At 37.9% G+C, this 72,089-nt stretch overlaps 2 protein-coding genes across 4 annotated transcripts; one reads left to right on the top strand and one right to left on the bottom strand.

Moving 5' to 3' along the window:
* The first annotated feature begins 27,017 nt into the window (after window positions 1-27,017).
* LOC145774804 (uncharacterized) lies at window positions 27,018-60,000 on the top strand. 3 transcript variants are annotated; one of them, XM_082586117.1, is made up of 13 exons: window positions 27,018-27,129; window positions 32,197-32,273; window positions 34,187-34,338; window positions 43,735-43,832; window positions 49,728-49,858; window positions 52,013-52,171; window positions 54,390-54,575; window positions 55,376-55,561; window positions 56,671-56,856; window positions 57,638-57,823; window positions 58,621-58,806; window positions 59,195-59,320; window positions 59,652-60,000. In XM_082586117.1, the coding sequence occupies exons 2-13, from the start codon at window positions 32,228-32,230 to the stop codon at window positions 59,762-59,764; spliced, it is 1,755 nt and encodes a 584-aa protein (XP_082442243.1). In that variant the 5' UTR covers window positions 27,018-27,129; window positions 32,197-32,227; the 3' UTR covers window positions 59,765-60,000. The 3 variants fall into 3 exon arrangements, with proteins under 3 accessions (XP_082442243.1, XP_082442242.1, XP_082442244.1); XM_082586116.1 differs by lacking the exons at window positions 27,018-27,129; window positions 32,197-32,273 and adding an exon at window positions 31,314-31,402; XM_082586118.1 differs by lacking the exons at window positions 27,018-27,129; window positions 32,197-32,273; window positions 58,621-58,806 and adding an exon at window positions 31,314-31,402.
* Window positions 60,001-63,398: 3,398 nt separating this feature from the next.
* LOC145773815 (uncharacterized) lies at window positions 63,399-68,996 on the bottom strand. The gene is made up of 2 exons (XM_082584943.1): window positions 65,531-68,996; window positions 63,399-65,269 (listed from the first exon to the last, which is right to left on the bottom strand). The coding sequence occupies exons 1-2, from the start codon at window positions 68,994-68,996 to the stop codon at window positions 63,399-63,401; spliced, it is 5,337 nt and encodes a 1,778-aa protein (XP_082441069.1).
* Window positions 68,997-72,089: the final 3,093 nt, after the last annotated feature.

Here is a 72,089-nt window from a genome sequence, read left to right as displayed (position 1 = left end):
ACAATACACGGACTGAAGGAAAACACTTCAGTGCCTCTGGTGTATGCCCTGCTGGGGGACAAAAGGAGAGGGACATACATTCATCTGCTGCAAAAAATCAAGGAGTTGTTACCTGCTGTTGCTGTTCCAGAGACAATCATGACTGACTTTGAGATGGCCATGGTTAATGCAGTAAGCAGAGAGTACCCACTTTCAACTCACCGTGGCTGTTTCTTCCATTTGTGCCAGTGCATTTGGAGAAAGACGCAATCAAGTGGCCTGAAGGAGCAGTACGAGACAAGTGCAGAGCTTGCTCTGAGACTGCGCATGTTGTCGTCTCTGGCCTTTGTGCCTATTGATGAAGTCAGCCGGGCCATTGAAATTTTCATTGATGGGAATGAATTACCAGATGTTGCTCAGCCAGTAATTGACTACTTTGAAGACACTTGGGTTGGGCGCCCAGGTCGTCGTCAAGGGCGCCGTCCTCCAATGTTTGCAATTCAAATGTGGAACTGCTATGATGGCGTCCGCAGTGGCCTTCCCAAAACTAATAATAACATTGAAGGATGGCACAGAGGGTTCACGTTCCAGGTATCTGCAAATCATCCAGATATTTGGAAGTTCATATCTGCAATCAAGCGAGAGAAAAACCTAAATGAGGTTCGCATTGAACAGTATGTCAGTGGCCAGGCAGGACCCCCTCCAAAGAAGAAGTACAAAAACAGTGCAGAAAGACTAATTAGAGTCGTCCGAAATTGGCGTCAAGACTTTCAAGATGATGAAATTTGTGATTACTTGCGTGGAATTGCACACAATACTTCATACCAAACTTGGCTCGTGGACAATTTGTACGAAGTTACTCAAAGTAGTATTGGTAGTGTAAGCAAAGAATTGCTAAACACAGACAATTGTTGTATTTCAATAAATAACAAAAAATGCGCTTTTTCATTGTGCTTATTTCTTTGTGTCGTCGTAACTTGGTTATTCAGGAAAATTTGCATTACGCACCTTCATCGGAAATTGCAAGACAAACCTTGCTGTTACGAAAAATTGTTCACGAACAATAAAATTCATCTATCACCTGTTTACGAACAATTCACCTATACGAAGAATTGATGTATACGAAGAACTGCTTTACGAAGAATTGATTTTACGAATAATTGTTTACGAACAATTGCTTTACGAACAACTGTTTACGAACAATTCACCTATATTACTCCATGTTATAATTCAAAATTTTCAATTTTGAAATTGTTTTCAAGAAATTACAATAAAAACCGACTTTTGACATTGTTTCATCTCAAACACTTTATTTTAATAAATTTGATGGGTAAAATTTTAATTTCTATACGCATAATACACATGGCTATTATCTTGTAAAATATTTTGGCTCTGTGATTTTCATAGCTCTCATTATTAGCGATTAGGCTTAATTAGCACGGGGCTTAGATAGCTCGTACTTTCCGCGTATGAAAACAGCTCGTACTAAGATAGGGTTAAGGGTGTCACGGAAGTGGTAACCAGGATTGGTAACCAGGACCACGGAAGTGGTAACCAGGAAGTTGCTTATCAAATTGATATCAATTGATGACTTTTTAAAATGAAATCAATTTTTTCTGAAGACTGCGCTCTGTGAAAGTGTTTCTGGTTGTTTCTTGAATCTGAATCACGATTATGATATTATTTTATTAATTCGATGAACTATATACTTTTTGAAATACGTTTTCTGCAGCAAGGACATGTAGCAATTTTTTGTTCACAAATTCGGCAGCAACATAAATGCCCGCATGGTAGAACTTTGTAGGAGTGAAGTATCTTGCGTTGTAGTTATTAAACAATCTATTTTTCATTACAATGTAGGCTAAGTCATTTCAGTTTTCATTACAACAGTAATTGTCATTGATCTAAATACAGCCTACCTAAAGCATACTTGAAAGTCATAAAGGTAATAACGCTACTTTAATAATTTTGTCTTACTCAACCAACATAAAAATAGCAATCTCAGAGCATATTAACTAATGTAGTATTGCTGATTTTAAACTGTAGACCTAGATTTGTTACATTTCGTGAACTTCCGAGGATAACCCTTACTTTTTGTCCGTCTGATTGTAACATTTTTTTTTTTTACAAAGCTTTATTACATTTTTGTAAACACTTTAGCAGGGAAACAACCTATGTTAGTCCTAATTTAATGTTACAGGATACCTTTGTGTCATCGCTTCTGTTTCATGATGCTGCGCATTGAATGTTTTAATCACGTAATCGTTTTAATCTCGTAGGTGTTCATAATTGTCTTGCCTAAATTTCTTTCATTACAATTACATTACATATGATACATTATGTTATATATGAGAGCTTGTAAATGACGTGATTTTAACTATTCTTCATCTTCGCTTCGAAGTACTGCCATCATTATTATTACAATACAAGTTCTAAACACACTTAAAGCATATACTTGAAGATCATAAAGGTTTATTAACGTTATTTGTATAATATTTCTTGTTCAACCAACATAAAAATATCATTCTCACAAAATATTAACTAATGTAGTGTTGCTGATTTAAACTGCAGATCTTTTGGTTCTATCAATCAATCAAGTTTATTTTGGCATGGCTCCACATTCATTTTCAATGTAGGCTACACATCAGGAGATATAACAAATCGCTCTTTTGATATGAAAACTACACCATACACCAAACACTACATCAGTTAATATGCTCTGAGATTGCTATTTGTATGTTGGTTGAGTAAGACAAAATTATTAAAGTAGCGTTATTATCTTTATGACTTTCAAGTATGCTTTAGGTAAATTTGGGACTTACATTGTAATGAAAAATAGATTGTTTTATAACCACAAGATACTTCACACTTACAAAGTTTTACCACGCGGGCATTTATGTTGCTGCCGAATTCGTGAACAAAAAATTGCTACATGTCCTTGCTGCAGAAAACGTATTTCAAAAAGTATATAGTTTATCGCATTAATAAAATAATATCATAATCGTGATTCAGATTCAAGAAACAACCAGAAACACTTTCACAGAGCGCAGTCTTCAGAAAAATTTGATTTCATTTTAAATAGTTGATAAACTGATATCAATTTGATAAGCAACTTCCTGGTTACCACTTCCGTGATACCCTTAACCCTATCTTAGTACGAGCTGTTTTCGTACGAGGAAAGTACGTCACAAGCTATCTTAGCCCGTCACGAGATATCTTTTACTGAGTACTGACTATTCAACTGAGCTACCGAAAAGGACGTCAAGTCGTATTCCTATTGTTGGTGATTTGCCTACTGTGACATTAATACTTTCCATTTGCGAAATTCCAAACAAACAATGTCTGAGTATAACAAATAGTAATATAATTTACGTAAAAATGACGTTACAGCAACACAAATGACAGAGTGTGAGGCGCCATCGAAAACTGCCCTCAAACACACATTAAAGAATGTCTTAAGTCAATTGATTATGAAGTGCTAACTTTAAGGGTTGGATGCACCAACAGTAAATCATTCAACGAATAAGGAAGTCGACCGAGTAAGCAAATTACTTTGGGGACCTTTTTATGCATCAATCGTAATCCGCTAATTAGCATCGCCGATTAACACTGAGCCTTCAATAAATTTCGCGCGCAATAATCTTCCATTAACTAATCAGACGATTAGATTAATTAGCCGCTTAAAAATCCATTGTTTATGCATTCCATTCTAAGAGCAGCAATCTAGATAAGGTTATCACATTAATTTTTAAACCTCAAAAACGCTTTCTCAGCTGTTCGTTCAAACTGTAGTTGTAATTTTGCGTTTCTTATTATAATCATCGTTACAGCTAAGTCTACACGCAAGCTAATCGAAAGAAAAAAGTCTCACGCGATTTTAAGCTTTCTGAGAATATAATAAAATTCGTATGCAACCTACTTATACAGATTATATCATCGTTTTAACCTAATCTAGATGAAAGGCAACCATGATATAACGTAAGTCTTTGCTTCGAAACATTGAATCTGCATGAACAAGTGAAGATATCAGAACTGCAGTGGTGTTAAAATGGATAGTTTACATTACCTTTGCTGGGTTTTAAACCCAATTCTTTCAATTATGTTCGACGATTAGATTACCGAGTAATAGAAGGCTACAGTATACAGTACAGTATATAGTAGCCTAATTTACAACAAGTTCAATTACTACTGTCTGAAAACCTCTACAGACTGTTTCACCCTTACTTAGGATCATCAAAAAGTCCTTTTTCAGACAGGATCAACATAAAATGGCCAAATAATTTATGTTGACGTCAACTATAAGGATGCAAAAAAAATTTTTGAGCTAATTTATAACTCCGAAAACAAAATATTTTGTGCTGTAAACCTAATGCCATGCTTGTTTGCTTTGCAGAGATTGTATATGGTATACTGTACGTGGTACACGGAAATCCTACTACAAATTATGCAGAATATATTCTGGTCTGCTTTGTTGATTTTCCTGACGAAAGTGAACCAGGTTTATCTTGTTACTCCGCTAGATCCTTGCGATCCAATACAACCAAATGTTCTTTTGAGAAAGGTATTTGAGCATGATGAAATAAAATTATTGTCTATTTTTGATCTTCCCTCTTGGATGAATAAGTCTTATCAATACATCAACTGCAGTAGAAGAGGGTTAACAAAAATTCCGACAAAAATCTCTGAAGGAGTTCAGTTACTTGACTTGAGTTTTAACTCAATTCATTACATCACCCATGATGACGTCAAACAATTATCTCGCTTGGTTGTACTGTGGCTGCCATACAACTGTGCTCAAGATATTGAAAAAACAGCTTTCTGTGCAAAAAATCTTTCAATAGAACAAGGAACTTTTAAAAACTTACATCAACTAAAAATGTTAAATTTGGCTCACAACATTATTTTTCACTTTCCCAAAGATCTTTCTCCAACTTTGGAATTTATCGATGTTAGTTCTACAGCAATATCGTCAATAACAAGACTCGATGTTGTAAACATGAGCGTAGTTACAGTGTTTGTAGCAAAAAGTTTGTGCATCCAAAGTACTTCCTCGCATTGTAGTGCAAATCTGAAAATCGAGAAGCTGGCACTTGAGTCATCAAATGCAACTTTGAAAGTGCTGAACTTGTCGTTTAATCGACTTGCTAAAGAAAATATTACAGCTTACACCTATCCAAACTTATTGTCTTTAAATTTGGCTGAAACGCTTTTCAATGAATTGAAGCCAAAAAGCTTCATTAATTCTCCTTTACTTCGTCATTTAGATTTGAGTTCTTTGAACCCTGGTCAGCTACTAAGGGTTAAAATTCATAATGAAACTTTCAACGCTTTATCGTATCTGGAGTTTTTGGATCTTTCTAATAACAATATTGAAACAATTCCTGATAATTTGTTTCAACAAAATAAAAACTTAACATATCTGGATTTATCTGGAAACTGTTTAAGGTTTTATGTGTCGGACCCAATAGCTGTAGCAAACTTAACAGAATTGAAATACTTGTACCTGGGATTTAATTATTGTCATGTCCATAAACATGAACCCACATTGAGTTACAACAATCATGTTTTGCATCTTGGTCAATCATTCAAACAAATGAAAGGGTTGGAAGTATTAAGTTTTGGAACCAAGTCGTTTTCTCACAAAGCTACAGCTTTCGAAGGCCGCGGAAATGTTTTTAACACAGTTCAAAATGATAGCTTAAAAGCATTAAACGAACTTCTTAATCTTCGAAGTTTAACCTTGTCTTATGTTCATTTAAGTAATTTTGACATGAACTCTCTTGCAAACTTAACGTCCCTTTCAACCTTCGATATTACACACAATTTTTTAAGTAAATTTGATGGCAGCAAAAAATTGAGTCGCTCTTGCTCTATGTCATCTTCTATGGGATACAATAGTGGCAGGTGTGACAACCTTTCACAGATGAAGTTCCATAGCAATCCTTCTAACATGAAAAGTATAATTTTTGACATGAAAAAAGATACCTTTACTTCAGAAAAACGTGTTGAAGTTGACAACACTTGTGTTTGTAATTCTCATCAAAAGTTTGCAATAGCTTCGAATCAATTAACGCTGATGAAAGCTATCATGTTCAGCGAACAGTTCAAATTTGCTAATTTTACAACCTGGATAGATGCTTCCGATAATGTGATAGTATCAGTTCGGAGAAACGTTTTTAAGTATTGGTCCCGTGTTTGCTACATCAACCTATACAACAATCCTTTGAATTATATCCACAAATATGCTTTTCACCATTTGCCCAATTTGAAGATTCTGGACTTGAAAGGAACAAGATTGGCTACGTCGACAAGTTCTACACATTTTTTATCCACCCTTGAAGCTTCTTTAACCCTATATTGGGGCTCTTCGAATTTTTTTTCATACTTTCATGATCACGGTGGGGGAAAATTATATGCACCACACGTAAAGCGCTTAGACATATCGTACAACATGATTTTGTCAGCCGATCATTTGCAAAAATCTTTACTCAGCTTTCCAAATGCAGAATCAATCATTCTCAAATTTGGCCATATATTCTATTCACATTTTGCTTTGAACAATCATCGAGTGACTTACTTTGATCTCTCTCATAATAAAATGCAAGAGGTACCCATGAAAACTTTGATAAACATGCCTCTTTTAAAAACACTTCTTTTATCTAATAATCAAATTGGATTTTTGACCGGTAACTGGTCTACCATAATCCCCAACTTACAGCACTGTGATCTTTCTTACAATTACATCAACAACATCAGTCCAGGGGTATTTACAGAACATTTAAAACATTTAACTAGTCTTTCTTTGCATAACAACTACATCGCTCAGATAGGAAGTGATGTGTTTTCCAGAAAATTTCTAGAAAACCTTCACTACTTTGACTTGAGATGGAATTCGATTTCTTGTGTATGTAAGTTGACTGACAACTTGGGACTCTGGTTGTCTAAACATCCATACAATTTGAAACAAAGGCCAGGTTTATTGCCCAGGTGCACTGGAGTGGCTGATGAGCTTGGTGGCTGCGTGAGATGTCTTCGTCTTGATACGCTGAGTCAGCAATCTTTGCTACATTTTTGCACCAATAAATCTTGTCAAGCTTTCAAATACTTTTTATTCTGTTTCGCTTTTACATGCATCATTTTAGCTTTGACAATAACACCTCTGTTATTTTCAAATCAACGATGGAAGACATGGCTTGCGAACTATGCATTGAAAGATGTATTGAGTTTAGAGAAAAGGGTTTTTGAATCGTCTGTAGAAAACAAAGTGTTTATTTTTCACGGATTTATTTGCTTTGATTTAAAAGATTATAGAATTGGTGACTGGGTTGACACAAAACTTATTCCTAGTCTCGTTAGTGAACAGTCAGCTTACTTTTCTGTCATTGGACGAGACGATCAGTGTGGTTTTCCACCAGTGAAGCAAACCTTATTTAAAATTGAAGCCAGTCGTAAAGTAATCATCATACTAACAAGCAAATACGAATCGTCACATCAGTTTAAATTTCTTCTTTCTGCGGTGGAAACATTAGAATATACAAGCGGAAGGGACCGGTCTATCTTCATAATATTCGATGCAAATGCTAAAGTAAGATCACTCGGAATGCAAAGAAGAGAGAAGCCATGGAAATTTCTCAAATTTCCAGAAGAAGATACACAATTACCTATGTTCTACAACACACTTCATCAGACAATCTTCTTTGATGCGTGACCTCGAATAACGTTAGCCTACATGTAAAAATATTGCATAGCTAAGTTGAAAAATCTCATTTGTAAAATAACCAAATCGTTATGTGTTGGCCTACATTAAATTGTGCTTGTTTTAAATCGTGTATAAACATTTTTCTGTTGATTTGACCTTTGCATGTTTTTGTTAAAACAGTTGTATAAAAGGCAGTGATAGACAGTGATCTAGGAAAAAGTTTGGGAGGGACACCAAACTTCCAATGAACCAAAAATGTTAAAGGGGTACTAAAGGAAAAACCTGACTTGGCGATTTTCCACGTTCTTTGTGTTTAACATGCTACCATAAAACGATTTTCAATAAAATTTTGCCCCATTGCGGTCTGACCACCATTGTGCGCGTGCTTTTATCAGAGCTTTCAAAATGAGATTGAGCCTGAGCAACGAAGCGTGCGACTGTACAGTCTACGTCATAAAGGCTAGCAATCAACCGATCACGCAATAATTGTTACTGCGGGCGATTTGACTGTAGGCTATGTATGTATGTACATCAAAACAGCACATTTTAACATCAAAACATCAGACAGTTTGCTCAAAACATCAGATGTGGTAACGTGGCTTTTGTTATTGCTGGCTTTTATGACGTATTCTCGAGCAGTGATTGCACGTTTTGGTCATTTTGAAAAAAATGAAAATAAATGAAACACTGGACTTTGGGCCTTGCCAGCGCCATTGAAAACAACTTTTTTTCGGTAATTGTTTTTGAAATGTATTCTTGAATGTTCAGTTTACTCATTTTAATGCTTAATTCCGGTTTGAAATTTTCCTTTAGTATGCCTTTAACCCTATTTCCTGTGGGGGGGGGGGTTCGGTAGGGACTTGGTACTTTTCAAAGCAATATCATTAAAGAACTGCGCGATCCACAGCTTTGAAATTTCTTGACTTTTCCTAAAAATTATTCAAGTATTTATTCCACTTTAAATGACGTTGCTATTGTCTATAGTTTTAAAGATATTACATGATTTTCATAACATACTCTGATATTTTAGCTAGCTACTAGCTAGCCCTTTTGTTTTCAAATTATACGGATTAATAGGATTACTGAGCGCCGCAGTGCGTGGTCTGCGACGCAGATATCTCATAAGTTGGCTTTGTTGTAAAGCATTCAACCGTAATGATTCCGCCTTTTGTTTGCAAACTCGAGTTTTGAGTTGCTTTGATTAATCTTTTAATTACATCTGAGTTTTTTTGAAATTATAAGAGAGCACCCGATAAGCTATGCTGAAAAAAATGTAATTTTACGTTGTTTTCTATGGCCAATACATTTTGTTTCTAACTTATAACAAGAAGCAGTAGGACAATTCTTGACAAAACTCTGTTCATCTCATGACATAAAACAAACAGACTAATGTGGTATATTTCTTGATTTCTTGTCCGAAAGCAAGGAGTGCGTTCTTGACCCGCCAATAAACTTTTGCATGTACCTGTACAGTGTACACTTATATTCACATAAATATTTATGGATGTTGTGAAAATGTTTTATGAAAACGAGAGATTGATGGATACTGAAAAGAACTTGACACAGACTATCTAAACTGCTTGGCTTTTGTGGAAAAACACGCGCAGCTAAATTATTGTGCTTTGACAAACATTGTGCTGTGCATATTGTATCAGCACTGAATCTTTACCTAAATGGTAATTTTGCAGTTGCTTGAGAGATTACAAAATTATTTTTTCTCTACGAGGATGTAAAAGTTTTGATATATCTCAGCAGAAACACTATTAGGACGAACTCAATAAATTCAAACTTTTCATTCAAATGTTGGTCTTCAAAAGCTTATTTTCACAAAACGGTGTAGGCCTATATCTTTTTCTGCATAAATTTGGACGTTTGTGTCATTTGGAGCAAAGTTGTTTGTTGGGTTGAAAAAATCTGAAATCAATGCCTCGTTTTTGTAACGTATTGTAACGCAATCTATCAGTCAGCCGCTTTTGTGACTTTTTGTTTTCGAATACATTTCCGTGACAAAAGATTGGCTTTTGTAATAACGCCTTCAACCATAAAGTTGCATTCTCTGACTGCATCTCAAACGTTATACCATACTCAGCAATTTTGCTAAAGCATTGTTACACAAAATGCATAACTGACAAAAGGAAACTATGTTGAATTGAATTATTTTTTATACGGATCGTTTTCCTTGTCCTTGAAAAAAAGAAAAAACGATTTTTATCGTTTGGCATAAAAATATGTATATTGAGGTTCACCTTGGCTTGCATAATGAATATCGCCCCAAAGAATTGCTTGAAGTGATTTTCGCAGCTATTTGATCCTTCGCGATGATATCAATTATAGTTTCTATCAAATGAAACCTGTTCCAACTATTTTTTTTTTAAACTATGGTTCATTCAAGAATATAATACTTTGTAAATATAGCTTACTTCATTTTTGTGTTTTTACTTCAAATTTTTCACAAGCAAGACTTCACACAAAACAAGTTATTTGCAACGTGAGTTGATTGACCATAGTAGCCTAAATGGACCAGAAAGCTGTGGTCAAAACTTGATTACTTTTTATCAAAATGTTTGCACATTGGAAACAGCAATCACTTTGTTTCAAATCAGCAAATCACTTTTTGTCATTGGTTCAACGTCTGCAGACGTCTGAACTAATATACGACAAAATTGGTTTTCTGGGTCTTTGGTTCGGAAAAACATCATTATGATGTATTGTGACGTGGTCTATCAGCCAGCAGTAGTTTATGCGTCTTTTGTTTTTGGATGTGTGTCAATTACAAAAGATGGCTTTTGCAGTAACGCCATCAACCGCAAACTGCATCTAAAATGCTATTTCAAAATTTGAACAGAAAGAAATCTTCTAATGCGTAATAAATAACTTGACACAAAATGCATGTCCAACAAATTAGAAAAAAAATGTAGAAAACGTTATTTTGCAAATCTAGTTAACAACATGAAAAAAAACACTTCAATCATTTTGACACAAACGTGCATTTTTAAAATATCAATAACCTTCAATTTTGCCCAAGGAAAAAGTCAACACTTTAGTGGTTTTTTGTTTTTTTACGACAAAAGCACTCGGCCTGAAAAAGATTTTTTTCTTCTATTTTTCGTATCGTTATGCCACGACTTTGAGTTTGTCACGCAGAACGGGAGTTCCATTTGGCAAACGACCTCTTCTATGGCCTACCAACACAATTTGACTAAACGATTATTATCACTAACTTACATTTTGTCACAACTGTTTGCAAAATTGTTTCATTCAAAGTGATCATTGTTGGTAAGTATGGAAACATATCACTTTGGAATGCATCGTGACATAGTTTATCAGTCAGGAGTTTTAGACGCTCTTTGTTTTTGGAGTGCATGATGGCCTAAAATGGAACAAGCTCCTATTGAAGCAAGTCACTACCTTTGGATAAGTTGTTGTTCAAATACCACGTGACACCATTAGGCTACCTTACTTTTCTGTATTCAACCGCTACCCAGACAGCAAATCAGACACTTTTTACATCGATTCAACCTCTGTAGACGTTGAAATAATGTTAAAAACGAATAAATAGCTTCCTGAGATGTGCTGTGAAATACAAAGTGTTTCTTGATCATGCATAACCAAATTCGACAGTGTGAATGTGAAAAAAAATTTGCTTGATTTAGTTCCAATATCAAGTAATGACAGTACGTTTGAAAAAGTGTAGACTATAAACATGTGGCTCAAAAAGAACTTGAAATAGTTTTTTTGCGGTGGTTTTGTCTCATTCTCTGTAAATGTTGAAACAAAGCAAATTTTTTTTTACAATGCCTCCGGCAAAACAACAAGCAAACGCGAGTCGGACGCCAATTACGATTTCATTGAAGCGTGGACGACGTCTCCGCGTAAGAGATTAAAATTTACACAATGGAATTAACCCGTCACACTCAATTATAAGTTAATTAAGAAGCAATTTCTCAAGTCAAATAAAAAAATATGACCAACCATCAAATTATTTGATTTTTCAAGTTGCGCTGTTGAAAAAATTGCAAAAGAGTTTCGATGTTATGTTGTCAGATAAATTATCTACACCATGTGAAAATTTGATTGATCTATCTTGCGTAGTTTTTGAGTTACACGAGCTCAAAGTGATAGTGTCGAACCGACCCCCCCGTCCGCAAGTCAACTGGCCAAAATACGTCACAGGAAAAAGGGTTAAGAAAATGGATAATGTAAAAGTTGATACTCAAAAAAGCACCGACTGTAGCTTGGGACCTAAAGGCTTGTCCCCAGAAAAAAATTAAAAAACGTCACCAAATTTTTGTTAGGCCTACTTTTTGCTTCTTTTGTTACCCAATTATGATGTTTTGCTAGTGACGCACCCTTTAGATTTGACCACAGCTTAGTCATCAAAGTTAGATTTCTATAGAAGTTGGAGATAAAGGGTTTGATTTAACATTGCAATGAACTGACAAATCAACTTTCACGCTGAAATATTTTTTAAGCTTTGAATAGCCTTTATGTTAATCTGTTTTTGTTTTTCATATCTTTATCCTGCATTGCGGGAAAGCGGACTTGAGCGCTATGCATCGGTGTACGCCTTCCGACGTACACCTGACCCACGCTGCAGCCGACGGCAATGTTTGTTTCCGGTTGTTTACTCTACTTATGACTTAAATTTGGTACTACCCATAATCAAAAATACTAAAGGTACTAATCAAAAAGGCAGCCTATGTAGGCTAGGTTAGGCTGTAGCCTGCTGTAGTTCGGAGTAGATCAAACAGAGTATGGTATAGGCTAACGTGTGACATGGCATGTGCCTACCCAGTGGCGTACGCAGGATTTTCTCAAGGGGGGGGGGCATTGAGAGTAGCGTAGCCAGGAATTTTGAAAGGGGGGGCTTTGACGACCGGCGGGCGAAGCCCGACGGCGTTTTCGCTTAAGACGACACCCAGCGGCGGGGGTCTGGGGGGCCACCCCCAGAAAATTTTGAAAAATTACTTTGAATTTGGTGCTTTCTGAGAACATTTTCAACAAAAATGTGGGTATGAATATTCCTGTAAAATGGTGGTGTCAGGTGGCATAGCAAAAGAATAAAATCATGTTTTCTTCGACATTTTTCGGAAATAAAGCTAAGTCTCTATGTTTTCTTGTTGTTAATTCCTGGCTGAGATGTTTAAATGTTTGGTATTGGCAAAACTCGCTCTTTTAATGCAGTTTTGTTTAAAATTAGGCAAGTTTTTTTTAGACTGAAAGCATCATTCTCAAGCATAAAGAGACTGAAAGCATCATTCTCAATATCGTGACGTCACACGCGTTCCAAAGGGGGGTTGTAACCCCCAACCCCCTCCCCCTCTTAGCTACGCCACTGGCCATTGATATCCCAGACGTCTTCATGATATCCCAGTATGGTTTTAGTTTAGACTTTATCCATTTCTCTCACTAATCACTATAATAGGCTTACAGAACACTATTCTACATTGGCATACCTGGGGTGGGGTAGGTGGATTGGGCCATGTATTTCGTATTGGCTTAGTCTATAAAACAACATTGTTACAGTGATTGCTTTGACAAAGCAATGCAAAACATATTAAATGCCTTAATCTACGTCGTTAACTACTAAACCATTTTTAAGGGAGGGGGGGGCCATGGCCCAATGGCCCCCCCTGCGTACGCCACTGTAGCCTACCTATTTGTTTTTGATCTAAAAAGTTGTTATGAAAGCTGCAGTCATTTTACTTGCCTTTGTTTACAACAACAAGCTGCAAACTTTTGGGTGTGTTTATAATGATTTTTACCAGCAGAGAAGTTTCGAAAACCCAGCGAGCTTCTCTACCCTGGATTCTGCTCTCAAAGATGGTAACTTTGACTCTGAGTTATAGAGACAAATAGAAACCCACCTTAATGAATTGAAAGCGGAGTTCATCAAATACTTTCCAGATCTGGATAGCGTGGAACCTGGAAGTTCATCAGAAACCCGTTTCAATGCGAAGTAGTTGATATTTTCGAAGAAGGACAAGAGGAGTTTCTTGAGATGAAGTTCAACTCCAAAGCTAAAGAAGACTTCAAAGAACTGGAACTTAAGACATTCTGGGCCAATTACCTTCCTGTTTACCCTTTTATCGGAACTCGGGCTCTTTGAGTTCTAACAATGTTTGGATCCACGTATCTTTGTGAAGTTGTATTTTCTGCTCTCGTTGCTATCAAGACCAAGTACAGAAACAGGCTGAGAGTTGAAGGAGACTAACGTTGTTCACTCTCTGGAGTTAAACCTCGCATTAAAAATCTAGTCGCTAAGAAGCAGTGTCAAGTATCTCACTGATGTGTACAATAAACAGACAAAAATGCAATTTTTTTGATATGATATTTATTTAAAATCTAGGGGGGCGCGAGGCACAAGGCCATTATTGAAGGGGGGCTTGATAGAAAAAATGTTAAAAACCACTGATTTACACTCAAAATCATAGTTCGGAAGCCGTGATAAATTTTTAACATCATATGGTACAAAAGGTCTGAGTGTTTTATTGAACTTGCCTCACTGTGAGATGTCCAAAACTCACATCCGGGGCTGCACTGCTGGGGCGTTTGGGGGCTACGACCCAGTAAAAAACTATTTTGAGGGTCAAAAAACATTATAAGGTACAAGAACAACCCTTTGGCATATTTTATGCCTTTACTTGTAAACTTTAGAACAAGTTGATCTGGGTGCCCCAGGTGGGGCATTCTCGAATAAGGGGCACTCAAAATTGGTCCAAAATAAGTAAAAAGAACATCATAAGATACAAAGATGAAACATTTACAATCACTTGGAGCATGTCCCACTGTGTTTGAAACGGTTATAGGCAAATTGTTCGTAAGCTATTATTCGTAAAGCAATTGTTCGTAAGCAATTGTTCGTAAAACAATTGTTCGTAAACTGTTTTTCGTAAAATGAAATCCGTAAAACAATTGTTCGTAAAGCATTTCTTCGTATACATCAAATTTTAACTGCATGCACGAAAAAATGCTTTAGAAAGAATTGTTTTACGAAGAATTAATTTTACGAACAATTGTTTTACGAACAATTGCTTACGAACAATTGCTTTACGAACAATTGCTTACGAACAATTTGTCGGACACCGTTTGAAACAACTTATTTAATATTTATAGTCCCAAGGTGTAGCTTAACCTCATTTTGGGGGTATGATCCACCAGATTCACAAAATTAACATGATCAGGTACAAGAACAAAACCTTCGTCAGATTTTATGCTTTCACTTGCAGGCTTCGGAATAAGTCGATCTGGGTCCCCCACGTAAGACATTCCCGAATAACGAGCACATAAAGTTATCCCAAACTACGTTAAAGTGCCCCTGACAGGTTGGATCCAAATATAGTAACTTTTTTAAGCATTTCCTAACGCAGAATTATGCTTAGCAAACTTTTTAATCTTAACCTCGAAGCTTGATTAGTTAGGGCAAAATTTATATCAAACGACTGCTCTGCAGCGCCACCACGAGCGAAACTCCATATTTCACTGCTCTGGGACGACTTTGGTGGTATTACGTCATCCTGGGTTGGCGTCGTTAGCGACGGATGAAACATATGTTTCCTAGATGTATTTGGTGGATCACAATTTGATCGGAGTTGGCACAAGTGGTTTCTTTTTTCAAAGATTTATTATTTTTCGCAGTTTTATAAAACTGCACTGGATACGTTCCTAAAAAACTTAAAATATACTTGTCCAGACTGAAAAATGAAGAAATCTTACGAATCATCAATCATATTCACTATTCATAAATAGGCCTAAATCACAATTCTCTCTCTCTATCTCATAATGTGCCTTCAGTTAGCCATTGAAATCCGGTGTAACGGCCATCTGGACATGGAAACTTGTTACGGATTCGCCAAACAATGCATGACGACAGCACAATACGATTGTTGCTTCTGAGAGCATCACCTTGTAGTATCCACTCCAATAGCCTATATGCCTGTAGACAACTAACCAATATTGCCTGCAAAAAAATAAAATCACTTCTTTTAGTGTGCATTCTTTAGCGTTTAGGGCAATTTTAGCCTAATATAGCATCCTTACTCGTTCGATAGGTCTCCATTTTCTCCTTTCGGATTATTGTTTTTTCTCCAGTTCTTCCTGCTCCTCATAAAAAAGTCCTCAGCTGAACTGCAGGATGTAAATGTGCTTCAAAATCGGTCAAATTTGGGTAGGTTTTTGCAAACGTTGTTGTTTAGAAGTGCTGGAATCATCATCAGCAACTGGTTGCATCTATGCTTTTATACATGGTATGGCAGATTTCTTCAAAATGTAAACTTTGCTCAAGCCCATTTTTACTTGAGTGGTGTTAACAAAATCATTTCCAGTGAAGTGACGAGAACATATACGGTACGACTAGTTTTGTATGGCTCATTCCACTTTCGAACACTTGAAGAAAACTTTTACCATTTTCTTCTCAGCACATTGTTTTGTGGGAAAGCTCGAAGAGATAGCACACGGCCTTTGTCACTGACACTGTCACATAAACAGCAATTTGCAGGCATTACCTCAACCATAAATTAAGGGTAGCCTACTGTTTGTGAGATACTGTTGTTACGCTGCAAATGGCTATACTGTAGCCAGATTAGGACAAATAAAAAATTATCAAAATTGTAGCCCTACAGGACTTTAGAAAAACTGCAATTTCAATTAAATTGAGATGCTGTTTGATAAAAAAAAAACTCAACCTATTTGATTTAAGAGTGAATAAAGAAATAACAGTTAACCTTTCAAGTAGGCCACATGTAGCTCCACACAGAGTGAAATTTACATGACTTTTGACTCTTTTTTTTATTTGTTTAAAAATAATGTCTAAAAAGACATTTTAACTCTTTTATGTTTGTTTAAAAATAATGTCTAAAAAAAAATTATTAAAAGATTTACTACGGACAACGGCCAATTTTGGGGGTCGTCGTGTAAGCCTTTGGGGCCGAAGATCTATCGTTTTACCACTCCAGATAAAGGATGTTCCCGAACTACACTGAAAGGCTATTAGAGAGCAGCCAGTCTTTGGTTTCATCATCCAAGACGCACAGACCTTCCACTCCGTTAGGTGGCTTAAAAATGGTACAATAATTGATGATGTGATCTGCGGTCTGTTCTTCGACACCACATTCACAGGAGGAGAAAGAGGCCACTCCCCGTCATTGATTGATTGATTGATTGAATCTTTATCCTCGGACTGGGAAAGCTTCTTGCAGAGCTTAATTCTGGCAGTTTAGCATACTTGTAGAGGCTTTGAATCACTGACGCAGGCCCGGTCACCGAGATTGACAGAGTGGAGTTTCCGATTATTGAAGTGTTCTTGCCGGAGAATTATTCCATCTATTAGGTGCCGCTGAATGGAGAGCAGTCTTTAACGTGCGTTGCTCAAGCGCACACCCCGAGAGTCGAGCCAGCGCGGCTTGATCTTGAAGCTTCTTCGTTCCAGAAGTCACGCGCTAACCAACTGAGCTATCTGGCAGATTGTGCATTAGTGCATGATTGAGCGGAAAAGCTCGTGCGAAGACAATTGAGGTGCATCCATGCATGTCTTTGTAGTGTCTGGCCGATAGGGCATGAACAAACCAACCAAGAATATATAATTTTAAAGATCAAGATCAGATTAACAAAACACTAGTGTTGGTGTTGCGAGTAGAATGTTGCTCATGGTAACTCAAAGATGTAGGTTTTCGTCTGACTTTCTTTTGGAGCTGTCGTCAGAATAAAATAACTAAGCCTAAAAGTGGTGAAGTATTTATAGTAGCCTAAGTTAGAAGAAAAGCGAATGTAAATTTGGCTAATCAGAATTGTGATCACTTGCGATATTCAAGATCATGCCCATCTCTGTCAATGATTATAGGCTAAGCTTATAAACAGTCATTTGCAAATTTAGTTAAAAATACTGTGTTATAGTTTCTTTCCTTAATAAATAAACACGATCGTGGGAGGAATATGTTTCCATGGGGTTCCTTACTGAACACGTGCTAGAGGCAACGTTGGTAATCTGGTAAGCAATTTTCTGTACACAAATTGGCATTTTCCAAATTGATACGTGACATGGCTTTGAAATGACTTTTGTTTTATTCACAGAAAGCATCAAACCGACGAAGCTGTAGCCTAATCCCGATATGAATCAGGTAGGCTATAACCAGCACCCTTACAACTTTTTCTCATGGCAAATCTGTAAAGCGAATTGACAGACAAACATCACTTTCGGCAAGGAAAACGCGTAGGCTGAGGATTGCAATGAACTTTTGAAGAGAAAAAAATGACCATCGGACAAAATAAATCAAAATCAACTTGAAAAAAACAACAACAAAAAAACAAAGAACCCTTAACTCTAAAAATGAAACAAGCAATGTAGTTTTAAATTGTAAAGAAAATTATAAAACAATATGAACGAGCCCTGGTACGGCACTCGAAAAGGCGCCGGTTCGACAACGCTCAAGAGCGAGCATGCGGCTGTGTCTTTGGAAGGACACTTAAATGCATGCCTTAAGGAGTGAAGCTGGATACGAAGTTAGGCTTTCTTGCTTTCCCTTCCACTTAATGCAAATCTTCAACCACCGAGCGTATGCCTAAATGGTTATAGGAAAATTGTTCGTAAGCAATTGTTCGTAAAGCAATTGTTCGTAAGCAATTGTTCGTAAAACAATTGTTCGTAAACCGTTCTTCGTAAAATGAAATCCGTAAAACAATTCTTCGTAAAGCATTTCTTCGTACGCCCTATACATCAAATTTTAACTGCATGCACGAAAAAATGCTTTAGGAAGAATTGTTTTACAAAGAATTAATTTTACGAACAATTGTTTTACGAACAATTGCTTACGAACAATTGCTTACGAACAATTTGTCGGACACCTGCCTAAATACAACAAAAATACGTTGAAACAGTGTTGATGAAACTTTGCAAGACTTGTCGTTGTAATAGCTATAGGGCAAACCGGGGAGTGTTGTCAAAATTTTTACAAATCAGCATGTAGCCTATCTCGTAGCCTACTGTACCAATGGTATCGAGATGTTAAATGGTGCAATTGAAAAAGGGTGTCCGACAAATTGTTCGTAAGCAATTGTTCGTAAAGCAATTGTTTATAAGCAATTGTTCGTAAAACAATTGTTCGTAAAATTAATTCTTCGTAAAACAATTCTTTCTAAACCATTTTTTCATGCATGCAGTTAAAATTTGATGTATACGAAGAAATGCTTTACAAAGAATTGTTTTACGGATTTCATTTTATGAAAAACAGTTTACGAACAATTGCTTTACGAACAATTGCTTACGAACATTTTGCCTATAACCTTGAAAGAGATATCGTTCGACCTCTTTTAGCAACAGATAAAGTTTTTCCAGATTATTTCGTTTTTTCATAAATGCATGTTTAATGCAGGTGGATAGGCTGTGAGCATGTGACCCACGCCCCACACCGGGGTGTGTTGTCACAAAACTTTTGTAGCCTACATGATTAATTATTAAAATATGACAGAAACCAACAAAAATGGTCCAATATAAGCTGCTGAACGGAATAAAAGAATATGAAAAATGCAAAAAAATAATTTCAAACGTATTGGTAAAGAGTTTATGCTCATTGTCAAACACAACAAAATGTCATCTTAAGAAGTAGGCTATGTGTCACTATCGAATATATGTATCAGTATTTAATACGAATATTTATTTCCTAAAAAAAGCGCTGTTTAATAAATACGCATGTCACCTTGTCGTATAATAAGCATAAATAAATTTTTATGTTTCTTAATAGTAAAAATGTATAGGCTACCACGGGGCGTGATTTTAACAACCATGTATATAAATCTCTACTTGCATGTATGATCTGTTTGGTGTGATGAAAAGAGCAGACTTAAAGATAACGAATAGCATCTTTCCTGATCAGTTATGACCTTACCTTAGTTTGCCATACCACTTTTTAGTTGTTTGTCAACCTTGTCAAAGTGCTCCAACTGCAAACAGTGGGCTTTGTTTTCTAGGTACAGTAACTGCATTGATATAAACATAATATAGCCTAGTGCACGTGTTGATTCACCGCATAATCCAGGAGCTTTTCTAGAAATATGTTTTTGCATATTGTTGATAATGTAACTTGTTTGACTAAGTTGAGCCTAAGCATTTTGATGAACAGCCTGCCAGGCCTGCCCTGCCATTTTGATGAACAGCCTGCCACTCCGTCACCGAAGCTACCTTTTCAGTCCCAACAGCACAACCGTTGGCCATGAACTTTGGCGGCTTATCTGTTTCTCGATCTTGTGTCTTCCTGACACGCAGATTGTTTCTTTGAAATCCTTTTCGAAATCTGCAATGGCGTCGAAAATTTTGAACAGAATTAATGCAACATCGCTTTGTTGCAGTTCAAGCATTTCAAACATGCATATTATGGTAGTTCAAACCATAGCCGTACGAGACCAAACCATTTTGGGGGGGCAGAACGTAAATTTGCACGCTTTTATAGAAATTGCCCAAATATAATGTATGCGGTGCATGATAACACTGAAAAACTAACACAACAAGATCACCAGCTAGCTAGAATTTCTCACCCAAGTACTGAAGATAGAACAACTGAATTCATCTTTGAATATACCTTGCTTGTGCATTGCTCGATGCTTCTGCACTTTGGCATGGTAGATAGGAGTAACATTTATGAGTATTATAGAATTATACTTCATCAGTAACATTTTAAATGTTGGTGAAATTAACATGACACAGTTGCATATACAAACTAAATATTTATTTTGGGGCGCAACTGCATCATTTTAACTTGGGTAGTTTTATAAAAGCAACCAAACAAAGCTAAGCAACACTACAACATTAACATTACATTTAACAGGTAGCCTACAGTATAACATTTTTTCGTTAAATGTTGTGGTGTTGCTTAGCTATGTCCGTTTATGGTTAAAAAAGTATTGTAACCCCTCCACCCGAATTGTTTTATAAAAGTATTCACCAGATTTATATAAATTCATATTTTGTAGTTGCCCAAATCAAGATGATGCATTTATGGATATTACCCTATGAAAAAAATTAAAGACTTTGTAAATTTTGATGCCGAGGCAACTGCATCATGCCAATTTGGGCAGTTTTATAAATAGACTATGATCAGATAATTTCATTTTTTTTTTTGCCCAAATCTAAACGATACAGTTATGTAAATGGGAAAAATTAATGAATTTGTTCATTTTGGGGAAACTGCCCCACGCTAATTTGGGCAGTTGCATAAACAGACTAATTAGATAATGTCATGTTTTCAGCTGCCCAAATCAACACGATGCATTTGTGAAAATTAATAAAATTAGCTATAAGTTATAGCAAATTTTGTGTTTTGATTTGGGCGGATTCACAAAAGTATTAGAGACATTTTTTGGTGGCTGCTCAAATTGGCATGATGCAGTTGGTTAAATGCATTTCGTACTACAGTTTGATCACCTTACAATACATCAATACGGGTGCGCTAAATGAAAATTTTGCGGCATATTTCTTGTGCAAATAAGAGGCTGCACGTACTTAGTTTGATAGGTAAAAGATATTAATTTATAGTTTTTCTTAATTCATGCAATTTTGAAGCTTTTCATATAGCAATTTTTGCCCTAATAATTGCAAGATTTTTTCCGAATTCGCGACGTTTTGAAACAACAGGGGGGCAGCTGCCCCCCCCTGCCTCGTACGGCTATGGTTCAAACAATCATGAAATAAGTGTTGCTTAGGCTAATGCATAGCCTAAGAAAAATATATCTCTTTTACTCTTCCATGTTGCTGAAAGTTGTAACGTTTTGCAAATGTACGGTAGGCTTTTAATTTTATAAACACATGGCCTATAGAGTCTCTAGATCTAGACTAGCCTACCGGTACTAATAGCTTATAGCTATCGAGATTGTTAGATCCTAAACAATTTTTTAACAGTTTGTTATAGTCGTCATCTACGTTGAATATATGTAACTCGTGACCAGCGTCACTACATAATCACCGTTCAGCGTTTTCTGGTACAGACGTTGGAATTGATTACCACCGCACTGCGCGTGTAATCAATTGAGCGTTCTGTACCACGTTCCTCAGTTGATTGTTTTGCGTTTCTTTCTTACTATATATTGCGTTGATTTTATACACTGAATCAGTAAGTAACAAGAGGTAAATGGTTTTCTCACTTGGTTGGCTATCGCTACAATTATTATTGTTTATTTTATATTAAACGTCTGGAAATACAACAGACATTTAACTGGCGTCGTCGGCAGGATCTTTACAGAATTTCTACAGGATTTTAGAAACATGGAGAAACTGATCGAAGTCCTGCAACAACAAATTGCCAACCAAGAACGCCAGACGAAGGAGCAAATTGCCAGACAAGAAGAACGTCACCAAGAACAAGTACAACGTCACCAAGAACAAGTACAACGTCACCAAGAACAAGAACAACGTCATCAAGATCAAATTGCCAACCAAGAAAAGCGCCACCTTGAACAACTACGAGAAATACGAGCCCAAACTTCAAGACCACAACCAACAACAATACAACAGCAGGTATCTTTACCTAAGTTCGTAACGTTCGATGCCACCACTGAACTGTGGGCAGACTATTGGAAGAGGTTTAACACCTTTGTAGCAGCACATTCAGTCGCACAAGACAAAATGCCGCAGGTTTTTCTCACCAATCAATCACCTACAATCTACAAAATGTTAACAAATTTGGCTGCGCAGGAAACAAACCCAAAAGAAGTCAACGATCTCACCATGACGGAAATTACAAATTACATGGCTCAACAATTCGACCCAAAACGCTTCATCGTGAGGGAGCGATTCCGTTTCTGGAGCGAAATGAAGCGCAAGCCCGGTGAAACAGCTCAAGAACTAGCCATCCGCATACGCCAGGCAGCTGCCACCTGTGACTTCTCGTCCATTTCAAATCCATTGGACGAAGCTTTACGTACTCGTTTTATTTGTTCAATAGGTAACGAGGCGGTGCTTAAGGCGTTATTCAAAATCAGAGCTGATGAACTTACTTTCAAACGTGCGGTGGAGGTTGCATCAGAAACCGAAGAGGCAGCCAAGGTGGCCAAAGAAACTGTTTACGGCACTCCACCAGCACCAGTTGCGAAAGTAAGGACCATCAGCAAACCTCCAAAAACTAGGCAACTTACAGGTACTTTCTTTTCTTCTAAAAATAAAGAATGCTATCGCTGTGGTAATTCCAACCACAACGCCAATGACTGTAGGTTTAAGAAAGCCACTTGCCATTTCTGCAATATTACGGGACACTTACAGAGTGTTTGTCGAAAGAAAGCTAGACAGTTCAAACCTTCTAAGGTAAATTGTATCGAGGAAATTAACATGCTTTCTAGTTCTTGCAGAAAACCTCGAAATTCAAAGTTGGAAGTACCGATCTCCATTAATTCGGTAACCACACACTTAGAACTGGACACTGCTACAAATGGAAATTTCCTTTCCAACGACGTCTGGACTCGGGTAGGCGCACCTAAATTGCAAGCACCAGTGTCGCAGTTCCAATCTGCTACCAAGCATCTAGTACCAATCACGGGTTCTTTCACGGCCCAGGTAACTTGTCCTTCCACGGGAAGGTCAGATAATATTTCTTTTGTAGTCACGACAGTCAAAGGACTAAACTTGCTAGGTCGTGATGCAATCTCGTCTTTAGGAATTTCTATCGATAAATTCCTTCTGTCTAACTGTTCTACTTTACAGAGCATCCAGTCATGCGACAAGCCTGATAAGAGTCTGGAGAAGGCATGCTCCCTCTTATGTGACGAGTTCAAAGATGTTTTTAAGCCTGAACTCGGGTGCTTACGAGATTATGAACTAGACATAGATTTTAAGTCTGATGCTAAACCTGTTTTTCTCAAACCTAGGCCTGTACCTTTCGCGCTAAAGGAGGACTTAGCGCAAGCCTATGATTCGGGAATTGCACGTGGTGTATGGACACCAGTTCAGTTTTGCGATTGGGGCACACCGGTTGTTCCAGTCCGTAAGCCTTCAAACTCTTCAGAAGCGAAGGCCAAGTTACGCATATGTGGCGATTATTCAGTCACGGTGAACCCTTCCCTGGAGACCCATCGTCACCCGTTACCCTTACCAGAAGACTTAATGCAAAAGTTGGGTGGTGGGTACGGTTTCAGCAAGATAGACTTGGCTGATGCCTACAATCAGATTCGACTTGGTCCTGACAGTCGAAAACGACTCGCATTAAGCACTCACCGTGGCGTACTTTTACAAAATGTTTTACCTTTTGGCATATCTTCTGCTCCAGGTTATTTTCAGAAGATCATGGACGACCTTACAGCCGACCTTCCAGGGGTCGCAGTCTACCTAGACGACATTCTTGTCAGTGGCACTACTGCTGAGGAGCATCTCCAGAATCTTAGACGGCTCCTCGATCGACTTCACTCAAAAGGCCTGAGGTGTAGGAAAGACAAGTGTAAGTTTGCACAACCTCAGGTAGAGTATCTCGGACACATTTTGTCCAGGCAGGGCATCTCCAAAGGTCCCAAGGTAAACGCCGTACTGGAGATTTCTGCCCCCACTGACGTATCTTCTCTTCGTTCGTTTTTAGGTTCCTTACAATTTTATTCGAAGTTTCTACCGTTGAACGCTTCTACTGTAGCAGAACCACTATATCATCTCACGAAAAAGGACATTCCTTGGAGATGGGGAAAACAAGAGGAAAACTCTTTTGTTCAGCTGAAGCATTATCTTTCTACTGATGAGGTTCTTACACATTTCAATGCTTCACTTCCGGTAGGTATCGCATGTGATGCTTCTAGTGTGGGCATCGGTGCTACTTTGTTTCACCGTTACCCAGATGGCACAGAACGGCCTATAGCAAACGTTTCAAAAGTATTAACAGCCTCGCAGAAAAACTATAGTCAAATTCAGAAAGAGGCTTTGTCGATAATTTTTGCGCTAAAGAAGTTCTATCAATATCTTTTTGGTAGATCATTCATTTTGGTCACAGATCATAAACCATTGCTTAGTCTTTTTGGCCCGACCAAATCGACACCTTCTTTGGCAGCAAATCGTTTGGCTCGTTGGGCACTCTTTTTGTCGCAATTTACATACACTATTGAGTACAGGAAGACAAAGGATCATCAAAACGCTGATGCTTTGAGTCGCTTACCAGCAGGAGGGGATAAAGTCTTCGATGAAGAGGAAAGTGCGGATGACATTGATATCGTCTGTGCTATCGATGCTTTGGATTTGCAGGTCCAGACCCCAAATGCCGCCTCACTGCGTAAAGAATCTTCTAAAGATCCTATCATTTCCACGGTAATGCGTTTCATTCATGAAGGATGGCCGGCCAAGTCTTCTCCACAAGACCCGGTCGAACCGTTTCGTAAGTACGCAGACTCTCTTTCTACTTGTTACGGATGTCTACTTTACGGTTCCAGAGTGGTTATCCCGTCCAAACTTCGTCCTTCCGTCCTTCAATTGCTTCATGAAGGACATTTCGGCATTGAGAGAATGAAGCAGTTGGCAAGGACGTCCGTCTACTGGCCAAACATCGATCGAGACATCGCGGAACTTTGTCACAAGTGCAGTACCTGTGGCGAATATCAACCGCAATCTAAAACCCAGGTCCAATCATGGACGGTTCCAGAAGCACCGTGGAGTCGCTTGCACATAGATCATGCGGTAGAATTCATGGGTTACCATTGGTTACTCAGCATTGATGCTTTTTCTAAATACCCATGTATTCATGCTACTACTTCTTTATCTTCAACAGCTACTATCAACCTGCTAGAAGAAGATTTTGCTCATTTCGGCTATCCCCATACTATAGTTACCGATAATGCTACTACTTTTAAATCCACAGAATTTCAAACTTTCTGTAAGGAGAGGGGTATGGTACACATCACGGGTGCACCTTACCATCCGGAAACCAATGGAGCGGCGGAGCGCCTCGTACGTACGTTCAAGCAAGCACTTCGCAAATCTTCCCTACCCCCGAAGCAGGCCGTCTTGGAATTCCTACAGCAATATCGACGCACGCCCACTCCGAGTGGCTACTCTCCAAGCCAATTACTCAACAATCGTCAGATTCGAACCAAGATCGACACGCTTCTCCCTACACCGTCTCAAGTGGTACCCCGACAAAACCCTCACAACACCGACGCCTCCGAAGGTACCAAACGACATTTCAAACCGGGAGATCCCTGTTACGCGCTATCATTCACTCCACGACGGAGCCAGGATCCTCGTTGGGTTCCAGCCGAGGTGATCAAGCGACAGGGTAGCCGAATCTTCCTGGTACGTCTGCTGCCACATGGTCCGACGTGGAGGCGCCATATGGACCAACTGCAACCTTGCTATGCATCATCGGAGGACCAGGAGCCGGGAGATACTCCTGCACCAACAATCGACTCTTCCGCTGTCCCCACCTCAGCCCGAACGAATTCGGACGACACACCGACTGTACCGGAATTCGGGCCACACAACCCACGAAGGTCGAGCCGTCGCCGCAGACCTCCGGCTCGTTTCGGACTTTGAGTTTTATTGTTAATTCGGTGTCTTGTTCATTTTTTATGTTTGTGTATAAAAATTATCGGGGAGGTGTTATAGTCGTCATCTACGTTGAATATATGTAACTCGTGACCAGCGTCACTACATAATCACCGTTCAGCGTTTTCTGGTACAGACGTTGGAATTGATTACCACCGCACTGCGCGTGTAATCAATTGAGCGTTCTGTACCACGTTCCTCAGTTGATTGTTTTGCGTTTCTTTCTTACTATATATTGCGTTGATTTTATACACTGAATCAGTAAGTAACAAGAGGTAAATGGTTTTCTCACTTGGTTGGCTATCGCTACAATTATTATTGTTTATTTTATATTAAACGTCTGGAAATACAACACAGTTCAGTTTGTTTTTATTTCTGACCGTCACAACAAAAACAAACTATATATGCCAACACATAGCAAAGGTCTAAAAAATGGTAGAAGCGACAAAACGCATGATTCAAACAAACACCAAAATAAGCGGATTTTTTGCAAGGAGCTCAAAATGGAGACAAAACATATGAACATTTTTCGCACATTTTGTTTGGTTAATAAAATATTACTGACACTGCAAAAACATATACTGTAGAAATTTTTCCTTGAGAATTAGAGTACCTTGCGAAAGTTAGGTTTTGCTTGTCGTCTGCAGCTCAGTGAACTCACCCAACCGTGCTCTGAGAGGTTGACTGCTGATGCTTGACCATCGCATGCTGTAGTCTATTAACCCACTGTAGCAACAATAAAGCAGAGATTTTGATAGCTTTTTCCCAGCTTTTATAAATAAAAATTCAGCATCAATACTTATCAGATACCGGTAACACATTCGAAGGAAGCCCAAGAAACAGCCATTTGCCAAAACTAAAACGTCAGCCAAGGTCAAAAGGAGCCTAACCTGGCAACTCTGGTCCTGATCGTAGTAAGACCATAGATGACTTCACTTTAAATTACAAACAGCAAGACAAGGTTAGTGAAATTAGTCGATCGTGATGATTGTTGTGGAAATGCAGAGTTTTAAATCACCATATAATTATTTACATTATATGCAAGTAATCTCTGGTTTGGCAGCCAGAGCTTCCATCATTGCGGTATGACTTGTGTAACTTTTAAGTTGCAAAAAAGTTGAGCGGTTGTTTTGATGTTCATACAATTGCATATTATATTTATTAATTTGATTACCTTTCATTGACGACGTTCATATCACATAGCCAAGCTGAGCCATTTTCTGACTGACTTGACAAAGTTATAAAGCTGACACTGATGTTTAAATTAAATGTCCGGAATTGACTGTTATTCTAATCTGGATGATTTTATTTACTTGTTAGCTCAGTAGGAAGCATTTTATGGACTGCCTGCTTGTTGTGGACTAAAGCTAGGTTTTCACGCAATTAGCAAAAGATGGTAGCCAAGTCCCAGCATAACAAAAACAATACTTTGCCTGCATTTTTTTTGCCACAGCAGTCGACCTTATCACAGGTACAAAATTTGCCAGATATTAGATTTTAGTGATTTTCTAGGGTTCTGTCTTTGTAACCTGGGTAGCCTATATAAGCTCATACCTTTAAATACACATTGTTAGAGTAATCTACTCATTCCAATTGGACTAGTTTTGAAGTGAGGGTTAACATGGGATCTGACAACCTTTGAAAATGTCTACCAATCTTTTGAAAAAGTTTACCAGTTTTTGAAAATGCCTGACAATTTTAAAGGGTTGCCAGTTCCATGTTTTTCACCTGCGAAACTGAGTTAGTTTTACTTCCAAACTGTGGAAAAATTTAGCAAAAGCGAGTTGTGGTAGCCTGCGGTTAATTTCTTTGCTTTTCTTATGTTTTGCACTGAATTTATCAGAATAAATACCACTTTTATTGAAAAATATCCTGTAGCACTGACAATCGGAATTTAGAGGTAGTAGTACCCATAGGCTTTCTATTGCTAGATTGTTAAAATCAACAAAGTGCAATGCTGATTTAAGGCAGGATTTTAAATATATCAGTCAGGTGCCATAGAAAAGAAGAATCCACAGAAAGAACTAGGCTACGTCTGTTTCTACTGGGGTGTTTTAGACTAGTGACTAGCATGTTATTTGTAGCATACTTTTTACAGCTTAACAGCTGTATATTATTATGAGATTTTTGACAGCATAGCCTAGCATGTAAATCTAAGCACTTGTGTAATGTGTTTGGACTGTTCATGTCACAGAGATATAAATCAAAGCTTCTTCAGAAAAAGACAAAGAAGTGTCAGTACACATAGCAACTGGCCAACAGACTCACAAGTAACCTAGTTGTGTTGCATCTGTAACGACATGGTATGATATATATTTATAGATTACCATACTGTACTTTATCACAAAGTAAAATGGTTGTTATGGCCAATACAACACAGGTCCGCACGAGAACCACTGGTCCGTCTCGTTTACTGATAAAAACAAGATTGTCGTGGGAAGCACGAGGCCAACCCAGGGAAAACCACCTTTAAATGACAATAATGAATGGTGGCAATAACATGGAAGTGTACAATGGCAATAACAGTAACAACAGTTTATCTAAGCAAGACATTCAATCTACTTGGGGCTCTTCTTCAATTTCTGCATCCGATGATGGGTCATAATCGGAATCTGATGACGGGACGATCACGGGGTCATAATCGGAATCTGATGACGGGACGATCACGGGGTCATAATCGGAATCCGATGTGTGTTTGTCTGGCCTTGTAAACACATAGCCAGTAGCCAGTGTCGGGCCTTCTTGACCTCACAGATAAATCGTTTGCCAGCCAGATGTATGGCAGGTTTGGAGGCGAAACTAGGCTACCAGAGCTCACGTGTTGTTGCGATTACCCTTTTTCTTACGATTTAACACCGTCACGTGAAGTTGCGATTGCTTTCTTCTTACGATTTAACACGTGATGTTGCAATTGCCTATTTCTTACGGTTTAACATGCACAGATCACGTGTTTTGCTGTTTGAAGAGAAGCGTAAACGAGAACCACGCATTCTAAACGATCAAACGACATAATACGATGGTATTTTCGCACTGGCCAGTCGGACCAGTGCGAAGCGATTCGTATTGGTCCGCGGGGAACTCGCACTAGACATTGGCCAGAGGACCAGTGCTGAGATCGAACCCTGTAATTATAAAATTGCGTTGAGAAAGTTAAGGGGCAGTGATATCATTGACCAGGGCAGGCGATTGTGAATTAGCCTACCACGAATTGCGTGTTTTCTAGATCATCATTCATCATCTTCTGTTGTTGTCCATATTCAATGCTAGAAATATGGCCAAGCCATAGTGACTAAGGCTGTTTGAAACATAAATTTATTTTGTTTTGAAGCGAAATTCCTTGTCTTAATTTCGATACCTTTCGAAATAATTTCTAAGTGAAGAATTTCGAGATCTAACCTAAGCCATCTTGTTTCGTTCAAAACAAAATATACAAGACTTCGGGAATTTAAAAAGTTCCAAAACCTCATACTTCAAACTCATGCATTTTTGTTTAATTTAAAAATCTTCTTAAAACCTGACACCGGCTTCCCGAACATCATTAACAGAGTCGTTTCAAACATCCCAGTCTTTTAGCAAATTTAGTGCAATCTAGTGCAGCGGTTCTCAACCTGTGGTCCGCGTACCACTAGTGGTCCGCGGGCATTTGCCTGGTGGTCCGCGAGCAAAGTTTGAAATCGTTGTTTTCCCTTTGCATAAAAGTTGTTAATTTTTATCAAGGCTCATTCACTAAATTGTTGTCTCTTTGCTTCATTATGTTTGAATAAGGATCTTGATCATGAACAGCTACTGATGCATACTCAAGTTTGCTGGTTATCAAGGGGAAAACGACTATTTGAGTTACGTGATGCTGCGAGAGAGTTTCATGGAGAAAAAATCCAAGCTTGCTGCTAATTTCAACGATAGCTTCTGGGTTGCTGTTTTGGCTTATTTGGCTGACGTTTTTGAACAACTGATAAACTTAATTCATCGCTGCAAGGAAAGCAGACAAATTTAATTACCCTCAGTGATAAAGTGTCTGTTTTTACGAAAAAACTTTATCTTTGGAGGACAAGATTATTGCAGGGCAACTTTGACATATTTGATCAATTGTACAAACTCTCTGAGAAACCAGAAAATGCAGAAATCAATAAACAACTGTTGATGAATCTTATTTCTGACCATACTCAGTCACTGCAGGATCAATTTAACTTCTACTTTGGTGATTTGAATGTTCAGAGTTTTTTATGGGTTTCCAGTCCGTGAACTGCCCAGTGACATTACTTTGAATATGTTGCACCCATCTGAGAGTGAGCATGATAAAATTTTGGATACAAACTTTACATGAGTATCCACAACTGTCTCAGAAAGCTTTGAAAATAATTTTACCTTTTGCAACATCTTATCTTTGTGAGTGTGGATTTTCTGCATTGGTTACAATAAAAACAAAGTACGATAGCCTATTGTTTTCGACTTGAAGTCGAAGATGAACTCCGATTGAGTCTTTAAGCATTACACCTCGTGTGGATATGCTGTGCTCAAATGTGCAAGGTCAAGGCTCGCACCAATGTAGCAATCTTTCTAAAACCAACTACTGTTTATGACTTAGCAAGCAAGAAGTGACATTTGTTCGTTACAAGGGGAGGAGGAAGGGGAGGGGAGTAGTGGTCCGTGACTGAGACACAATTTTTTTAAGTGGTCCTTGAATCTCAAAAGGTTGAGAACCTCTGATCTAGCGTGTTGTTCTGCTTGGAGGAGAAAGGATGTTGGCTGTCAACCTATTTTCCTAATGCCACACTTTTATTTGCAAAAATGAATGTTTAAAATTTCCTGTTGACTCCTAAAGCAATCGCCTGCTAGCTTTAAACTATTTCGTTTCAAAATACTTGTTTCGATCTAAAGTTATTTATCTTAGTTTTTTTTTGGACCAAAAATCTTTAAGAGGGATTTCATTTCGCTTCAACTTGACAAAGTTTGTTCAAACAGCCCAAATAGTGACTTTGTTAGTGTTGTAAATGGTCATAGTCATTTACTGTTATTGAGTGTTGTGTTACTTTTGTTTTTGTTTTGATGTATTAGATAATTTTTTTGGTAAAATGGCCATTTTGGAGTCCGATTCAGAGTGTCCGATTTGGAGAGGCCTCTTCAGAGAAATGCCAATTCGGAGACAACCTTTTTTGGAGAAAACCGATTCAATGATTTCTTGAAAATGCAGCGACAGCTTCTGTTTAATTTGAAAATTTGTATGGATCATTTGGGTAGGTTATTGTCACAGTTAGGTAGATGTAGATTAGCTGACATCTTCCGGGTGTAGGCTATAGCGATATCTAGCAACAAATATTTTATACTATAGATTAGGCAATTAACCTAACTTGTAATTGGTGATGTTACTGTTGTGGATCAACGACACTGTGTGCTAGTAACGTTGAGGGAATCCGGTTTCATACATACCAGTGATTTATGCGTTATAATTTTGGATGGGCAGTTTGGAATCAGATCTGTCCATGCCCGTCTCTAAACCATTACAGTTGTTCCTCATTTTTCTTTTAATAAGCCTACCTTGGATTAAACAGATGCAGTTGTGAAATTTTAGAAATCTCTGAAAAAAGTCGTCCCCGAATTGGGATTTCTCCGAATCCGCTTCTTCAAATAGTAGCAGACTGATAAAGTTAATTGACAAATCTGAACTAAGCATGTTAGTTTATTGTATATATTGTTTGGTTAATGCTATTCAATCTCATTAATTTTGTGTCAATTATTTGTCTAGTATTGCAAATTTGCTTCTTTCCGAAAGCTATTCTACATTCTCATGATTTGGGCTGGTTTTTTGTTGCACTGTTAATTACTGGCACTTCAAAATAGGATACGTAAAGCATAATGATAACTATTGTGTTTTTTTCTAGAGTGCAGTCGTTTCTTTTTAGGTTAGCCCCCATCATACATGGGAAACATTTATCCCCGCTTAATATGCTAGCCTATGGTGCATAACTGCATAAATAAGTGTTTGGGCTTTGGATTAAGCTTTTTATTGCTATATTAATCTTTTTTTTAGAATACACTATAAACTTAGGGAACACCAAATAATGAAATACACCCTTGCCATTTGTTTTGTGATATGTGATATTTTTGGTAAGTATTTTGACCATTTAATTAGTGCATGTTGGCTTATGTAAGCTTAACATTTTGATTCAATACAAAACACACACCTATTCATGAACGTAAAACATACCCTACATTTGAACATCATATAAATAATACAATAAAATTTTGTTAATGCTTCTTGGTTAAATATATGCACCATTAGATAGCATATTATTCTAACATGCTTGGTTTGTGAACATTGTATCAAGGAAGAAAAATATTTTTGAGAACTATTCATGTTGGGATGCACTAATCAGGGCTGCGATTTTTGCCTTTTTGGGCGGCAATGCCGCTTGACACGCGTCGTCACTATTCGACCTTTTGAAAAAAAGGGAAAAAAACTGATAGAGGACGTCAAGTCAGGTGGAGGAAAAATCGGGGGGGGGGAGCATCACGTGATGCAACCATAAGAGTGCCGACTTACGAGACGAACTACTCAAAGAACGCTCATTTCGCTGTACCACACGCTTGATCAGCGCCTATGGCATCTGAAGAGCCGTTTCCTTCGATTGAAAGTTTGTGATACAACGTCCTAACAAAGAAAAAAATGTACAAGGATTTAACTTAAGTGAGCTCATGCATTTCTGCTTGAAGTAGTCTACCTGGTGCGCTGTTGCAACAAATGTATCGTCGAATCTTTCTGCTCCAGCTACGCACTGCACGACTCGCGATTAAGGCCGCTGTCTGACGAAGCTATTCAAGATGAACTATTCGTTGGCATGTGCAGCCCACCGATTTCACTGGCGAAATGATTCTTGCAAAAACCACTTGATTGCGTCTTTCCAAATGCTAGGCATTTCTATCTTCAAAAAAAAGTACCGGAAATCTCCGGTCTGAAGTCATACAGAGGCAGTAAAATCAAGACCTAGCAGCAAGCATGCCCTGGCATTAAAGTTTGTCTTGTTACTAATGTTTGTTCCTTTCACTGTTATTAATTAATTCGTTCTTGTGTTACTTTACGTGATTGCATTTACTTTATTGCAATGTTGTACAAAGAGCCAGTTTACCATCTCGACACACGTTAAACGCTGTAGCATTACGCCGTTGTTTCGTATTATTGCAGTATTGTTCCGTTTTCTTCTATCTGCAGTTCATTTTTCGCTTTATCTTTGCTGTGTCTCTTGGTAACTTGCATATTTCGCTCCTATCTGTGTTTGCGTGCGAGGTATACGTGCATTACCGTTTACGTACTAAGCGAGAGTGCGAAACTAAAGAGATGCCAAAGGAAAAAATTTCTAGCACGCAATAGGTTACGCTAGCTAGCGGTATAACCTAGGGACGGTACATTACGGGACGCGCAACTCCGTTGTTCCTTCAACATTAGAAGGGTCAATTGCCAATTTGACATTTTTTTTACGCTTTACTGCTGGCTTGCTTTCAACTAAAAACCTTAAATTACTTCAAAACCAACTTCACTCTTCTTATATAACCCATAAAAAGTAAAATATTTTGTAAATTACAAAAAAACGTAACCCTTCTAGTGTTGCGGATAAGCCAAAAGCGGATGAAGTTTCGCATCCCTATGATCTACAATCCCTAGGTATAACCTAAAGGCTTTTTTCTTTTGCGAACCTCAGCTTCGCGTTTACAACAGTTCTTTTCCTGGAGCATAATAATTAATTTACAGTTACTTATACACGTCCGGTAGGTACACATCTTAGCGCTTGATACTCCTTTGCAATCACTCAACCAGCGTGCGATTAAAAACTTAAGTGACTCGTACATCCACACAACTTGTGCGGCAATTTGCAGCCAAACGTTTATCCGGCTCTTGTGACGTCATATTACTATTCGACAAACAAACGCAGAATTTTTGGTCGTTTGACAAGAAAGAAAAAATCGCAGCCCTGGCACTAATCAAAAAAGAACGTTTCATGCTGAATTAATTGTTTTATACTTAGGTATCTTGAATGTTTTTATCCACGCACAGTCATTCACATCCATATTCGAATATAGTAGAACTTGTGATGATATCACTCTCTCTACCACTGTTCAATCTTCCAATAATTTATCATGGAGTTTTAGTTGGATGTTATCAGATGGAATAGCAAACGTAAGACTTTTTCTTTTTAATTCTATATACTTGCCTTATATATTTATGAGACACAATGGTCGATCTGTATGTACAGATCTAACACTTCAATTTGCCAAATTTGTAACTTGAAAATTTGAATTTGGAAATTTGCCGTGTTATGACTGTTACGTGAGCGCACCACTGCTCGTGAATATCAAATTGATTGTAACACAATTACTTTTGATGCCTTATTAAGAAAGAACATGTCTTCATTCAGCGCTGTATTAACTACGGCAACAGTCTGACAATATTTTTAATAATTTCTGACTGTTTTTGCTCATATCAGACTACTTTAAACATTATCAGCACGCTCTTTATCTTGATCATACTGTCTGGTTTGCCTGTTTTGTCGTGTTTTTTTTTGTGGTAACTATGGACAAAGTTTTTTCTGCAATAAAATTGTAGTAATACTAAATGATTTTTGAGGAGGGGGAGAACAGTCACGTTCACGCTGTCCCCCTGTAGTAGCATCATAAAAGGGTTAGGTAGGATTAACCCATAAGTAGACTATGTGACTGCCAAGATTATGCTCTCAAAGAAGCCTTTTCAATCCAAGTATAAAAATTTGATTATATCACTTGCAAAGTATTGCTTCTACTGTGTTACAATTAGTTTTACGCTTCGTAATTTGATTGGGTTATGACTTCCAAGAAAAGGAAATAAATATTTAAAGGGCCATGCAAGTCTATTTTCAAACGCAAACGAAGAGTTGAAATACATAAACTGGATATATTCAAGAACGCGTTTTGCTTGTTTTTATGAAAAAAAAATCGTTTGTCTACACTGTAAATTCTACACGCAATCTTGAAACATAATTACGTTTTGCAATTCGAACACACACTGCATCGAACGTTGTCGAAATAATTTTTTTCCTTGCTGACATCACAAGAGGAATTTCTAGCGAAAATAATTTGCTTATTTGAGGAATGCTTTTGTAGCAGTGGCCTAAGTAAGATTTTTTCTAGTTGCAGTTTAGCTCTGCTTTAGTGTACCGATACTGTAACTTTGACACTAGCCTATATAGCATTTTAGAGACCACACTAAACATGTTTAGATGTTTAACCTAAACATTTTAGACTACAGTATAATTGTGTGCATTGTTTAGATTATAGTTCAGGCCCTTAGGGGCAAAAATGAGCATCTTTAGGCTAAACGTGTTACACGTTGTTTTTTTGCATTTTTTTGTAGCTGATGAATCTAACTTCAATTTTAGTGGGTGCCGCAACTTTTTGGGTCACGTGATCACCCCCAAATCGGGGATTCCCCCCAAGTCAATTTTGAGCTCTTTTCACGGCATTTTTATGCAATTAGATACGTTATTTTTTTACATTTGGACTGACTGCCACTACAAAATACACGAGATAAAAATCGCACAAAATTATGTTATTAATGACGTCATTGTGACGTCATGTATTAATTTTTTGCTTGTTTTTTTCTTATTGTAGTCGCTTGTTTGTTGCTGGTGTTACTTTTTTGGTTACAATAAGTTACCAATGGTTTTTCAACTGATTTGATTAGTATTGAGTGTCAGTACTAACATATTCAAAATCTTAAGGAATCCAACTTCCGGAAAGTGGTTATTTTCAAGATGGCCGCTAAACCATTGAACAAAACAGTAAATTGACCATAACTCGGCCATCATATGACCAAAACATGTAGTTTTGGTGTCTGTATCTAGGTTTTTATACCCTGTGAAGTCAATGAGACTATTCTCAGAATTGTTGAATTATCTGATAGCCTATAAATTCAATATGGCCATCCAAGATGGCCGCCAAACCATTAAAATAACAGTAAATTGACCATAACTAGGTCATCATATGACCAAAACATGTAGTTTTGGTGTCTATATCTAGGTTTTTATACCCTGTGAAGTCAATGAGACTATTCTCAGAATTGTTGAATTATCTGATAGCCTATAAATTCAATATGGCCATCCAAGATGGCCGCCAAACCATTAAAATAATAGTAAATTGACCATAACTAGGTCATCCTATGACCAAAACATGTAGTTTTGGTGTCTATATCTAGGTTTTTATACCCTGTGAAGTCAATGAGACTATTCTCAGAATTGTTGAATTATCTGATAGCCTATAAATTCAATATGGCCATCCAAGATGGCCGCCAAACCATTAAAATAATAGTAAATTGACCATAACTAGGTCATCCTATGACCAAAACATGTAGTTTTGGTGTCTATATCTAGGTTTTTATACCCTGTAAAGTCAATGAAACCATTTTCAGAATTGTTAATTCATCTGATAGCCTATAAATTCAATATGGCAATCCAAGATGGCCGCTAAACCATTAAAATAACATAGTAAATTGAACATAACTAGGTCATCATATGACCAAAACATGTAGTTTTGATGTCTATATCTAGGTTTGTATACCCTGTGAAGTCAATGAGACTATTCTCAGAATTGTTGAATTATCTGATAGCCTATAAATTCAATATGGCAAACCAAGATGGCTGCCAAACCATTAAAATGACAGTAAATTGACCATAACTAGGTTATCATATGACCAAAACGTGTAGTTTTGGTGTCTTTATCTAGGTTTTTATACCTTGTGAAGTCAATGAGACCATTCTCAGAATTGTTAAATTATCTGATAGCCTATAAATTCAATATGGCAATCCAAGATGGCTGCCAAAACAATTAAAAATGTACAATAACAATGTATTGTTTATTAATAAACCCGGTAAATTTCTATATGTATTTGGGTTAACTGAGCAGGCATAAAGAGCTCATACGATGTGGTCATGTAGACTCTTGACATAATCAGCGTAAAGAAAGCAAATGGATCAAGTATTACTAATGCTCATCGCTGTGACTCTCGATGTCATCGTCTGTAATTATGTGACTGCTGTATGGACACATGAACCAGTTTGGCATGGTCCACATCCAGCATGGTATGGTAGCACATATCTCCGGCAACTACAGTGAGGTGAACACGATTCGCAATTGCAGTGATCACTTTCAGTAGGTTGTCCGGGGCAGCTTTCATGTTCGTCATGATTGGAACCATCTGATTATTGTCTACTTTCCATCCCCAGTCTAGAGCATCCATACCATCGTCAGTAGCCTACCCATCCTGACCATAATCTGGTAGTAAACTCTGAGGCAGTGGAATTTGGTAAAGGATGATGTAGGTGGCAAGCGTTCAGGGTGAACAAAGGATTTGGCTGTTTTAATTTTCTTGACCAATGTATTGTATCGCTGTGTTTCTAGGTTACTACTGCCATCGTTGCCAAACATAACGGTCATAGCTTTGTTTCCAAGATCCTTAATGATGTGGTCTGTCTGATTTGGGAGAATAAAGCAATTTGCACATTCTTTGATTATTGGTTGACTTTTCACTAGTTTCTTGAAAGCGTCTTCTTCCCGATACCAAATATCCTTGACGTTGAATCACAACCGGTGAATGCATGAATGAAGAGGAGCTGTAAGCATAATTATGTCTGGTCCGATGATTGCTTTAAGTTTGTTGATGTCGTGTATTTTGGTTGCGTAAGCCTTTTCGGAGTGGAAGTAGAGGTCTTTAATGTCTGGGTCAGTGTCAGCATAGCGTAGTATCAATATTAAAAGGTCCGTGTCTTCACCAATTAAAGCCGTACTATGTCGATGAGGGCTGTCCATCTGCCGTCTTGACGATGTCAACATCTGCATCACCTGGAGCGTTCATCACATTGCAGCTTCTATTCCTCAGTTGAGCAGAAATCAATCCTTTCTTGTTGGAAGCTCGAGGCAAGAACTGCTCCTTCTTTCCAATGAACTGGGTGTCTACAGTAAAGTGAACAACCGGGTGGACGTTCATGCCGCGTCTTTGATGGGTATTGTCTTTGATAGACGGACCACCATATCCATCAAAGACCACCGTTGCTAAGCGATAATGACGAATGGTAAAATCTGCATACGACTGTGCAATAGACCCATAACTGTCTCCAGTTTCCATGGCACTCGATGCAACAAGAACCCTCCATCAAGGAATGTAGCGATCGGTTTTCGAGGCAGATTCTTTCACTACTTCATAATCGGCTGACATCACACTGCTGGCATGTTCTGTGATGGTAGTAGCTATCTGAGGCTTATCTTCTGCAAGAAACAGGGTCTGGATGTTACGTGGCTGTCACAAGTAATACTCGTCTTCCTCTCAACTGGTCTGAGTTTTTGGGAAATGACAGCAACAAAACTGCGTTATATCAACTGGTTCAACAAGCTGTGATAACTTCAGTCGATCCAAACTTGTTTACGATTGTTGTAACATCATTAGATACAGCTCTTAACAATCAAACATTGGACATGTCTGATGTTTCCCCATGTGATCACGAAGAGGCAGACACCCGTATGTTTCTCCATGTGAAACATGGAAAATCCGATGCCATAGTCAAAACAGTAGATACTGATGTGGTAATTATTGCAATTTCGTGTTTTGACAAGTTAGAAATCTGTAAACTATGGGTTGAATTTGGAGTTGGAGAAAAAACTCGCTTCATTCCAATCCATGATATTGTTTCATCTTCACCTCAATCTCAGATGATTTGCGCTTCTTTACCTTTGTTTTATGCTATCACAATCTGTGATACTGTTTCGTCTTCGGAAAAAAAGGCTTGGGATTGTTGGATGCTTAATCTTACCGCAATGTGTGGCTTATTTAACTCTCTGAATTTCTCAAGCTCACCTAGTTCTATAAATGACATACAAAAGTATGTCATAGCTCTTTATGGCAATAGTCCTACTTTCACGGATGTAGACGAATGCCGTTATATGATGTTTACCAATGGTTGCACTATTGAAAAGCTGCCACCAACGTCAGCTGCTTTGATGCAACATACACGCAGAGCGATACATCAAGCTGAAATACGGAAATCCTCGTAAATGTTCAGCAACTACCTTCTCCTTTAGCTTGGGGTTGGAAACATAATGATGCAAATCAGCTTGTTCCGTTTTGTCAGTCTACTTGTGGCTCTCGATGTCCCTGTAAGAAAAAATCCATAAAATGCACAAGTCTTTGTTCATGCGAGTACGAAACATGCAATTCGACCACAAAATATCCAATCCTCTCTGATGTTTCATCTTCAATCCACATTGACGTTTCATCTCCAATCCACAATCATCATTCAAGAAATGCTTTTGACTTTCTAAACTCTATCTTGTAACTTGAAAAAACTTGTCGTACACGATTTTTTTTAATATTAAATTACGTATGGTAGGAATTTAACATCGAAAACCGCTAGTTTTTTCATCTTGAATTAACAGTGTTAAGACTCTGACATTGCATCATCTGGGGTCGTGTATTAATTGGATTTGTAGATCATAATTAGGGCTACATAATTATTTTAAAGTGGCATGACCAAAAGGGAAATTCACCCCTGGTAGCTGCTCTTCTGGTTATTCCCTTGATGACGTCGTTATTGCGTCATACTGTACTGGAATTATTGTTATTGCTTGCAATTGTAAAATTTTAAGCATTTGCAAAACTAATAATGAGAGTATTTGATTGCTTTTTTCGGAATAAACTTACCTTTGGTTCCTGAATTTGAAGTTGTCTAGTTTTAATAATGTAATGATGACGTCATAAAAGACGCAATCATGACGAAACTACTTTTAGGAATTGTGAAATGGTTTTAGTAACCGGTACTCCAACTAAAACCAACAGCAAACGACCAAAATAGGTTAAAAAAGCAAAAAAAAAATATTTGATGACGTCACAATGACGTCATCAATTAAATTATTTTGTGTTTATTTTGTCTCACTTATTAGTATGTGCTTTTTAAGGTAAAATATACAAAAATCGAATATGTAATTGCACAAAAATGACGTAAAAAGAGCTGAAACGTGATTTCTGGGGAAATCCCCGATTTGGGGGTGATCACGTGACCCAAAAAGTTGCGGCACCCACTAAAATCAAAGTTGGGTTGATCAACTGCAAAAATATGCAAAAAAACAACGTGTAACACGTTTAGCCTAAAGATTCCCCTAAGGACCTGAACTATTAGTAGATGCAGCTCAATATGCATGCTTTTGCAGTGCTGTGTGTGAATAGACTAAGCTGAAACTGTTACAGTTCGGTAGTCATCATGCCAAATTGATGTGTTGTGTAAATGTGTAGGCCTATGACTGTTCGTCTGCCAGTTCTTCCAATAAAATGGCTTTGTTCCATTTTTAAACAACCGTATACCAAAATTGACAATGGACAACTTTGTAAACACCATACCACTTGACTGCTTAGCCAGGATCAACAGAGTCCAGCACAATGTGCCAACTCCATTTTAAGGAAACAGATTTACATTTTTTTTCAATTTGACACGGGACTTGCCACACGCCTTATATTAAACCGTAATTCATGCCTTTTAATCTTTCCACAAAAATCCACTTCAAATCAACAAAAATCAACTCTGCAACGTTTTTAAGTTTGGGGCCAAGGTCCAGTGGAGAGAAAACTCCACAAGAAAATTTTACTTCATCCATGAGACCGCCTGCCAGGAACCGTGAAATTTTGACCTACCAATTATATAAACTACATAAGTAGGAAAGTAGCATTCTTGAGAAATTGTTTTCCATAAAATTTAGAATATTTGCCGGCTAGGCCTACTATTTACTTTTTTAAAATTGATACTGAATCTTATTCCTGCTTGGCACTGTGCAATGGAATGGATTCAGTTAATAATGTACTGCCATGTCTGATATAGCCTACTCAGTTACGCCTCTGTACGATTGCATTGACACTGTCGGCTTTGTAAAGCGCAGAAGAGCAATGCACTCTGCAATAGATATAGCGCTATGCAACTACTGTATTGTTATATTTTAGTTGCTGGCACTGTAGAGTGATTCCCAGCTTCATATAATTTTAAAACGTCCCATTTCTAATTTACCAAGGGTATTAACCAAAACAAGTCCTTGATCAACTGTTGTTTTCTTTTTTGGGTTACTAGCTAGCACTAGTGTTGAGAATAAAGAAGGTAAAAACGCTGATTTACAGAAAGATGTAACGGTCATGTATAAATTTGAGTTTTATTTAGCCCTATTACTGTTGTATTCTTTGTTGCCGGTATTCTTTGTTGCCACTTTGTCATACCAAACAGAAGTGGTGACTTGTGATGCTGCAACACACTATGACGTGTTAGACTTTCGTGTTTGACGTAAAGATGCCATAAAGCCAAGGAGTGTGGCGAAAGGTAAGAATTGTAGCTATATAACATAAACTAACAGCGGTGTGTGTTGTAATAGCTTTGGAAAGAGAAGTGAGACCAAATAATGCTGCAATAGTTTCTTTTTGCTTGATTTTAAATATGTTTATTTCAGAAACTCTGGCAAATGTATCGACACAATCTGGAGATGTGACATGCAACTTGCAAGAAACAAAACAAAGTCCACCAGGTTATTTTGCTTCCACTCCAAAAGAAGCGAGAATAGCTATGCATAACATATCTTTTGAGAAGAATGAAATACATGATCCAAATTCCTCAATTAGTGCACTTTCGGAGATGTCTACTAATGAAGGTTGTGAAAAGCTGGGGTAAGTTTATAAACAATTCAACTGTTTTCTGATGTCGATATTTTATGGGCCTTTCTGATGTATGAAAACGATAAAATACACATACTGTATGCGGAACGGCTCAATCTTTTTTGGAAAATAATATCATTAATAATGAAGCTTTTGTGCACTTTCAGTTATATTGCTTGCTGTCACCAACACATTGGCGTTGCCCTTAAATAATCTAAAGCAGTTTACTTGCACTGTTTAGAATTAGATCTTCTAGCTCCTCACCAGATACTTCTCGTATTGACGATAAAAAGCACATGTTGTTTTAAATGTGAAGGAGTTACCGTGATAAGAGTAAATGTAACGAAAAGTTATTTTTTAGACGCTGTAGGCACATTATCTACAGATAGTTTCTTCAGTGCATCTGGGGTTATCTTGGTCGATCAATCCATGTGCCTCTGCGGTCATGCGTCGTTTCGGCCATCAGGTCGAGGTTTTCAATTGAAAGTAATTATGTTGGTTTTAAATATCTTGATTTTAAATAAAAAAAAGTCGCAATTTCAATGTCTGCTTTAAAAAAAGCTTTCCCATCTGGACATAAAGTGATCTTTGTACATGTGCAGTAGCCTAAGCTATATAGCAAAAACCTTGAAAATAATGTAATCTTCTTAACAATTGTACTTGATTAAAGTTAGTTGCCTTCTGTGTTAATGTTATCAAGTACTAAAAGCTACTTGAAATCGATATAAAGCGTTTATTGTATAATATGTATTGTATATGCTGGAAACGATCGCCTATTCTGCATTTGCTAATACATCTTGTGTGAACATACGATCAGCTGTCCTTCTGTGATGTCACTTCTGATTATTGCACGGTTCAGTGCGCTCGCGTCGCTGTCAAATATAGGGCAGATAAAAACCATCCTGGAAAGGAAACACAATCAAACTTTTGAAAAATTTTACCGACAACCATTTATTGTAGGCTACATGCCTAGAACACATACAAAAAAAATCGCAAAATACAGTTTGGACTTGCATGGCCCTTCAAGGGTAAATGTCTATTGAATTGTCTACCTATTGCTGTTTTCTAAGCTGTAAGTTATTTGGTATTGTTTAACACTTTAACTTATGTGTTCAAAACTACCAATCGGTCATATAATGTTTTGAGAAAAGATCTTGATTACTAGTGGTGAAACAAAGCATTAAACAAAACACCATTCGTCATAGCACATGACTAGGGAACTGTGTTCCGAAAGCTAGTGTAATTTGATATTGCCAAAAAGAACCCGCAGCATCAGGCTATAACAGATCGTTTGAATCTACACTGTGAAGTAAGCAACGATCATGCTGCTAAAAGCGAAACTCATTCAACTACAAAGCTTTAAAAGCCCTTAGTCCGCCCCGTTAGCTCAGAGCTCAGTGGTTACGCGTCCGACTCAAGATCAAGCGGCGCTGGTTCGGCTCTCAGGGTATGCGCTTGAGCAATGCAATTTAGGACTGTTCTCCATTCAGCGGCAACTGGTGGATGGAATAATTTCCCGCAAACAACAATCTGAAAACTTCACTTTGTCAATCTCAGTAACCGGCCCTGCGTCAAAAGTCTCTTCAAGTATGCGGAACTACCAGGAATAGCCTATTAAGGCTTTGTCAGTTCGAGGATAAAGATTCAAAACCAACCAACCAAATCATTATCGTATGCATTCATTTTATTTCAAAATTCATGAACTCAGTTCATTTTATGTAAAACTGTAATTTTTCGATTATCGCAATCGACATAATTATGTTTATAAGTATCATTTTCTTGGTTTGCCTAATCAGCCTATCCTTCTGAATCGATGAATGTGAAAAACCAAACAAACAAGGTCTTGTTTGTATTGTAATTTCTTTTCAGTTGACAGCAGCAGTTATCACCGTTCCTGCTTCTCGTTCAGCTCCAATATATGTGAACTACACCACTTCCAATCCTTATCAAAGGCGGCTGGTCATAAGGTGATGATATAGTTTTTTTTACAGAGCTATGGTTTAATTTTTCTGCTAATAACAAAGCCAAACATGTCAAGTGCGTGCTATCGTGACCTACACGTCGTTGATTCGATGCTATATATAAATTTTATTTCAGTTTTGATGAAAATGTTATCTAGCATTACGATCAATAATGCCAACTAGTACGACAATAACTTCTGTCATGCAACACTTCGGTTAAACCACTGGTTCCCAACTGGAGGGGAAATCCTCCTCAAATAGTAATTTTTTTCTTTACACTTTGTAGCTAAGTCGTTACTTACATGCATACGTGGGCTATAGCATTTAAGTAGGCTACCTCTTAAAGTTGACAACGGCTTTCAGTTTATTATGCCGCAACGTATTTATGCTTAGTAGCCTAGCCTAGACTGTCACGTGTACTCAGTTCCGTGAATGAAAGTGTAGATTGTAAATAGGGCTTTAATCACCAGTCCAATACTGTCAAAGATGACTGGGTATTTAGTCATAAAGGGAAGGTGGGAACTAGCCCTAGCGCATTAGATCCCCCTTTATAGATTGAAAAAAAATTTTTGAAGTAAAAAAAAAATTATATTTAAATGTTTTTTTATTAAAAAAAATTCCCATTATAATTGTGATTCGTTAATGAAGATCATGTTTTGAGTCAGGGAAATATCAAAGATGTTTGTTCTAACAATTGTTGGTTACTCGCTGCAAATGTCATTGACAAGTTTTGATTGCAAGTGAAGAGAGAGTAACTGTCAAATGTTATTCCAAAGCCAACATATCAGGATCAACATGGAGATGGCCAAAGGATGAGGACTTTCATGATTACCCTATAAGTGATGTTGTGCAGGCTATAGCCACTCCACACCTTATTCTTGCAGGAGAGAGAAATGTTTTTTTTTACATACCAGAACTTCATCACATTTGGGGATACTATAACTCAAATTATGTGAACTAACTTGAAAAAGTTGTAAATTTTCATGAATTAAAGATAATTTCAAGAATTTATATCCAATAAACTGCTTTCATCTAGGAAAGTGACCGCTATGATAATGCAAATATTGATAAGAATATAAAAATATAGTAAGGAATGAATAAACAAGGGTAGAAAAACACTTCAGCGGGGATGGAAAAAGCAGGGTAGCACCACTATATATTTGGAAATGCATGACAACAAATTCGGAAATGTATGTAATTTATGTATTTAATTGTAATGGTAGCCTATGAATATTAAAACAATTTTTTTGTAATTAAACGAACTGTTTTTCAACCAAAATTTTCCGAAATTGCAAACCATAATTTTTCCTATTGGGAAATAAACATTTTTTCCATCACCTTGGTTCAGTGCAGCAAAAATCTTCAGAAATGAGATAGTGTCTGTCCGTTACTTTTTAGAATGTCTGTCCGTTACTTTATATCAAGGTTTTGAACTAATTGTTGCACAAACACTGCATCAGGGATTAGCAAAAAATACTACTTTTAAGATGGGGGGTAGATCTCCAATTAAAAAAAACATTGATCTATTGGGTTTGGGAGCTGAATTTAGATAGAAAGTGCATGTGTAGGCTGACTGGTGGTTTTTCCCAATTCTATCTGTCTGTCCGTTACTTTATTTCAATAGTTCGTAAAATTGGTAATACTGAAGCCAAACCCAAAATTTTTTCCTACACAAACCATCATACTTAGTAGTTTTAACACGGTAAATATTGGGGAGCTGGGGCTCTTGTGGTCTTCAAATTTAAAGATTTTCGCATCAATGTCTGTCCGTTACCAAATTTTACTTTTGAAATATCACCAAATTATGAGATGGTTTGGGAAATTTTTGATTTTTTTTCGTATTTAGATTTTTGCATCCCATGGTCGTCAAATAACTTGCTGCGTAGTCGGGAAAGCAGTCACATGTCTAGCCTCAAGTTAGGCGTTAAATCTGTAGGCTACAGTATTTATACAGTTACGTGTTTTCATCAAACCGCGCTTTCGGGTATCGAGATGATGCTCTTGCTACTCAGCCTCAGAGGGTAGCCGAACAAAGAACTACTGAAATCATCGACCAAGGCATCCAATCAACATGCATTTATTGCATCATTTTTGCAAAAGCATCCTCTAACGTTTTTATAAGTCTTTTCTCTAGTAGGCTAATACAAGTTTAGTGGCACACTTGGCTTTTCAGCGGGTACGACATACCATTGTGCTGTGCTATGACACATACTGTGATTCGGGAAACACTGGCATGACTTCAAGGGTTTATCCAGATATGCAACAATAAAACTAAAGGAATAGATTAGACTGATAGTTTAACATACAATATGTAATTTGTCGTCTAACAAATGGCGTTTTGCTATTTCAGTCATTCTGTCTACTTTCTGTACTTCTTTGTGTGCTAGGTTTAGGCGTTCATTTATAGTTCTTTTTTTTTGTCCCAGTATTTGACTGTATTAAAAATTGTTATGGTTGTAACGTGAAAATAATCCTTGAGGAAAGTGAGACGCTGTTTTTCACGAGCTCGTTTTTCTTTGCACTTTCCACAAAAACCAGTGTGTTCTATTTTTCTTTCCTCATGATACATCATTTACGTACTAGGTAAGAAATAAAAAGTTCCAAAATCAGAGGAGGAATGTTGCAAGAATCGGCTGAGAATCACTCGGTTTAAAAATCCTACATTTTTACATGTTGTAGCTAACACTAGTTGTTCGTTATTTGTTTGTCAAACCTATCAGAATATGCTGAAAGAGTTTCTTGTTTCTGTTGTGAAGATATTTTTAATTTCACTATCATCATCCATTTGGGCCTACCCGGACACCACCAACGCAGTTTCTCCAAACATCCCTGTCCCTCATCAAATTTGAAAGTTCGTATTTCTGTACTCCAATGTCTTGTTCTAATTGATGAAGAAAGGTTTTTGCCTGTCGATCCATTTTTCTAATGCCATAGCTTGTTTCCCAATTAAGAACATCACTAATTTTTTGTTGGTTTATAAAGCAGTAACTTGCCAGCTGTAGTCTTCGTCTTCTGATTGTCTCAGTGAGAGGTGGAAGGTTATCATAAAGGTTTTTATTTGTGACGTGTTGTTTGCAGCTAATGTTGAGTGCCTTTCTTAGAAGTCTGGTTTAGCAACTGCTGAGGCGATTCTCCACGCCCTTCATGAGAGTCCAACATTCAGCACCGAAGGTCAAGACGCTTTCAACTGTTGCTCGAAAAAGTTGTGTTTTTAGTTTTTTTTTGTAATGTCTGATTTCCATATTTATTATAAATTAATTTTTTTAGCTGCTGCCCAAGCCTTTGCTTTTCGAGAATTTATATCATTCCATGTGGAATCAATCCAAAAACCTAAGTATTTAAACTCATGACTTTTTTAATGTGCGTTCCTTTTAAATTATGGATCATGCCGTCTTAATTGTACTTGTAGAATATGAATTTTGTTTTAGTATCGTTTGTTGGCCGTTCAGTGTCCAATGCAGTAGATTCAACTTAGTGTGAAAGCTTTTCGGCATCAGTAATGGTGTCAGATAGCAAAGCAATATCATCTGCAAAGTCGGTGTCAGTGATAAATGTTGCAGTTGCAGGATATCTTGGCAATTTTTTTTTGTTTCAATGTGAAACCCAAATGTAGATTTGCCTCAATAGCTTTTCTAAAGGCATAATCAAGCACAATAATAAACAAATATGATGCAAGAGTGTTCCTTTCTTGTATCAGTGTACACTGTAGATTTAAAAAAAGTCTGTTTAGCCATCTTTTGCTTTTGTGTTTTAGTACAACGCTTTAATTGCACCAACTGTCTTATGGGATACCATATGCTTTTAGAATGTTGAAAATTTTTTCTCTCTTAACTGATTCAAATGCTTTTTTAAAATCTACAAATGTCAATTATGTAAGGACAGCACCTAGTTTCCTGACTTTGATTTCTTCAATGATTCTTCTTATTGTTAGAATTTGGCTTGCAGTAGATCTGCCTTCTCGAAAAGCCACCCTGATTATTTCTTAAGATAGGTTTGATGTGAGGTTTTATTCGATGATGATGATTAAGAACCACCTTATTGAAGACTCTAGCAGTAGTGTGTGTGAGACTAATACCACGATAGTTTTTGGGATGTTTGAGATCACCTTGTTTTGGTATTAGTATTGCTGCTTCGGTCCAATTTGAAGGTGGTGAATCATCTTCAAGTAGTTTGCTGCACACAATCAGTAGCTAATGGTTGAAGGCTTCGCTTTTTCATTTTTCTGCTGGTATCTCGTCGAGGCCTGATGCTTTATTATTTTCAAGAGGTTGAATAGCATATTGCAGTTCACCGCTCGAGGGTGAATGGGTTTTCATGAATGGGAAGTCCGTATGTATTGACTGTGGAATGTGGATATTGGTTCGCCATCTTGATAATTTCACTATATAGCATCAAAAGATATGGAGACATTAAATGCAGTTGTGTGACACTCCATAGACCAAAGAGCTTCCAGAGAACAGATATCATCATTATGTTCCCTCCTCGTATTAATTGAATGCTTTTTGGTGATATCTCATTAAACTACATCATTAATCCTTTCCAAGTCTCTTTTCTGGTAAGAGATAGAAAGAAATCGTGACATCGACCATGAGCTGTTCACATGGTACTTTTATACTGTAATTTAATTTTGTTTGTTGAAATCATTCTTGGTCTGCCTTTGTTTTGTTTTTTACCATTTGTCTTCACTTTCATTAATGATCTTTGTAACGAGTTTGGCCTTATTGAATGTCTAAATATTTTAATTTTCTTGATTTGACTATTTGTAAGAGAATTTTGCTTGAATTGAATTTGGATATTACTTTATCATTAGTGATCATTTGTTTCCATCACATGTTTATCATTTACCATTTTTAAGAGATACAGTATATCGCGACTAAAACATTTCCATCAAAACCTTTTATATAATTATCAGTTAGTTTGGTGGGATGGTGCAGCGGATAAGGCGCTCGCTTTCCAATCATGCAATCTTGGTTCGACTCCCAGCTTAAGCTGATTGTTGAAAAACACCGCTCACCTCTACGCAGGGTGTAATAAATTACGGAATGGCCCGTTTCGGTGAGTCCGATTCGGTGAGTCCGATCCCTTAATGGTTTTTTTTTTCAATTTTTTTTTTAAGTTATTGGGTACCGTAGCCTAATTATCATTGCCGTTTTAGGGTTAGAGGTCAGACTCTTTAAAAAACTGTTTAAAAAAAGCCCATTTTGGTGCTGCTTCAGACTTAGCGAAATCGCAGAGATTATTCAGGTATAGGCAGTTCTCATCTATATATATGTTCGAACTATATTGCTGTCAGATGAATTCCACACGATTATTACTCGAATTATAGTTTTTAGTTATTAGAAGGTGTTCGTACAATATTGTAGGTTTATAACAAAATGAATTTAAACATTATATAATAGTATATATAGAATAACGAAATAGCAAGAGGTTGCGAATTATCAGAATTTAACAGTCATCCAAATTGTATACGTTCTAATTTTTATTCTCTCTTGTGTCTGTTCGTTTCTCTCCTCAAAGGGCGAGTGGGAACAGTTTTTATTTTCTGTTCTTTTTTCTTTTTAGAGCAGCTTAGATGGGAAAATACAAAATCTTTAGGAAATGACGTATAGGTTAAAATAGTTCACTTGTTAGGAAGGAAAACGTGTTTGGCATGATATTGGATTGCTACACGATAAGACATAGGTTATAATATTGTACGAGGTTTTAGAATTTGTGCAAGTAAAAAACAAAGTAGAGCTTTGGCAGAGAGTATGTCTTGTGGTTGTCATAGGCATACCAAGACGAGTAACGAAATCAGATTTAACATATTTAAACATATTTACGTTTATTTTCAATCTTTACAGAAAACAAAAATACAAGTAAAGTAAAAAAAAGTATTAAAATAAAAAGAATTCTTTTCAGTCATCTACCCGCCATTGTAGCGCAGTTGTCTACTCCATTTTTGTCCATCATAACGTTATCACAATTACAAGCAAACGAATCTTTTGTGTTTTCCATCGCTGGTCATCAATCAAAGAAATATACAAAAGCTGGTATGTAGCTTGGATGCGTTATTTAATATTTTTTTATTTCGAGTAACCAAAGCTAACTTTATTTTAATAAACCTTGTATGAGAAGTTGCTTTCACACAGAGGTGGGCATCCGTTACTTTAAAAGTAATGCTCTAACCGCTACCGCTACTCGGACTAAAGTAGTGCGGCTACCGCTACTATTCCCACTACTTTTCTCTTGAACTGACACAGCGCTTTGTGACATCAAAATGGCCTTGGAAACGAATGACATCATTCTTTTACACTGCCATTTCAGCGTCGTTATAGAAAACACGTTGTAGGGGAAATTTATTTTTGCGCATCTTTCAAACACACGAGCATTTCAAAATGTCAGTCGCGGAGACTGCCCGCTTTCCCTGACAGCAAAATCTGCCATTTTTACATTGATTCAACATCTGCAGACGTTGAATCAATGTAAAAATGGTGGATTTTGCTGTCTGGGTTGGCTTAGGCACGTCTTTTCCAACGGAGAAAACCCTTTCAACCGTAGCACTGGAAGGAATGGCATATAGGGGTGTTGTATTTAGCCGCTACTCCAACAAAAATGTATCACCGCTGCAATTACCAAAAAATAGCTTTGCTACAAAAGTAGCGCGCTACTGCCCACCTCTGTATTCACATTACAAATGAATAATGTCATTAAGTAAAGTATAAAGTGAAAAAATATTTGAAAGGCAGAAAATGTGTTGAAGTTGATTTTTGAAACCAACAAGAACTTCTCAATTGCAAAAACCGCTTTTTCCCTTGAGCGACTGCTTGTTACGATATCGCAGGTGGCACGCGCGATTGCAGCGAAATACATGTCTTGAAAAATACAATTCATTGAACAAGAATTTTTAATTCAAATGAAACAATACCAGCATTCATTTATGCTAAACAAAAACATTGAAACCAACAAAATCAAACTACATTCAAATATACACATTACACACATTAGGTTTAAGTTTTTCTATTCGATGATGTATTTGTTAGTGAATAAGGCTTTTAACGCTTTTTCGCGATAACCCTCTTTTTTTCTTAGGGTGTTGCACGGCGGCAATTCTTGCTTTACTGTTGAACTCTGCCAAATATTTTACCCAATATTTTGATTTCAGACCAGGGCATTCGAACTGGTGGCGTTGCAAAGTTTGCTTAATTAATTATTCAACTTAAATTCTGTTCCAATATATAGGTGTGATGTAAATATAGACTACAACTGAAAATACACTGTCATCCAGACTCATCCTTAAAGTGAGTTTCTGGTTTTTCAAAGATCATTTCTTCCCCTCTAATGGCATATTTCACGATAATATATGAGATTTTTGTGTGTGTTATTTGATACTAAAGGGCTGTGATAGCCTACACTGTAAAGGGAGTTTAACTGAAATTGAAAAACACGGCCTTAACATAGATATGTGAAAATTATTTACTGCTATAAGAAATTGACTAAAATAGCTTTAAGGCTGTTTAATTACAAAAAAGAAACGAAACAATTAACTCGCATAAACATGTAGCAAATTTTCACTGCCTCTAAATACACATGGATTTGAATAACTTCATTTTTGCATACTTTTGACCAGTAGTCTTTTAACGCAAGTCAATTCTTTCAGTAGATTAATTCTGCAAAGTATGTTAGTGAATTCTTGTTATATTAAGCAAAGTTAGGCAAACACTGAATGACCCTACAGCTTGTTTAAACTGACTATGTCGCAATTGAGAAAAGAAAGCACTGCAATAGTTAAAAGTGACTATCCGTCTTTTCTATTGTTATTGGTTTTAAATGGCTAATAGTAGCTTCAAGAAATTTAAGAAAGATTGCTTGTGGGGAATTGTTAGGCTAACATCAAAACACCAACAGAGTTCAGACGTTTGGTAACACTAATAACATCCAGATGGTTAAATTGGTTGATTAATACATAATTTATCAACTGATTGAAGTTTTTTGTTATGTCCTGCCTTTAATTCAACAGCCTGTAAAATATTTTTTTTAGTTTTGCACTTTAAAGATAACGCCGGTTAAACCCTAATTCCCTAATATCAGTAGCCTAAGTAGCTGTCTGTATGATGCCAAATTTGGTCTGATGATGTGTTTTGCTGTCAACTTTTTGCTCAATCTTTTTGGATTTGTGGTAACCGATGATGTACTAATTTTGATAGCATGCCCGAGTAATTTCAGTGGCAACAGAAACGTTAGCAGTGTCTCCTGTATCGCATCTTCATGTGTCTGTGGATCATCGGCCACGTTGTTTTGCTCTCACGGAATACAAGTCTTTGCTAGCTGCTTGCCCACAGGAAAATATTCGCAGAGGTGTTTAGGTAAGAAGCGATAAATAAAGTTGGGCCAGAGTAAAATCTATTTGGATTCTACTATAAATCAAAAAAATGTTTTCTTTGCTATATGTTTTGTGGCAAGGTTGCTATTAACATAAACTGTAAAATTTAAAACTATCGACTTGTCATTTTTAGTCAAAGTTTTTAACAATTTAAAGAAGAATAAATCTTACGTGGTTATTTTAACGAGGGCTTGGAGCATTTGAATTAAATTGTTGCCAGAGAGAATGCAATGAATCACTGCATCATCACATGTTCAGCGTGCTCGCTTCGATCGATCAATTTAAAACTATAACCTGATGGACATCTAAGCTTGCACTAAAATCGTTAATATTCTGCGTTGAATAAGTTAGTATACACTTGCAGCTTACATTTTTTCTGTTCTTTTACACTTCATATTATGATCTTGTGTAACAGTGGTGTAACACCTACTCCCTATGATTAGCCTACTGTTGCTTTAAGTTGGCAAGTGCTATTAGGTTTCAGAAATACTGTTTTTGTTTGCATTTAGCCTACACAGTACACAGTGTACCATATCTCCTTTATGAATGCTCCTTTTCTTGTCTATTTAGTAATTTATTCCTTACGAGGAAGCCGTAAACCTTTAAGTAATGCCTTTACATAGTTTTGTGTTTGAATTGTTAAACTATGGTCTTACGGCACTGAGAAACAATAACAAAAAATACAAAATCTCATTAATGTAATCTGATCATGCCAACCTTGCTCATTTTTCTTTTGGAAGACAAGTGTATTTTCATTTCCGATTCAGCAAGTAACTTCCATAGTGATAAATGTGTCGTTTCAAAACCTTCACTTAAACAGCACAGATGTTGGTGCAATGGAAAATGGAGACATTGTTTTTGTTGTAGATTACAGATGCCTCTCAGTTTTGCAATTCAATTCAAATAACTTCGCAACAAACCAGGGTAAAGTTTTAAACTAGCTTACGTGTTACAACAAGGTCATGTCAATAGGTCATCCTCTTCAGGAAACTTACTCCACCTTGTGTTCCAGATATTCAAAACCATACATTCCCGAGTTTACCTCAGAAAGCACGACGTTGTTGGTTATAACTTAAAAGTAGACCAGTGGTTCTCAACCTTTTTGTTTTGGCGGACCCCTTTTGGTACCTTCGAAGCGGTCGCGGACCCCCAAAAAAATTTTATCTGAAATTTTGGTATATCGCTTTTCCTATAATTATAATGGAATCAAATGTTTTGTGAGTTTCGAAACGACTTAAAAGAATTTGGTGAACTCGCGACACACTTATGACTATTGATGACATTAGAGAAATTATGTTATGAGCTTTATGTTAGCACATCAAAAATCAGTAGGCTATAGTTGATTTGATGTTTTTCTATAAATTTTATCAAAAACCAATAGAATTTTGCGACCGTTACAAACAATTTCTTCCTTTTTCGTTTCTAATCAATATTAATTCGTTATAATCTTTGTCATCGCAAAACTGTGAGTGGTGATAGACTGCTGACCAACGTTTGTATTTCTAAGTTAAGCATTGACCAATAGACTACTGTCTCAAAAAAATTAAGTTGAACATAGCCTTATTAAAAAATTAATTCATTTATATGATATTTTTTTAGTTAGAAACCAAACCTTTGAACTTTCAAAGGACATCGCACCGGTTCGTTGGGAAGTACAGTTTGAAAATCACGGTAGCCTAATACACAAATAAAGCACAGCCAACCAATTTTTACATTTCGTAACTTATCAATCATGTTGCAAACTCGCAAGCTTTCACGGACCCCCTGAAATCGCTTCGCGGACCCCAAGGGGTCCGCGGACCCCCAGTTGAGAACCACTGAAGTAGACCCTTCAATCTAGAACAGTTAAATCTCCAACTGATGTTAAACGGAGTGTGTGTGCATAAGCATTTTAAAGTAAATGATCCTCAACATCCACAAAGAGTTTAAGCCTACTTGTTTGTTGTTCGTTTATTTTTTGATAACCCATAAGAAATACAACCACGGTACTAAGTTTCTCCGATTTCATTCATCATCATCCGAGCTGAAAGTTAGTTCAACTACGTTCACAAATCGCAATCATCTCTTCTTTTTTTTTGAGTCAGCCCACCGCTGTACATTATCACCCCACGTTCTCTACCTTCAACAACCAATTGCAGATGTAGCTGGATTGCAGATGTAACAAGTAAAAAAAACTTTTACTTTGTTTTATGTATTTTTAGTTGAATGTCCTGTAAATTCTGTTGGAATACATCTGCAAGCAACTATTAGTGAAGGTACTGTAGGTCTTGACCGAGTTGTCATTTATGAGTGCTCGCGTAGTTACCTTGGCAATGGTGCGACATACAAATGCAAAGAAGATGGGACCATGTCACTGGCAAGTGCTAGGGATACCTGTGTTTTTACAAGTAAATATGATCCACTTAAAATTTTATTGTTTGTCATATAACTTACCAAAATGTAGGCTTTTTTGTGTATATATTTACTGATATTTGCCACAATTTCTCCCCTTTGGTCTATTTTTTTCAATGTAAACTAGCTAATCTCTTTTTGATGTGTTTTTCTTCACTAATAATTATAAGTTCAATTGAGCTCCGTTATTATTACTATACTGTGGAAGGTAGCTGTGTCCTAGATCTGGATGGTCTACCCCGATTGCTCAGCTACATCAGTACCTGACTTTGAAGGAAGAAATGGAAAAAAAGGCGCAAGCCCGTTTAACTCTCTGGTTATGCCATGGAGCAACGCATTCTCATTTACGCAATTAATTCACAAACAACAACATACGGAAATTTCACTCTGTCAATCTCGATGACCACTAAGCTGGCCTGCGTCAGCATTTCAAAGCCTCTGAAAGTAGGTAAAACTGCCAAGATTTAACTTCAAAGGCACTTTTTCAATCCGGGAATAATGACCATTTCTACAATGGAACAGATTTCAAGCAACAAGAGAGATAGTTTGTCATCAAACTCATAGTTGCCTGTCATGTTAAATAGAAGTTAGTAAGCTACAAGACTGATCCTTCAAGAATGAATCCGGTGTTAAGGCTAATAGTTTCGCTGTAAACGAGCTGTGTGATCATGCGGACCATGTACATATCCGGGAAGGCGCGTAACACCTTACAGGCGAGACCTTGGTGCCATGAGGTGTATCAGGAGACTGTAAATTTAAGAAATACAGAATCGATTTCTATTCCCATTATTTGCAGCTTTTTGTTTTGCTGACTCCCTTAATGATCCCACTTTGCAAGCCGTTGGAAATGTGACAAGGTCAAAAGTTGGTGAAGAACTCGCTTTTAACTGCACATATGGATATACAGGAACTGGAGCTACGTACAAGTGCGAAAAAAGTGGAAGATTTCTTCGGAAAACTCTTCCGGCGTACTGTCAAGCTGGTGAGTGTAATCAAAAAGCTGAACTGTTTTGATTGAAGAAACTTTTCGGTGGACATGGGATCAGGCCTCTAAGCTCTCGGCGGCCATGGCTGCCGAGAAGTCGTTACTGCCGCGCCGGTAGGCCATGCTTGGCCGCCGACTTCCACAACCAACGTTTCTCCACTCCGTTGGTATTTTAAACTTTTTCACCACTTGCGTTTTTACGTTAAACTTATTTCTCTTCACTCTCATTTACAACCTTTCCTCATGAACAAGACAAAGTCGTTTAATCGACTTCGTGAAAGTTTTGCGAAAAGGTTGAGCATCGAACTATATAAACTCGAAGACTAGCTCTACACCTACTTGAGAAGCATTGCATTTAAATACAACTGCAAATATATTTCAGGGCTCTTGTTCTGAATTAACGCAAAAAGAAGATATTAATTGACTGTCTAACGCATTTCTAAAAACAATATTTTTTTTATTTTGGCTTCCCAGCGTGAAAATTTGGCCGCCAGGAAGGAATTTTGGCAGGCAATGCTAGGTCGCCGAAAAAATAAAGGAGCTTAGAGGCCAGTGAGATAAATAGTTAATTAGAATTGGTTGGACTCGATCACATTGTAATCATAATCAATTTTATTTATAGAAGCACAACTTTAATCGTATTTGAATATCATTGAATTTAGGTGCATGTCCGTCAAAAGTTGATGTTCCAACTTTTGTTTTTCTTTATTTTTCTATTTTGTGCCGTACAATAAACGGACAAGTATGGATGCACTAGTGTTTGAATTGAAAAATTCGAATTTCCACAGTGAAACAAAAGTGCAAGTTGTAAATAGTGTATGATTACTAGTTTTTTTGCATTACAGAACAAAAGTGTGATAACAATAAAGGTTGTTAAACTGGGACAAATTTTGCCTGATTAGTCGAAAGTCTTCCTGAGAAAAGATTTTGCTATTAAGTTCAGTCATATATTATATATTTGCTTTTTTTATTAAATCTTGTCGCTTTTATTAGTAAAGAAGAGTCTTTAATTTTCAATCATAGTTCATACTGTCACAAGCTCAGTTTTTTCACAACAAGTCAATCATTAGGCCCTATAAATACTTGTTACCAATTTTGCGTTTCAGTGACGTGTAGTGTTAGTTTATACGGGAATACAAACACTAAACCGCAAACGTCTGCAAAACGAGTACTTTTTGGACAAAATGTTCATTATGAATGTACCACTGGTTACACAGGACAAGGTGCGACATACACTTGTAGCATTAACACGGCCATGGTTCTTTCATCTGCACCACCTAGCTGTGTTCAAGGTAAAGCCAGAGGTTTCTTTTATTTCTTTTCAGAAGTTATTACTGACAGCTGTACAGTAATTGAACAAGTGCTCTGATGCCTAAAACCAGTGCCTGAAGCCGACTTGTCGATTTCATTGTTCATTTTTGTTTGCAGTTTCAGTTTGTGCAGGTTGTAATGGAGATGTTGGTTTAGCTGGTTTGGTCTTAACTTTGAATTGTATTATATTGTGGTTATTTATTTTGCAGATTCTAATTTTAAGTTTAATAAAGCCAAATCATGGTTACAACACTGACTTAGTGAGATCATTTTTTGTTATTTTTTTCTGAAACTAATCATTTTTCAAGGTACTATCGAGAAACTGTGTTCTGATCTATATTTACAGAAATAGGCTACCACGAAATAAGTACCTGGGCTATATTTCATTTTGTGACTTTTTGAGTCTTTGGTGGTCATATCTGCCGAAAGTTACAGCAGGATGGCTCTTTAATTAAAAAAGGTTGCCGACCTCTGGTATACTTTCATAACCAACAACAAGTAAAACTTTTGACTATTCTTGTAATGTTGTGAAACACAATGCACTGGTGAAGTTGACTGTTTAACAAACTTGTATAAAGTTTGTGTTTCTTTGATGAATCGGCTAATAGACATCATCTGCGGTTGAATTCGCTATGTGATACTGATGCGGCCGAGGCCCCTTGATAACCAAAACACCTGAGTCTATTGCTATCCATTCTCGCCACACTTGGCAGGGAAACGAAAGTCTTAAAATCAGTTAAAGTTTCGACAATTTATTTTTAGTCACCTGCCGAGTTGCTGCTATTCCTGATAAAACTATTCAAGCTTACTTGAGTGCTACGGTAATCAATTATAATCACCGCTTTCGGTTCTTGTGCAAGGTTGGATACCGGGGGGTGGGCGCAACTTATTACTGCAGCAATATTGGTCAATTGGAACTGGTGACCCCTCCTGCTGATTGCAAGAAGAGTAAGTTGTGTTGGTAGTACATTATTTACCTTGGCTTCACACTGAGTAAATGTTTTTTTGTTACTTTGTAACAGCTCATCTTTTATTGGCTACCGGTTCCTTTATTACGTGCCATATTTTGGATGTAATACCACTAGGCTACCCGGAATTTCCAATTGCTTTAAGGAAGAACACAATCGCCAAAGTTTTTTGCAATAGTGGTGATTTTGTGTTTTAAGTCTTTTTTTTGTAAAAAAATACATGCCTTCAAACCAAAAACTTTTTTAATGCAAAAAATAAAAGTGTTGTAAACAGTTTTTGAAAATTTCAAACTCGATCAAAGTTTTGTATTTTTATAATTCTTAGTCGCTGAATTTAGTGATAGGGTAACGCTAACATAAACTTCAATTTCCATCACAAGCTATTGCGTATTGAGGCGAGAAGCTGATTACTTCCACGTCCTATAAATACATTAGTAACGACAAGTCCACGTTAATAAAACACAGTTTTTTTCGAAAAGAGTGTAGTCAATTTGTCTACTGAAGCTGCTTCGTGGTACGATTAAAAATGTATTTTGTGAGATAATATGTGAAAACACTGCTTATGGGAAGGGGAGAAGTTGATATGACTCACTTTGGAAACGACAATATTGGAAACAGGGAGTGGTTGTATGGAGCAGATGTTACTGTATATCAAACCTAGCTACTCTAGTCTTAGGTTAGTTTTCTGAATCCTTCCCAGGGTATCTGGCAGTAACTGTTTTTTAACATCAATACAATGACATCTCAACCAAAGTAACGAGTAGCTACTGTTTACAGTCACCTGCAGCACCTTATTTATCAATGACCCAACCATTCGCCCCACCAATGCGGAATTACTTGTCGACTTCAATGTACGCGTTAATTTTCAATGCAAAAGTCTATACCAAGGAGTAGGTGCCACGTATGTGTGCAACTCAGGGGGAAGATTGGCACTGGTGACTTCTCCAGCTATCTGTATTGAAAGTGGGTTTCTAATATGTTCTAAGCCATATAACTTTGTTTTGTGTCAACTACTTCTCTGAGTAGCTGTTTGATGTATATTTCTTAATACTTCATTTCACATAACAATCGTCCTATTTACTTACGATAACGCCACAGATAGTTAACTGCCAGAGACGATGGGAAGTGATGCAGCGAGATCTTGTAGAATTTAAACGAACTGTATTACAATAAAAGACCAAAAACAAATTGCGCATCACTACGAGTCACTCAATGACTTGTGTATTTTGACACCGAAAAGACATAGGTGCTGCATCCGGTCGACTATTAACCTGCAATTATACGATGACTTAATCGATTTGAAGGGGGTTGTGTCACCGTAGCGAACATCATAACAAACATTTTCGAGCAGAAGTGTTCAACACTGTAAACGGGGCAAATGATGGTGCTGTTGAAAACAATGCGGGAGCAGGTGGTGGACAAAATATTGGATTGTTTAATGGAATAGGTGGACAAAACGATGTATCTGGTGGAAGTAGTAAGTGCTTATTGTTGCAAGAGTAAATTATTGCTGGGAAGATTTTCTCAATATGCAAAATCAATAATTATGAAAACCGGATACCGAATGTATGGTCAATGGTCTTCAAATGGTCTTTTTTTATAAAAGGTAATGAGTTAGTATCCGATAATGAGGCATGAAAGTTCATCAACGTGGCACTCGGTTAACAACTACCGTTCATTACAAGATGAAAACTTAAGATCAGAATCACTTTTGCATATGCAGTAGATGTAAGATGTATTCATTCTCTATCTGGAAAATGACATTAATCTTTGTTTATGCTAATTTTATTTGTTTTATATTTATACAGGTGATCAAATGTCTATTGGCGTCATAATGTTGCTTGTTATTTTATCTGTGGTGAGTCTGATAGTTTTCGTAGGTTTGTGTTTCAAAATTCCAACTATATGTCGAAAAATGTAAGTGGTAGGCTGAAGATTTTCAGTAAAGAAGTTCTATGCATTTGTTTTTACAACGATTCAACAAACTGCACAACGCAGTTTCAGCAATTTATGGGATATTTTATGTTTTTTTTTTATGAAAAGTATTACCTTTTTAACTGCTGAAGTAATTCATATACAGGTACACTGCAAAGCAAAATGGTTTGGATTTGAAGCAGTGATTATACAGATTACAATGATCTTTTTTGTTTTTTTGCTGTCTGTATCGCACAGTAGGTTGTCTCATAATACTTTTTGTGTAACCTGATTGCTGATTGTGCGAAATGTAAGCGTTAAACTTAAAACAGCAATAAACTCACATAAAATACATTTTTGTTCTTTGATCATTTTTTGTTTGTCGAATGATCGACGGTTTCTGTCTTTCACCACACCCAGGTAGGTATCGAACAGTAGGGTGGCCCCTTTTGAGGCAATTTTTTATTTCAACTTGCATGGGTGATAAATTTTTGCCTTAGCCTAAACTATTAATAAATCCAAAAAAATTTTGAAATCTGACCCTGTTTAGACCCTGCCCTAACAACATTTTTAAATCAAGCCCCCTAAATCACGTTTTTAATGATAAAATTAGTATTATTTGAGCTAGATCAGTTGTTCTCAACTTTTTTTCTTTCGTGGCCCATTTTGGTTGCACAAAAATTCTTATGGCCTATTAATTTTTTATGCAAGAAAAAAACTGCAAAGTAGATTTAAAAACAGCAGAAAATGTTCCAAAACATTATACTGTACATCAATGAGATGCGTGCTCCTGAACGTTATTGACCAACTTGTAGTTATAGTGGTTCTCAACATTAATGCCGTATTCCTTCTTTGAAAGACACAACTATTGTCAATTTCTTCTCACAATAATTCACAAAAATATATCTGTACAAATTTCACAGTAGGCTTTAACTTGAGTTAGGCTATGACTTGATGGTAATCACAAAGTGGTTTATTACATCATAAAGTGTTGTAAAAACTCGACGTTGATCTAAAACTATGTGCTCAGTATTAAATAAATTAATCATTTCAATAGATTATTTAGATAAATTTACATTTGATTTACATTTCTTCCCAATTCCATTCAACACGATTATTCCTCGACCTTTAAGTTAAAAATTTCTCCTTACGGAGCCAAGTGGCTCCCGACAAGAACCACACTGTTGTAGTTGCTTAAAATCAACGTTCGTATATTATGCAACAGACGGCATTGATTACATCACGCCACCAAAATTATTATTTCAATAATTAGAAAGAAAATTACCATTCTGCAGCAAATTACAGCAGCACCATTCATTGTTGCTACAATCAAAACAATTAAACAAAACACACAAGTGTAAAATTAACTATAGTAACACAAATGAAACTAAAATTTTCACTAACTCTGGCAAATTTTTAAATAGTTCTGTGGCCCACCTCAAAATCTTTCCATGGCCCACCGGTTAAGAACCGCTGAGATAGATATATGTTGTTGGTATTCATTTTTATTGCTTTTCAGAAAGGAAGACACTTGCATGCCTTAATTAAAGATTTGAACAATTTTGTATTAATTCATTTTATAGTATCAATGTAACAGCTTCTTAAGTTGACCGATGAAGTGATATGATTTCTTTCTGAAAGTTAGGCAAAAGACAAAGTGATGAAAACATTACTAATTTATTAACCAAGAAGTAACAGCGCATCGCATTTCACACAATAGAATCTATGTTTGCTTGGAATTTCTAGTGACACGATACTTTTTTGCGATCCATGGTTTATTTCTTCCTTTTATGGGCACAAAGTGTCACCAATTTGTCGTTTTTGCCTGGCTATTCGCCCAGTTGCTTCTGTTGTCAGTTTAACTCCACGTTCTACAGATTGAGTGTGACTTCTGGCAATGTCCTACATCTCAAACAAAAAGGGAATCCTTCCCTTGAATGAACATCCCCTGTTGGCTGCATAGCCGAGTGGTGAGAGCCCGAAACGGCAATCGAAAGGGCACCGGTTCGACACCGCTCAAGAGCATGCGGCTGTGTCTCTGGCAGGACACTTAAAGGCATGTCTGAAGGTGGATACGAAGATTGGCTTTCTTGCCTTCCCGTCCATTTACATGTAATCTAAATCTTCAACCACCGGGTGTAAGCCTGGGTAAGTCAAACAAACAAACCTCACCTAACAAATCATGCATTAACATTAAGCAATTTGTGGAACATCCTCTTCATCGAAATTATCCAAGTCATGCTCAGTCTGTAGAACGTGGAGTTAAACTGACAACAACAGCAACTGGGCGGATAGCCAGGCAAAAACGACAAATTGGTGACGCTTTGTGCACCATAGAAGGAAGAAAAAACAATGGATCGGGAAAAAGTATCGTGTCACCAGAAATTCCAAGCAAACATATTCTATTGTGTGAAATGCGATGTGCTGTTACTGTCTAAAACGTTTTTTGCCTAGACTGGATAAAGTGCAGGCCTTACTTATTAGAAGAAATGGTGTATTGAAAACGACAATAATAAAACGAAACAAACAGTTGCTTACCGAATTCTTACATATTCCCTAGTCACTCCAAATCTCCAGTTCTCCAGATTTATAAAACAATGACCACTCCAGTCCATGCCAAAACGTAAAAAGAAAGATCAACTAGCCAAAATTGTTAATGCATGGCCGGGTCACTCAAGCATGAAAATAGAATGGAGCGGAGATACCACAATAATATTAAATGGGCGGGGAATCGTTTCTAACATACCCACCCCCAAAACCAGAGTTTAACAAATGAGGGTTTTACCAATGTAAAACGATTAAAATGAAGCAAAACACAAACCAATTAATTGCCACAAGGTGGCCACATAAACGACAATTGACATGAATTATGCAAATGTCGACCAGAATCAAAAATATTCGCGGTTAGCAAGGATCACAATTGCAACATAAAAGCTGGCTTGCATTACACACAAACCTAATAGAACATACATAACAGTAGCTCGAAGACACGCCCAAGAAGAGTTAATAAACCCTTTTGACCAACATGCTTAGCGATTGCTAAGAATAAGCACAAAAACATAAGTCTACCGACAACTGGAAGTCAGCATAAACGGATACACGAAAAACAAATGATAGCATACATGGTACCAGTGGCAGAAGTGGGGATATGGCATAAACAAAAGCACACATACAACCTAATACTGCGCAATGCTATGACCAGCGCAAGTGACATTAACGTCAGAGCAAAAGTAGGCTACCAGAAAAAACACGCGACTGTTAAGTCGAGTCGTGATAGTTAAGCAATGAATTGACAAAACACAAAAAAAATAATATCGCACATAGCAAAAGCTTTAGTAGTGAGACAGGTGTGTGAAATAGTCAGACCAAAAACAGAGCTAGACTGCTACAGTGTAAATAACTGCAGGATGCAAATAGAAACAACACTATTGATGGGAGTCAATAACACAGTTATGGCAGAACTGCTGGATGCAAATGCATCGACGACGCCGCGCTAGCTGCGGTAGTGAGGAGCACAAGAATAATAATAGTAAAATAAACACAAACACGCAATACAATTCAAATATGAAACCTAAGCAGCATGAGCAATGTCAGTTGTGCAATCGTGCCAACCAGCCAGCCTAGAAAACAAAATTGTCATTTTAAAAGTCCATACTGCCCTCTAGCAGGCAGATCTTTCTGATGTCGCGAACAAACTCTGTACCGTCAGCAACCTTTACTCGCACGCGTCTGACAAGTTTATTAGTGTCCGGCATAACTTCCTTTACAATAGCCTTGGGCCAGTGCCCACGTTTAGTTGCCTCGTCCGTTACCAGTACCAAATCGCCTGGTTTCAAGCTTGGAGATGTGCCAAACCACTTTTGTCGGGGCTGCAACAGAGGGAGATATTGCAACAGCCATTGTTCCCAAAACTTGTTTGTGAGGTATTGGGTCTTTCTCCAAGAGCGTCGATAACCGTCAGCCTTCATAAAAACATCTGGCGGTAGGGTGTCACAAGCTGATCCGGTGAGTATCATACTTGGAGTCAGGGCTTGCAGATCATCTGGTGACGATGGGAGCGAAGTGATGGGACGATCGTTTAAAATTCTTTCAATCTCTGCTACCAGCGTTAGAAGGTCGAACTCATCCAACGTAGCGTTTCCTACCAGCGACCGCATCAATTTTCTTAATAAACGAAAAAATATTTCGTAGAAGCCGCCTTGATGTGAAGCACGCGGAGGGTTGAAGTGCCAGTTCGTTTCATGCCGAAGTAAGGCATCGGTGACTTTCTTTTGATGGAGGTTCTTGAGTCCTTGCCGAAGTTCGCGGTCTGCAGCAACAAAGTTTCCTCCGTTGTCACTGTACAGATCAGTAGGACAAACGTTTCTACGGCTGCAGAATCTTCGGTAGGCTTGAATGAATGCACTTGCCTCCAGGGATTGCACGACCTCAAAGTGCACAGCACGGGTCGCCAAACAATTAAAAATACAAACATATCGCTTAACACTGCTGCGGCCGCTCTTTACCATCAATGGACCAAGAAGGTCAGTGCCAGCAGCTTGAAAAGGAATGGATTTGTTTACGCGTGGAGCAGGTAAGTTGCCCATCTGCTGTTTTCCGGCGGTAGCTTTCCAAAAACGACAGTTCATACAGGAATGCAAGACCCTTTTGACAGCTGATCGCCCTTTGACAATCCAATAACGGGAAGCAATGGCGGTAAGGACTTGTGAGCATCCCATGTGTCCTTCTCGTTCGTGATACCTCATGATCACTAGATCGGTGATTGGGTGCTGATATGGGAGAATGATCGGATGCCTTCTTCCGCTTGACAGAGAAGATTGTTGCAATCGCCCACCAACTCTTAACGTTTCGTTAACAACATAGGGGTTTAGGGACTGTAGCTCCTTCAAAGCCACATGCTTCTTCAACTGCAGGTCGGACACGAGTTCCACCGGGGCGTCAAATCCTGGGTGGTTATGGAGAACTGCGAACACCGTCGGGTATGCTTGATGCTGGGCGGCTGTGACAATGGCAAGTTCAGCTTCGTCCATCTCCTCGACACTGAGCGAATCTGTCTTAACAGTCAAGGAGTCATCTCGGCATTTCCTTTTCAGGTACAATTTGAAGCGAAGCAACCATGCAACCGTTCTTTGCAGATCGTGGAAATGCGAGTAGCGGGTAAACAACCGACAGAGAGAGTCTGAGTCCGTAATCGCGTGTTGCTGAGCTGAGCAATGTTCAATGCTTTTAACCTCTGGATCGTCTGACGAAATTCCGCCAACAAAGTCGGGCTGGTTTGGCCAATTGCTCGTGACATCATGCAAAAACTTAGGACCATTAAACCAAAGCTTAGCGGTATTAACTTTATCAGGCCAAACTCCCCGAGACGCGAGGTCAGCGGGGTTTAAAGTAGTCGGTACATAATGCCATTGATTGACACTGGTAAGCATGTGAATAGTGCTCAGCCTATTAGCCACAAAGGTGTGGAAACGAGTCGAAGTATTATTAATGTAACGCAGCACAACAGTTGAGTCTGTCCATAAGACAACACAATTGAATTTAAAATCACACTCCGTCAGGATAAAATTGCAGACTTTGGCAGCGAGCACAGCAGCAGTGAGCTCCAGGCGAGGTACGCTAACAGGCTTTAATGGAGCCACTCGAGCCTTGCCAAATAGAAAATTACAAATTACTACAGAATCATCATAAAACACTTTAACATAAAACACGACCCCATAGCCACTGGTACTGGCATCACAAAAACCATGCAATTCAAAGCGGATAGCACATTTACCAAAAAGAGTCAGGCTTCTAGCGATGGAAACACATTCAAGCTCTGGAAGGGCCTTTAACCAAGCTTCCCAATTAATGTTTACTGGCCCAAGGCCATTAAGGGGTTCATCCCAATCAAGTTGAGCGTCACATGCCTGCTGCAGGAGTTGCCTAGCAGGTAAAATGAAGGGTTGTATTAGACCTAGTGGGTCGTATGTTTGCGAAATCATGGAGAGAACGCCTCTCCGGGTGTTAGGCTTTTGTTGGATACTCACCCTCACCTCCATGCAATCGCTCGCAGCATTCCACACAACACCAAGGGTTTTCTGCGTTGGAAGCTGGCACTGAGGCAAATCGACCTTCGACGCCAAGTCTTCCTGCAACACAGAACTCAAGACCTCTGCACTGTTAGACAGGAATTTAGTTAAATGGAAGCCGCCACTTTGTAATAGTTCACGCAGTTGTTGTATTAGTTCGATAGCCTGATCCGGCGATTCACATGAATGACAAATATCGTCAACATAAACATTTTTTAAAACTGTGTTAACAGTGTTTTGATCAGCACCTGCTTCATTGTCTTTGGCAGTCATCCGAAGTGCGAAGGCAGCACAGCATGGCGACGACTTTGCTCCAAACACATGAGTTTGCATACGGTAGTCGACAGGTTCCCGCTTGAGATCATCGTCCGGATACCATAAGAATCGAAAGGCATCCCTGTCTCCTTCGTCTACACGTACTTGGGAAAACATGGCCTTAATATCGCCCACAACAGCGATCGGATGTTGCCTGAAGCGAAACAATGTTCCTACAAGGTTATTGGTGAGATCTGGGCCATGAAGCAGCTTGTCATTTAATGACACGCCTTTAAACTTCGCGCTGCAGTCGAAAACGACTCTAAACTTGGCCGCATTGGTCGTGCAGTGATGGGGCACATAGCACGTCTTCCCTGGTGTGTCTACCACACCAGTTTCAAGTGGCACAGCATAGCCACATTTAACATATTCCTGCATTTTATCACGATACTTATTGAATAACACCGGGTCAGTAATAAATCGGCGCTTCATTCCCTCTAGGCGCTTGAGTGCCATAGAGCGATTATTGCACAAGTCCGGGTCTTCATCCTTCCACAACAGCCCTACAGAATAGTGTCCATCCACCTTCTTCACCGTGTCCTGCATGATCTGCAGCGCACGTTTATCCTCAATTGAAGGACAGGGGGCCTGTGGCTCATCGATGTCATTAAAATCCTGCAACAATACATTTAACATTCTATCGCAAGACTCCTTTACGCTAAGAAAGTTTACCATTACTGGTGAGTTGAGTTGCCTATCGCCACCATCTTTCCCATAAATGGTCCAACCCAGAAGAGTGTGCAGTCCACATGGTTCTCCTGGTGCGCCAGTACGAACTTCCTGCAAAAGATAAGCCTGGTGAAGATCGCTACCCAATAACAACTCAACCTTCCTATCTTTTAGTTCAGGGAACTTTAAGTCCTCCAAATGACTATATGCACTACTAAGTGCTTCGGTGGGAATACTGTGGCTGACATCCACAATCTGGTCCATCACCAGAGCATCTGCAACGGAAAACACAGCCTGCTCTTCCATTCCCTGCACAGCCAAAAAATCAATTTTCTTGTCATGAAAGGAGACAGCATTGGTGGTCAGCAACTCCACATTGCTTTTTGTCGCAGCAACCCCTAAGCGAGATACGAGGCTTGAGGAGCATAGACTGACGCTAGAACCTTCATCGATAAAAGCATAAGTATAGGTATAGTTGGAGGGGTCTCCAGCCCATACCTTAACTGGTAAAACCTTAAAAATTGTTGTCCCAGATGTAGCTGGCACAGTTGCGGACGTTGTTGCTGAGATGCTCTTCCTCGGGGAAGAGGGACTTTCCACTTCCACACGGTTTACATGCAGAAGTGAGTTATGCCTCGATCCACACGTTGCACAAGATTTCTTAAATCTGCAATCAACCACTCTGTGGCCTGCTCTCAAGCAACAAAAACACAGTCTATGCTTTTGCACCAGGGTTCTTCTTTCTGCAACAGGTTTTTGTTTAAACATCTCACACTTCCATAGGGCATGCGACTCTGCACACAAACAACAGGACTCTTGTTTATGGTTAGCAGATTGGGAAATCTGCTCTTGGGTTGTGCAAACCGAAGCACGCTTGTAGCCACCTTGCGGATTAGATCGAGCCAGCGATGGTTGTGGAGCTCTCTTAACATCTTTGCCTGGTTGCATAAGATGGCCATATTGGCTGTCGGCTCGAGAGGCTGCATCCTCGACCAAGACTCTTAAATCACCAAACGTGGCACAGTCCGATCCTAAGTGATTAACATGAACAAACTGCTCCTTTAACTTATAAGGAAGTCGCAGGAACAGCCGTTGAAGCACCTCGTCACTGTTTAAAAGGTGAGACTTACCCCAGCCATCGAAACTGACTTCACACTTATACATCTTGTCGCAAAGCTTTGTGAGGCCCGGCGCATCCCACTCTGAAATAGGGGGTCCTTGCAGCAAATCTTCCTTCACTTTGGCCATGAGTTTTCCAGGGTTGCCAAACCTTTTTCTTAATCTATCCCATGCCATTCCATATGCTCTTTCACTATTTTGCAAGCAACTCAGGCCAGAAATTACTTCCAAGGCCTGGCCTACACAATTGTCCTCCAAAAAGGCGATGCGATCTTCAAAGCTTAGATAGTTTGACTCAATGTATCGTTCAAAACGCCTTTTAAAGTTAAAGAACTTTAACACATTGCCGTCAAACTTCTCCAGCGACAACCGAGGACCATGAACATTTTGAAACCCTGCACTGAGCTGGGGTTGAGGCACGACGATGGGAAATTCACTACTATTATTAGCTTCAGTGCGAAAGGGAGATGTGTAAGGATTAAGAATATTACTAGCACTACTGCTGCCCTGAAGGATACCCTGTTCTGCTTTTACAGGTGGTATCTTTACACCACTCTCACGGGGTGTCACGTGACTGCTAGACTCAGCAGCTTTGCCTGTGTCACTGCCTGCATCCATAACCACCGATGATGTTTGATGTGACACTCGCTTGGATTGCTCTCGACAGCTTCGAATGAGGGTAGAGCATGCTTCAAGCAAACCATAAATGCTTTCCCCCATACGGTTCATCCTAGATTCTATTGAGCCTGATTGCTGTGGTTTGCATTTGAGTAAATCTAAACGTTTAAGGGAGAGCTTCCTTTGAAGTTCAAGGCATCTTTTCTTTACCTCCAAAACTTCAGAAGAGCTCAGGAAATCATCACTTGAGCATAGCTCCATGTCGATGGAAGTTATGCCAAGCTCGATTTCAACCAGCTCTTGTTCTAACACAACAAGACCTGGCAGCTCTTCGCTACTGTCATGTTGACCACTAATATTAGAGGCGGCCTCATGCTGCTCTGTTGAGCCACTAGCATAACCATTTGGCTTACTCCGTCTTGGAGTTTGCTTGGGCTTTTTACGAGCCATAATTAACACACAGCAATATACAAGCTACAAAAAACAAAATCTGTATGGTACTTACCTTTGGTGAGGTGACAATTGACCTTCACGATGTTACGGAGAATGTCAGTAAGCAACCTACTAAAATTACAGGGTTTAACGGTAGGCTAACCAGTTCTACCTGACTAGAACAATGGCCTGACAGAGTACAGGCTTAGAAGCTTCAATCTTTGGCAGACCTGACAAGACTGCCCAAAGTGAAGATCTATTTACAAAATTTAAACCAAGTTTACAACGTGGCGGGCTCAAAGGCACAAACCAAAAAATGAATCCTTGGCAGACCTGAAAAGACTACCCTAGGATAACAAACAACTAGTTACAAAGTTCAAAGAAACTTTACAGCATGGCAGGCTCAAAGGCACAAACCAAAAAATGAATCCTTGGCAGACCTGAAAAGACTACCCTAGGATAACAAACAACTAGTTACAAAGTTCAAAGAAACTTTACAGCATGGCAGGCTCAAAGGCACAAACCAAAAAGTTAATCCTTGGCAGACCTGAAAAGACTACCCTAGGATAACAAAACAAATTACACAACTAGCTAAAGTGAGCTAGACAAAGGCACATACCATAAATGAATCCTTGGCAGACCTGAAAAGACTACCCTAGGATAACAAACAAATTACACAACTAGCTAGAGTTAACTAGACAGGCATAACCTTGCACCAAGCAAAGGTATGTTTTATAAATGATGTCTAAAACGTTTTTTGCCTAGACTGGATAAAGTGCAGGCCTTACTTATTAGAAGAAATGGTGTATTGAAAACGACAATAATAAAACGAAACAAACAGTTGCTTACCGAATTCTTACATATTCCCTAGTCACTCCAAATCTCCAGTTCTCCAGATTTATAAAACAATGACCACTCCAGTCCATGCCAAAACGTAAAAAGAAAGATCAACTAGCCAAAATTGTTAATGCATGGCCGGGTCACTCAAGCATGAAAATAGAATGGAGCGGAGATACCACAATAATATTAAATGGGCGGGGAATCGTTTCTAACAGTTACTTCTTGGTTAATAATTTAGTAGTGCTTTCATCACTTCGTCTTTTGCCTAACACTCAGAAAGAAATCATATCACTTCATCGGTCAATTAAAGAAGCATTTACATTGATACTATAAAATGAATTTATGAAAAGGTTGTTCAAATCTTGAATTGAAGCATGCAATCGTCTTCCTTTCCGAAAAACAACAAAAATGAATACCAACAAAACAACATATATCTAGCTAAAATAATACTAATTTTATCATTAAAAGCATGATTTAGGGAGCTCGATTTAAAAATGCTGTTGGGGCAAGGTCTAAACAGAATCAAATTTCAAAAAAAAATGGATTTATTAATATTTTGGGCTAAGACAAAAATTTATCACCCATGCAAGTTGAAATGAAAAATTTGCCTCAAAAGGGGCCACCCTAATCGCACAGGCATTGCATTGTTTTGTCTAATCACGCAAGTCTCGTGAGGGGTGCGGAAAATTGTGTAGGCTACGTGATAAAGTGACCAGACGTCACCATCATTATCCAAACTCGGTTTCGTCTCCACTATTGGTGGTGGCCGATTTTTTTCCTTGCAACTATTGTCTTTACTCCTATTCCGTTCTGTCCATCGCATCTTTTTCCTTTCTACTGCCTCATTTTTACCTGTTTTGCTTTGGTCGTTCCCGTTTCCTTTTCTCATCTACCTTTAAAGTCAACGCGGTTCGATGGAAACTTCCTTGTTTTTTCGTTTGTTTAATGTACAATTGTAGCCTACATGCCTATACCATCTTACTGTATTTGCTTTTGCAAGTTGGTTTATGGTCTTCTTCATTTCAAGCATAGCCATTCAGTTCACCAGTATTTTTTCCCTTCTCATTTTTACCCCACATATTGCTCCCACCATTGCCCTTTCCTTCTCAAAATTGCCAGTTCACTCTCAGTAGGCTACCTGTGTCTCGCACCCGTGCAATATTTCAAGCTACATGTCACTCCAATGCACCTTCTTTTCAACAGGGTTAAAAAAAGCAGTTAATACAGTTTTGTACATTTATGTTGCCTTTTCTTGCCTTGAGTGCAAGTACCGTGCATTGTAAGGAAATTTAAGGAAAGACCTTCTGAAAGTTCACTTCACAGAGATAGCGCATTGTGTAGTGTCCTTTTGGTAGAGCATTCTCAACAACCACCTCGTGTCGACAACCATCCATTGCAACAACTTGCTGTTGAGAAGCATCTTAAGCAGCAGCTGTCAGTCTGCGGTTTTCAATTGGTTGTTGCAGCAAAATCATAGCCTAGCAAAGGCAAGTCAATCTACGTTATTAAACTGAAATCAGCAGATAAAATAGACAGCTAGATGAAAAGAGATTGAGCGGAAAATCGCAAAATGAGGGCTTAAATCGAAAATGCAAAGTAAATTTTTGCAGACAGAAGCCAAAGACGTTTTATAAGTTAAATTAGTTATCATAACTAAACAAACTAAAAGCGACTTTACTTTTTGAAAATTAGGTTTTAAAGATAGGTCTTGGTTAATTTATGGCAGCTCAAATGCAATCCCAGCTTCATATAAACTGCTTGCATTAATGTCACGCTTTTGTCATGAATAGGCTACAAATCGAAAAGACTAGCCCACTTTCCCGTGTTTTACGAATAAGTTAGGATGAAACCAGAAAAATGTTTACGGCAATCTTGCAACACCTACCGTAGGCTACTCTAAGTGTTTTGGTACAGTAGCAAATCATATTTGAAACTTTAAATGCCATAAACAAAAAAAATTAAAGAAAAAAAACTGGAGTTGGGCTCTGTTTAAATTCACGTAGGCCTACCGTAATTTGGGGTGAATAGGGACAAAAAACTAACTTAATTAAACTTAATATTTCAAACACAATATTTGCTTTGCGGATACATATAAGTTTATTAGTTATTATTTAAGGCTGATAACTTTCTTGAATAATAGGCTATATTGCAACTGCACAGAGATCAAGATCACTTGGGTAAGTTTATTATGGTCAAAACTTTGTTTGTGGAATCGGTTTAGTCACAAATACACTTTTTCTGCGTTTGCACCTTGTTAGGTTTGTTATCGTA

This window comes from Aplidium turbinatum, chromosome 7 (genome assembly GCF_918807975.1).
Source record: "Aplidium turbinatum chromosome 7, kaAplTurb1.1, whole genome shotgun sequence".
Taxonomy (NCBI): domain Eukaryota; kingdom Metazoa; phylum Chordata; class Ascidiacea; order Aplousobranchia; family Polyclinidae; genus Aplidium; species Aplidium turbinatum.
Note: the sequence above shows the minus strand (reverse complement) of the source record. Positions and strands in the feature narration are given on the sequence as shown.

Excerpts from the sequence above, each read along its gene's own strand:
- LOC145774804 (XM_082586116.1), top strand. The coding sequence starts at position 31,354 with ATGCAGCGACAGCTTCTGTTTAATTTGAAAATTTGTATGGATCATTTG. Across the intron at positions 55,562-56,670 it reads TCCGGCGTACTGTCAAGCTG|TGACGTGTAGTGTTAGTTTA; the intron begins GTGAGTGTAATC and ends TTTGCGTTTCAG. Across the intron at positions 56,857-57,637 it reads ACCACCTAGCTGTGTTCAAG|TCACCTGCCGAGTTGCTGCT; the intron begins GTAAAGCCAGAG and ends ATTTATTTTTAG.
- LOC145773815 (XM_082584943.1), bottom strand. The coding sequence starts at position 68,996 with ATGGCTCGTAAAAAGCCCAAGCAAACTCCAAGACGGAGTAAGCCAAAT. Across the intron at positions 65,270-65,530 it reads TAGAAGCCTGACTCTTTTTG|ACTCAACTGTTGTGCTGCGT; the intron begins GTAAATGTGCTA and ends TCTTATGGACAG.